General features: G+C 40.7%; 3 protein-coding genes across 3 annotated transcripts; all 3 read right to left on the reverse strand.

Annotated features, from left to right (window-relative positions):
• Positions 1-8401: 8401 nt before the first annotated feature.
• LOC117498746 (poly [ADP-ribose] polymerase tankyrase-1) lies at positions 8402-39187 on the reverse strand. Its single transcript, XM_034150892.1, has 28 exons — positions 38731-39187; positions 37120-37344; positions 36151-36246; positions 35997-36033; positions 35392-35467; positions 33232-33252; positions 31435-31529; positions 31202-31268; positions 30169-30355; positions 28337-28458; positions 27466-27557; positions 27228-27306; positions 26534-26705; positions 25341-25420; positions 24947-25092; positions 24146-24311; positions 23163-23382; positions 22167-22276; positions 20988-21176; positions 19976-20216; positions 19100-19182; positions 18454-18574; positions 17746-17843; positions 16907-16981; positions 15265-15370; positions 14489-14675; positions 11557-11713; positions 8402-10343 (listed from the first exon to the last, which is right to left on the reverse strand). The coding sequence occupies exons 1-28, from the start codon at positions 39155-39157 to the stop codon at positions 10257-10259; spliced, it is 3762 nt and encodes a 1253-aa protein (XP_034006783.1). The 5' UTR covers positions 39158-39187; the 3' UTR covers positions 8402-10256.
• A 404-nt stretch (positions 39188-39591) lies between these two features.
• On the reverse strand, positions 39592-50425 carry LOC117498744 (dynein regulatory complex subunit 4-like). Its single transcript, XM_034150891.1, has 12 exons — positions 50369-50425; positions 49209-49406; positions 47364-47555; positions 46413-46467; positions 44427-44632; positions 43291-43461; positions 42171-42257; positions 41089-41286; positions 40856-40921; positions 40398-40484; positions 40157-40280; positions 39592-39675 (listed from the first exon to the last, which is right to left on the reverse strand). Exons 1-12 carry the CDS (start codon positions 50423-50425, stop codon positions 39656-39658), a joined length of 1461 nt encoding a protein of 486 aa, XP_034006782.1. The 3' UTR covers positions 39592-39655.
• A 1546-nt stretch (positions 50426-51971) lies between these two features.
• On the reverse strand, positions 51972-66161 carry LOC117498749 (solute carrier family 22 member 7-like). Its single transcript, XM_034150897.1, has 11 exons — positions 65557-66161; positions 64494-64930; positions 58970-59073; positions 58320-58474; positions 57965-58133; positions 57736-57859; positions 57244-57353; positions 56502-56716; positions 55874-55982; positions 53852-54058; positions 51972-52665 (listed from the first exon to the last, which is right to left on the reverse strand). Exons 2-11 carry the CDS (start codon positions 64860-64862, stop codon positions 52545-52547), a joined length of 1683 nt encoding a protein of 560 aa, XP_034006788.1. The 5' UTR covers positions 64863-64930; positions 65557-66161; the 3' UTR covers positions 51972-52544.
• Between the last annotated feature and the right edge of the window lie 5928 nt (positions 66162-72089).

Consider the following 72089-nt stretch of genomic DNA (forward strand, 5'->3'; position numbering starts at 1 on the left):
ATTCAAATCATTTCACTTTTCTGCATTTCTCCGCTAAGTCCAGCAGTTAGTAGCTAAAAGCAGCCAGTCACCATTCAACTATTACAATATTCAGCTTTTTCAGCTAAATTCAGCAACAAATGTGCGCAGCTTACAGCATCTGCACGCATTTTCAGCAGGAAATGCATTTCCTAGTTGTATCTTGTGCCTCTACTGTGACATGTTTCACAAAACACGTTACTTACAGATAAACAAATATAGCTGCCAGCGTTAAGTGATCACCTCTGACATGCACATTTCACTTCCTGTCTGTTTTTAAACACTGAGATTTGAACTGCATTTATTTATCGTATGCAAATGTATGTACGTATAACCATATTGCTGTTGCTGTTGATGTGTAGATATACACGGACAGGATTGCTTTTTAATGTTGCTGTACCTGTACAATGACAATAATAGAACAGTCTCCACAACTCAACTTTATTAACACTCAGAATTAAATTAATTGTATAAAAACTGATATCATGGAAAAAAATAGAGCCAGTTTTGAAAGCAAAGGAAAAGGAAACATTCTATAAAAATATAACAAATGACTTGAGTATATATATATTGGTATACGTATTTTATTATCTGCAGTGTTTTATTATGTGTGGTATCTCCCAACCTTGGCCTTGTTAATATGTTTCTGGATAGATTTGTACTTTTTATCATAAAGTACATTTATTCAAGTACTTTATTTAATTACAATTGCCATACTCTGTTACAGTAAAAGTCCTGCATTCAAAATGTTACTCAAGTAAAAGTAGAAGTACTCAGATTTTGTACTTGAGTAAAAGTAGAAGTACTCGGATCTTGTACTTGAGTAAAAGTAGAAGTACTCAGGTCTTGTACTTGAATAACAGTAGAAGTACTCCGATCTTGTACTTGAGTAAAAGTAGAAGTACTCAGATCTTGTACTTGAGTAAAAGTAGAAGTACTCAGAACTTGTACTTGAGTAAAAGTAGAAGTACCAGGAATACTCTGTTACAGTAAAAGTCCTGCATTCAAAATGTTCCTCAAGTGAAAGTAGAAAAGTATTATCATCAAAATATAGTGAAAGTAGCGACAGTAAAAGTAGTCATTGTGCAGATTGGTCCATTTCAGAATAATATATATGATATGTTTTATAATGATTGATCATTAAAGTGTTCTCAAAGCCGGTAAAGGTGCAGCTAGTTTGAATGACTTTGTATACTGCAGGGTAGCTTGTGAATTTACTCCAGGTGGAACTAAAGTATGATTTAACACTTGATTATATTTCACATCATTCATCCACATCTGTGAAGTAACTAAAGGTATTAAATACATGTAGTGGAGTAAAAGTACACCATGTACCTCTGAACTGTAGAGAAGTAGAAGTACACAGTAGCATCAAATTGAAATACACAAGTACCTCAGAATTGTACTTGAGTTCAGTGCTTGAGTAAATGTACTTAGTTACTTTACACAGGGTTCTTACACCTTTTCCAAAGTCAAATTCAAGCACTTTTCAAGCATTTATCAAGGTGCATTTTCAAGCTTTTCAAGCATCTTACAGCTGTTGTAAATTACATATTTATATACACATACTTATACTCAAATGATTATTTCCCTACCTCACATTAAATCAGATGTTCTTTATGCTATAAACAACCAAATGTGTGTTTCATAATAGCATTCTACATGAGGATGAAAAATTAAAAATGTTAGAAAAGAAAACTAAGTTTAATATTTCAAAATGTGTCACCTATCTGTACGTAGACTGGGCATCCCATATAACCTGGCTGAGCCAATATAAAACAATCAGCCAAATAACTTTTCAATATATTATTGATTACTATTTTTGAGGTACTTTTAGGTTGGCAGTAAACACAAGTCAGAGGTAAATGGTGTACTTTGACTCCACTACATGTATTTAATACCTTTAGTTACTTTACAGATGTGGATGAATGATGTGAAATATAATCAAGTGTTAAATCAGACTTTAGTTCCACCTGGAGTAAATTCACAAGCTACTCTGTAGTATACAAAGTCATTCAAACTAGCTGCAACTTTACCAGCTTTGATAACACTTTCATGATCAATCATTATAAAACATATCATATACAATTATTAGGGATGCTCCGATCGCCAATTTTGGAGCCGATCGCCGGAATCAGTATCGGCCGATACCGCTCTCTTTTCCTCTCTCCCCCTCTCTCTTTCTCCTGACAGCCCGTCAGTATCTCCTGCAGCTCACTGATCCAGTAATAAGCGACCCGACAGTGAAGAATAAATATATTTATAACTAGTTTAGCTTGTTCCAGAGGTAGAGACAATAGCTAAGTGTGTTAGGTCTAACTCTTAATGTGTGTTCTGCTCCGCTCACCGGTCCGTCACAGCGGGTGGAGCTGCAGGATTTCTGCTTCACACAGACGTTGCATACCGCTATTTTATTGTCATTTTCGGACACTTAAAATACTGCCAGACTAGTGAAGCCATTTTGGCGAGCTTGTTTTGCCGCGCACAGAGAAAAGTGTCATGTATTTTACATGCAACGTTAGCCTAATCTAAAACGCTCTACGGCGTACCTTTCGTGTGGTGTGTCGCTCGTCAGCGCAGACTCTCGCATCGTTATTGTTGCACACTTTGCAGGAGGCTACTCTTGGGCTTCGCTTGACCCTCGTCTTAGCCATGGCTTGTATTTGTCTTCTGCTAGCCAACGCTCGTTGAAACGGCAACCTCCTGGCCAGCCGCGGCGCCAGGATTTCAATTGTGGGTGGGCCAATGTAATTTCGGCTGGGCCTGTTCTAATAGATGTTTCTCGTTAACAAAAATGTAATAAAAATAAATGCCTGCATATCATTGTAGGCAACTGTGTAATGCATATTTCCTATTGTATAGACACTTTTTCAAAACCCTTCTCTTTTAAACATTTTCACTTATGAGAAGCTTAAATATTATTTAAATGATTAAGCGGCACGCCGCAATGAGTGAAAATAAATGTTATACTGCATGTTATTTAGTTTTGGTTCACAATACATTGATACGTTTAGAAACAAAGAGCATACAACGGCAGAATATGGAATAATGACCGAACACCTGATGTGTGTCTGTGTGGTTAGATTGCAGCGTGCTGTCCTTTAGCGGATCTAGCGAAGTGAGCGGCCGTGCGTAAAAGGCACTGGTTCTCTGACGCGGCACTTTTCAGAGGCTGCAGATTTATCATTAGGCTACTTCCTTCTGATACTGCAGAGCTTTCATGAGCTGAAGGTACGTTTCATACTAAAGCAGCTGGGCAGCAGATACTGTTGCTTCACACTCATAAGCTTTGCTGATTTGGGCTGGAGAATGCCGCGTCTGGGTGCGCTCTGGTAGTTGCAAATGGCATGACATTTTAGCTCTACGTTTCTTAATAATTTCCCTAGATATTTAGTCTCAATATGAAATGAGGAATTTCTTGCTTTGCACACGTAACAATTATGTCCGGTAAAACTTTACGTGTTCCCGATTTTTCTCAATGATCTCTCCCTGTCGGCCCTCTGGGTTGAGTAGCTGATGGAGGATGGTTCCATGGTCAGACTTCTCGCACTGTCTGTAGTTTGTATTTCTCTCCATAGCTATTGCATGAGCTGCGCTGCATTCGTGTTTACTGAGAGCATAGTCGATATGTTTCCAGTCCCTGTAACCATGGCGACTGAATGTATCTTCTCCGCCGGCCCCGCCTCTCACTAAAATGCCGGCATATTTTACAAAACACACTGTCCTTGCTAATGCTATACTCCAATAATGTGTTCTTGTCATACCAGTGGGCAGCGGAGCTCCTTTTCTTTTGTCCGAAAAGTGTCTGAGGGTACTTTATGAGCTTTGGCTGTGTAGCCGCCGGGTCATCTATGGCTGAGAGGTCCGGCACTAGGATGCTATTTTCTGTTATCCTGCAACGGGTGCTACGTCCCGCAGAGGGACTGAGCTCAGCGGGGCACAACATTAAACACACTCTCGTCTCTCTCTTTAAAATGAAAACCTGAACATCGATTGTTGTGACATCGTTAGTGAGTGCGGTATATTTGTTGTGTCTGTCCAGTCCACTGTCCTCCATCTGCGCGCGCCCGCGAGACGTTCTACGATGTGTTTGCTCCCGCGCTTCCACTATGAGTTCGGTCCAAATTCACATTTTACGTTGCTTTTAATTTTCTACGTTTTTTTAAAGGGAAACACATGTTTGCTTCTTTTTTAAAGGGAAACACATGTTTGCTCTTATTTTATTATGTAATCGTTAGTTTTGATAATCAAAAATAAAAATGTTGGAAACTATATTTTCGCCCAGTCATTTTTGATCAATGAATGGGTGGGCCCAGTGACAGAGTGGGTGGGCCTAGGCCCAGTAGGCCCACCCATAACGCCGCGGCTGCTCCTGGCATACTGTCATCTATCACTCTCATCAGAATGCCCAGGTCACACACGCAGGGGCGGACTGGGACTAAAATTCAGCCCTGGAATCTGACCCAGTCCGGCCACATGTCATGTCAACGGGGGGGGGGGGGGGGGGGGGGGGGGGGGCGGAGATCAGATAAAATAATACAGTACTATTAGTTATTGGAAATCAGCTGTTTATTATGCGGTTCAAGGGATAAATTCTCCCCTAAAGAGAAGAGGGAGGACACTCCTCAGATGTCTTAACACATGGGACATCATAAAGCAGTACACACACCAAAATCAGATGTTTATTAGGCTGCAGTTTAAGGGATAATTGTCACCTAAAACAAATAAACAAGATTGTCTGAGGCGGTTTGTAAACCTAATGTTGGGGGATCAGCAGTTTCTTTAGTAGGTTGCTTTTTTCTGCAACTCTGTCGAGGGACATGAGGATGTCTTTTTCTGTTGACATAAGCATGAATGCTTCCAGGTGTTCTTGTGACTGTGTGCTCCTTATTCGGCTTTTGATGTGCTGAGCAGGCAGAGTGAGAAGAAACTTGTATCCTAAACCAAGGAGCTGATAGGCTTCTGTGAAGAGGTTGTAGCGTTTCAGAAGTTGGTAGCAACATATTGAGCATTCTTTACAAGAGTTGCACTGTTTGTTTAAAACCTCTGTCTCTTCTTCCTCACAACCAGAGCAAATTCTTACTCTGTACTCTTCAAGTGCAGACATTTTAAGCCGTGGCCACTGGGCTGCCAGACACTTCAACTCAGACTGCAAATTTGCAGCAGTTGCCCTGCTGTCAAATTTAAGCAAGCATTTGCTTAGATCTTGAAAAGTCGAGTCAGGCAGAGCTTCTGCTGAACACACTTGGGGAAAGTTTCTTGGATCAAGGACAGCCAAGTCAGCATACAGAGTGCCGTGGGTCATGAAGCGTCGTTTGATACTGTCTGTGACAGTATCCAGTGCCTGGTTATAGACCTCTACTTCATAGGCCCTGTTTGCATCTGTCAATCTCTCATCACTTGCCATTTCGCCAGCCATCATCTTCCTTTTCCTGTTCCTCTTCAGTGGAAGGGTTGTTTCCAACTCAAGCTCACAGTCCTCTTCTGCCTCCAGTTTTGCATTTGCCCACTCAACAAAAGTATCAGCAGCTGTCTTCACTGTCATGAAATCTCTTGTCATGTTCATCAGTGCATGTTGAGTGTCCAGAACCATCCTGTGGGCAGACAGGATATCTAGTCCACATGTCTGCAAGTATTTTGAAAGAGGTGTTGTCACTTCAAAAATCCGAAGGAAAAGCTGGGCAGTCAACACCGTCTCGTACCTCAGGAGCGCCTCTCAGAATCCTCTTGCTCTGACACGCACTGCAGGTTTCAAATTGGCCTGACTTTGAAATTCACTTAGTGTCATGACGACATCAATGTACAGAGCCTGGTCTGGCTTTCCAAATGAGCCAAAGATCTTCTTCAAGGCTACATCTTTAGCCCACCACCGTGTCTCTCCAATTGGGGAGAGGCGTCTGTGTCGAGTGTCCTGGCTTTTATGCTCCCACACATTCATTCTTTTATATGACTCACGAATGAACACAGCAATGTCATTCATGAGGGAGAAAAGGGACCCACTAGCTATGGACACTTCAGTTGTATCAGACAGAACGAAGTTTAGCACATGTGCATAGCACCAAACATGTACATGGTTTGGGACTTTGGATGACAGGAGTGCGGAGAAGCCTCGATATTGACCCTGCATGTTGGACGCACCATCTGTAGCATTACTGATGCAGTTGCTGATATCCAAATCAAAACGATCCATTACATCTGTCAGCATCTGGACAAAATATTGGCCAGTGGATGCTTCACATTTGACCATTGCCAGAAGCCTTTCCTGGACAGTGTCTGTGACGTATCTCAGAATCACAGAACACTGCTCATGGGACGTAATGTCCTGGGTTGTATCTATTTGTACAGAAAACATACCGCTTTCAGCAACCTCTTTTGCAATGGTCTCCTGAATTAGCCTCTGCACTGTGGAAAGGACGTTGTTTACAGTTGTTTTGGACAAGAATGTTACAGCAGAACCCCGACCTCTAGCCTGTGAGTGTGACTGGTGCATCTTCTTACTTTTTTCTGTGCACTCAGTGAGATGTTCTTTCAGACACACATCATATTTTCCAAGAAGAATGATGAGCTCTAGAAAATTCCCATGGTCAATGTTGTCATCATCTAGTGTATGCTGCCTCATATTCCTTCCCTCTGTAGAGAGGACCTCTTTCCTACGCACTTGACTACATCTACCACACGTTCCAACACCTGCCGTTTCTTCTTCACTTGATCTCTGTGGGCCACTACTTGTGATCAATGTAGTAGGCTGGCTATGTCTGATTTGGATGCCCTCAAAAAGTAGGCCTCCGCACACATTCTATGCATGATGGTCCTTTCGTGTTCCTCTTCTCTCTGACTGATATGGTTCCAGTCCTGCATGCCACTTACAAAGGGATTGTTTTCAGATGGCTTGGCAAATGCTAAACATACTGCACAATACAATGTGTGGTTCTCTTCACAGTATGTGAGCCATTTTCTATCTGTGCCGTTCATGCGTTTAAACAGTCTTTGTACTGTCAAATATTTTGTTTTGGTCTGAGGGTGATAGGAAAAAAAACTATTGAGACTGTGATTGTCAGAATGTGGGCGTTGAAAATACCTCAGGCTTGAGCTGCCGTGTGAGTGGCTGTCATCCTCAGCCCTTGTTCCATCCTCAACCTAGACAATTATAAATTAATGTTAAAAATAATGTTAATTATTTTTATAATACTATACTACTTGAATTAATACTTAATAAATGTTGACAAGTAATACACTTTTGTTTAATCTATACTTTTTTTTAATATTAGTCTATTACACCTACTCTCAGTTTTATTTATTGAATTGCTTACATGAGCAACACACTAACTGGAAAAACTAGGTTGAATATACTTGTCTTCTCTATAGTACTTACCACCTCTTGCTCTTGCCCTGCACTTGCATGTGCCAGTTGAGCTGGTTCTTCCACCAGCTCAACTCTCTGTCCCTCATGAACGCAGGAGGCTGGCTGTATATATGACATCGCGCCCTCATCATTCTCGTCTTCATCATGCACTTGTTCTAAGCTGCTGGTGATGATAGTGCTTGTAGTTGTAGCACCACTGCTGCCAAAAAGGTCTGTCAATTTGCGACATTTATTAGCATTACCTGCGAGTAACTTCACCTTTTTTTCTCTTGCCTTCTCGGCGCCACCTTTTTCTTTCCTTTTTCTTAGATTTTTATCCATGTTTTGTCATTCTCCCTGTCTGCTGCGGCGTCTGTGTGGCCGGTCTTTTTTCTTCTTCGTGTGTGATTATTTGACAGTAAGAACCACACAACTGCATTAGCGGCCGCTGTCGCCCTCTGTCGGCCGGAAGCGCAACTTAAATGAAGTTAAACCAAAAACAATTAAAGGGCCGGCCGGCCGTCAACTGCCCTTGACCACCGGCCGTTCTGTGGTTCTCCAGATTCTACAGATGGCCAGTCCGCCCCTGCACACACGTAACAAAAACACTTGCCGGTCACGCACATTGCGCGGGAAGGCCGGAGCGGAGCTGTTTTATGTAAAAGCGAAGCAATTAAGCGCGCTCCGACTTCTTTATTTTCTTTTAATCTAAAAAGCGAGGTAAAGCATTTACAATTTCAAGCACTTTATCCCAAATTCAAGCACCATTCCCAAAATTCAAGCACTTTTCAAACCTTGAAAACACCTCGTACAATTTCAAGCATTTTCAAGCATTTCCACCTATGCTGTTGGCTCAGTAAGGATTCCCAAAGACCTTGTTTTTTTTCTGCAGGCGAAAACACCTTTAGGCTTTAATATTTTCAGCGGGATTACTTCATGTTTACAGTTTATACAGAAACTACAAAAAGAACATTCTACAGGAAAAGTCACACAGGCATAATTGTTGACACCATTTCAAAATAAAACATGGAACCACGAGGAGCTGTTAATGCGACATTTATTAAAAAACAAAAAAAAAGTTGGGAGAATCAAGGCATGAGGAAGAGGAAGAGGAAGAGGAGGAAATTCAGATGTCATTTACAGTTGAACTCAAAAGAAACTGTTAAACAGCAACAGTTATACACAACCATTTACACAACCTATACAAATATTCCCGAAAAATTTGCGATTTTTAAATTCAAAATAACTTAAATAGGCTTCTATGTAAAAGTGCAAATCCTTACGCGTGGGAGAGTAACAGAACGGGTGCTTTGTGGCTGGATACAGGGAGTTAAACATGTAAGGCATCACAAACACACATTTGAACCCTCTCTTCAAAGCACAGTCATATATATATATATTTAATGCATTTAATATACCACGCTTTCATTTACGATTGTGTCATCATGATGCCTTACATTGCATTTCCACAGTCTTAATATTGTAATAGTGACCATAACATGTGTGTGATTTGACAGAGAGCCCTTTTCTCTCTAAACAAAAACACTAAAAAAAACATTTCATTTCAGCGTCCGTAGTGTTGTCGGGCAGAAGGGGGGGGGGGGTGAAATGTGGGAAAGTCAGCCTTACATTACAGCACAGCAACGACACACTGTTTGGTAGTGTTCTCTAAATTAGCTTTAAAAAATAAAAATAAATCACGGTAACCAGAGGCCATTTTGTACACGATGAGGTGGGGCAGTAGTAGTCCATAGGTTACAGGCTGTGTGTGTGTGTGTGTGTGTGTGTGTGTGTGTGTGTCCTGGAAAGACCACATTAAATACATCTGCAAAAAAGGTCATTTTTAGGCGAGTACACTCAAATGTGTTTGTGATTATGAACACTACATGGTCCAAGGGTTTCTCCACAAGTCAAACAGTCTATGAATCCACCTACTATAATAATAATATATCGACATTGTCATCGAGCCAAATCATGTGCTGAAGAGTAAATATGAATTATTACCTTTAAAAAAAGAATTGTTAAATAAGGCCCTCTTTATGTGCACAAACAATCCTGAAATTAAATACGGGGTAAAATCCCAAATTGTGATTGAATATTATATCAAATGTTTGTTTCTTGTCTTAAAATAATTATGCTCTCAGATGTGTATGTTGTGCCCCTACATGTTTACATACTTTTTCCCTCTTTTCACCCTCTGTCGGAAACCAGAGCCCAGTCTGCTCTGATAGGTGAGCTGGTCGGCTCTGTTGTGATTGGTTCTTGGAGATGTCCCGCCCCCTTAGCCTATCACGTACACTGTGTTGGAGTAAACAAAGGAGTCCAATTGAGGGAACAGAGGGATTTTAGCCTCTGCAGACCATTGACATGCACAGAAACCTATAGAACAGACTACATTCAAGGGTAAACCCCCAAAAAAGCATAATAGGGCCTCTTTAAATATGTGTCTTGTTGTTGTGCTGCTGTGATGCAAGGAAAAAAATCTGACTGACGTGTGTGTGTGTGTGTGAGTGTGTGTGTGTGTTAGGGGTTTTGCACAAGTCACAAGGCATGAGACAACAGACTGTTAATGCTGATACTTCATAGTCTCTACAAGCAGGGGGGGGGGGAGACTCTTCACATGCGTCTGTATTAACATGCAGCCGATGCAAAAAATAAAATAAGAGTGTCTTCATAACCACGAGTATTATACAGCACATCTGCTCATGAAGCACTGGGCACCACGGGACCTACTGCACTGGAGACTGGAAATGTGTTGGGTGGATGAAAGGTGTTTAGGCATTTGCAACACAAAGGAGAAATAGTCCTTTTTGTGTGTGTGTGTGTGTGTGTGTGTGTGTGTGTGTGTGTGTGTGTGTGTGTGTGTGTGTGTGTGTGTGTGTGTGTGTGTGTGAGACTACGACTTCTGCTCCGCGGCGGCAGCAGACTGAGCTGTGATCTCCGGTTTAAGGATCTGGTAGGTGATGAGGTACTCCGGGTAGGCCTGCAGGAAAAGAAATACAGCAAGATGTGAGAAGAGATTTCACACAAAGGTTGAGGAAAATATAGTTCACAAAAGAGTAAAAGGACCTTGAAGTATCTCATAAGTCAAATTGAGAACAGAACATGTAACAGAAAGGGTGCTTTGTGGCTGGATATAGGGATTCAAACATGTAATCTGTGACGCGTTTGTGTGTATTGTAGAAACACCGGCTGCTGTTATGCCTGCTGTGACGTTAAGTTACCGCTTGTAATTATGCCTTTACAAGCTTAAAGGTTGTATTTATCATTTGAATTTGGTTAAACAAGTTTAATATTCTAAAAACCAAGACTTTGTTTATTTGAAATCAGATGAAAACAAACTGTCACGGACCCGTGTTATCTATGATTACTATACGCTTTTCATTCATAATTTCAGCGGGAGGGAGGGGGGGCGGCGCTGAGGAACAGCAGAGAGTTGACAGGTGCCTGTGTTGACATTCCCCTTATTATATATTATAAGTGTCTTAGGTTCAAGTTAGACAACTAATGTCTGGGTTAGTGTTCATGACTTCATGTTATGTCATCTTAATGGTTCATCTCAATGCACACACATTTTCCGTGCTTTCCAATAGTTTAAAATAGTTGTATTCCACTGTTAAATAACCTGTTCAATACAAACATGCCACTTGTAAACATTAAATAAAATGTCTGTGAACTGATATTTGTTTAGTGAGCTTATTAGAGGATGTTCCCTGAAAGATTGTAAAATGTCAATGAAGATGTCAGACTTAGTATATTTGTTAATAATTACATACAACACATGGAATGTGTGTGTGTGTGTTCCAAGTGAATCTGCGGCCCCCTGGTGGCCAGTACATCAATTATGTGGCCCCCACCACCATCAAAGTTGCCCATCCCTGATGTAAGGCATCACAAACACATTTGAACCCTGTCCTCAAAGCACAGTCATATATATATATTTAATGCATTTAATATACCAAGCGTTAATTTACGATGGCAATTACAAAATGATAGAAATCCTATTTCCACACCCAGTTGGACTCAAACTCAAGGAACCAACACGTCCGAGACATGGATCAAGGTTAATGATCGAGGATGTGTATTTGCATATGTAACAGTATAAAGAGTATTCAGTCCGTGGTGTGTGTGTGAGTGTGAGTGTGAGTGTGAGTGTGAGTGTGAGTGTGTGTGCGCGTGTGTGTGTGTGTGTTTACCTGCTCTCCTCTGTAGATGACGTACTCAGCGTAGGCCAGGCCGTTGACGCTCGGCCTCCCGATGACAGAGTGATGTCCGGGGGGGGCGTGGGCCATCTTCATGGCACTGAACTGCAGGAAGGACTTCCCCAGAGTCACTCTGCAGAACAGCATCTGCCTGAGAGGACACAGGATAGACATACAACCTTTAATATGATTTAAGGACAGAAGGACACTGTATTTTTACATCAAAGTGAAACTGGGTGATATTTTGCTGGATAAAAAAAAATGACTGAAATGTTTAAACCACCAGACTAACGGTACGTCCACACGGCAGCGTGCGTTGCTTCAACAGAGAAAAACCTTGTAAAATGCTTGTTTTCTGAATGAAGATCGGGTCGACCAGGCTAAACTAACGTTGTATATGCCGCCCCCAAACATCGCATCGCGTCCGGTGTGAACGCAGCATTACTCACCAAGTACAAAAATGGACTAATATTAGAATTTATCTGATGACTTACAACGCTTTCATTGACTAAAACTATATCATCTTCATACCAACAATGTTATTATTATCCTTTACTAAGATAGGACTGAAATGCCAAGAATGAAGTCAAAAAAGACCAAATGACAGGATTTAGACTAAAAAACAAAAATGACTGAAATGTTTAAACTGTGACACTCAAATGCCCCTTTCACACCAACGCAACTCCGGTTCAAGCTCCGTGCTAGAGCTTTTCTGGTTCAGAACCGGTTCTTCGGTTTAGCGCCGGCTCTTTTCACACCGCTCAGAGCCCGACTGGTGCTGCCGCTGCTGCGTCATGACGTCACAGTTTACGTCGCTGAGTTTCTCCCCAACGCCGGAGCTCACCTCACAATAACAACGGGCCGGGGACTGCGTTGCTTTTAATCATACGAAGCCAGATTAAATTAAATAACGACTTCTCCAACCTTATACTTTTCTCCAGAGTGCCGTGGTTCATTGTTTATTAATGTGTTTCAGCGGCATTTACCGACCGCTGCAGTGCTGGCCGGCTGCTCTTCCACGAGTGTATTCTCCCGTTAGCTCCGGGTTAGCTCACACGGCTCTAAAGTATTCACTGTCTGACTGTCACACAAGCAGCTGATACATATCCCCAGTTCCCCTTAAGTGAATGTGTGTCAGTCTGAATTGACGCTGTTTGGTGTCAGTCTGAATTGACGCTGTTTGGCATCACAACGCTGTTATGAAAGTTTCTCTGGTATAACATGGGTGATGTTAGCATAGCAACCGAAGCTAAACTGACTACTTGCTAAGCAGTTTTCTACAGGCACTTTTTACCGACGTATTTTTCATTATGATTCTACTTGTGATAGTCGGACATGACAACCTGTGCAGCCCATGTATTGATTCCATCCGATAGCTGCTATAATAACAAACAAAACGTCTGCCTGCTCTCCACAATGATCAATAACAGCGAACGGATGGTCAAAGTAAGGTACAAATAAACAGAATCACACGAAGCCTGGTTAGTGTTGCCTGACTTTATAAAGTGTGTTTTTTTTAACAAGTGTGTGGTTGCGTTCTAGTCACTTTGCTCAGCACTACTGCTTGTTACAACTTTTATTTGCCGTACTCGCCTTAAGTGTTAGCTCAGGTTAATCTCGCCCCCCTCCGACGTAAGCGTGACGTATGCGGTTCTTGCTTCTAGACGGACAACTTTTTGGTGCTCGAAACGAACCGGATTCCGGAGCTATGACGCTGCTCCGCTGCGGTGTGAACAGGAAAACCCGGTGCTTTTCAAGCACCAGCACCGAACCGGCCCTGAAACACCGTTGGTGTGAAAGGGGTAATAGTGACTTCCTAACTTACTTGTGCGATTGTAAAATAGATTTTTCATAAGTAGGACTAAAATATAACATGTGATGAAAACCTTTCTTAAAAATCATGTAAAATGTTGGATGTTAGTGAGTAAGGGTTTGAATACCTAAGAAAAAAAGGAAAATTATATTAAAAAGACAGTCTGTGGTTTGTACTTGTTTAACTTTTGTCTAGTTTCTGAACAGATATGAGGAGCTGTGAGCTCTGAGGGCTAACAGCTAACGGCTGATGTTTTGGTTTTGTGGTTCGCATTGAAGATGACGTCACGGCAGTTTTTACGGTTTAACAGCCGATTACCCCGCCTACACTGCGTTACTAGTTACTGCCTCAGCTACTAAACTGTAATGGAAACGCAGCATAAAGTGAGCCTGGCCTACCAAGGCCTAACCATACCGTACTAAGCCGGGCTAGGCCCTGCAGTGGAAATGCGCCATAAGATAGGACTGAAATGCCAAGAATGAAGTAAAAAAAAAAACTAAAATTACTGAAATGTTTAAACTGTGACACTCAAAGCGACTTCCTAACTTATTAGTGTGATTGTAAAATAGATAGATAGAAGTAGAACTAAAATGTTATATGTGATGACAACTGTTCTTAAAAATAATGTGAAATGTTGAAATATTGGATGTTAGTGAGTAAGGGTTTGAATACCTAAGAAAAACAATTATCTTCAAAATAATTGACTTATGTTAGGATTTATCTGACGACTTCATCGTTTTCATTGACTAAAACTCTACTATAGGAATAAATGTAATCTTTATACCAAAAATAAAACATGATCCTTTACTAAGATAGGACTGAAATGCCAAGAATGAAGTAAAAAAGACAGGATTTAGGTTGATTAAAACTAAAAAAACTAAGTCTAAAAAAATAAAAATAGCTGATAAAATCCCACTTATGTTAGTTTAGTTATGTTTAGTCGTTATTGTTTGTTTGTGTTCTTTGTACGTACAATCAGTACAGACCAGAGATGGAAAGCAAAATATATGAGTACAAATGAGACGGTGGTCTAAATGACAAACACTGTTTAAGCATTGTCGAAACACAACAAACAGATTTCTGATCAGGAAATCCCAGTCATGTGATCCTTACCTGTGGCACAGGTAGCAGGACCGGTCTTTGTGGGTCGGGCAGCCGGTTCCTCCTCCGATGCCGTACACGTACTGATTGCTCTTTGAGGAATTCTCCGCAAAGTAGATCCCCGCTCCGAACATCCCTCCGATGTACGCGTGCCGCTCGTCGAAGCCTTTGTGGATGATGGCGTTGATGAAGGGGGAACCTGGAGGAAACACAGAGGCAGACGGAGATTACAAACCGTAGTTAATGCAAAGCAAACGCACCTCCATTAGTTTCTACCCACACAGCACACAGTTCATGTACAAGGCAAACTGTTAATTCACTTTGAAACAACTGAGCTCTGTAAAGTGCCCCGATAAACATTCCTGTTGTCATCTTGCAATATACTAATTTAGATAGATAGATAGATAGATAGATAGATAGATAGATAGATAGATAGATAGATAGATAGATAGATAGATAGATAGATAGATAGATAGATAAGAAGTACTTTATTGATATTGGGGATTTGGGCTTATTACGTCCATCTTTGTTACCCCTTGTGTGTTATTTGGTTTGACCATGACACTGTTTATGTGCCCTTCTTTCTCTTATGTGGACATCAGTTTGTTAACATAACACTTTATTTGGTGGCTGTTTTATTGATCAGAGTATTGTTGTGTTGATTGAACTGGTTAGAACGTTTTCTTGGTTAATTAAGATTCTTGTATTTGTGTGTCCTTCTTGCCTCACTGTCTAATACAACAAAATGAAGGTAATAGTAGTAGTTCTTGAACTCAGTGTGTGTTTACCGTGGAACAGCATCCTCTCGTTGTGGTGGTTGTGGTTCTCGTCTGCGATCTCCTTCTGGCGGTGTGTGTAGCGCTCCCTCAGCTTCTTATTCACCACCTTCTGGATCTGTGGAGGAAATATAACACGTATCAAACGTAATGTTGAGAGGAAGGCTGCGACTAACAACCGTTTATCCCAGTTCCTCGGAGTAAAAGGTGTAGATGTCTTGTTTCGTAAGTCCAAAACTCAAAGATAGTCATTTCATTATTATATAAAACAGAGAAAAACAAAATATCTCCAACTTTGAAAGGCTGAAAACTGCATTTTATGACACTTTTGTATAAAAAAATTACTCAAAAGGATTGTAGTCCAAAAGTGCACCAAAATAAAAATGTAGTAAATATAATCCACCAATCTTATTGCGAGCATCCTCGTGATGGAAATACACACGTCCAAAACTGAATTTCTTTGCAAAGTATCATGCAAAACCACTTTTTTAAATCTGGTTATTACCAAATATGTACTTAAAACTTCCATGGAGAGAAGACAGTCACCATGAAAAAAAAAACACTAAAAAAACGTAACTAAAACTTTTATTAACACCAATGTTCTGTCCTTGATGTGTGTTTTTGGTGTATATCTGTCGTGTATGTGTTTTCTTGGCTGTGTTTTGGCACCACCTTGTGGTGGTTGTTTGACACTGCTGCTTTCTCGTGGTTTATTCGATTCCTGTTGCTAGGAGACCGAACTTGTTCATTCCCGGGTGTGCTCCACGTGTAGCTTGGGTTGTTTCATGAACGGACGTCTGCTCTCCATGGGCTGTGCTTCGTATTTCCCGCTGGTTCACGCATCGTCTGTGAGTGTTATTGTCCGACAGCCTGTGGCTTCATGGGAATATGTTGTATGTAAAATGTTTATGTTTGTAGGAATGCAGTGAGTATTCTTTGCGGCTAAGCTACTAGCGGCTAGGCTGATTAGCTTCTCAGTTTGTGCACCGTAGTTCATTGTGTGAAGTATTCTGTCTATTTAGCTCGTCAGTCGGGCAGTCAATAATAAACTGTTATGTCTGTATTGTCTTTACAGTTTCACCAAGTAAAGAGACTTCAACTGACAACTGTGCTGGAGTTTTCTTTCAAACGGTTTAACTGGATGGATAGCGAGCTCAGTGCTAGTGAGACCCTTACAACCAAGAACAACTACTAATAGACTCTTAAAGAAACATTCCTTTTGAGTTTTAAATGTATATATTTCTGTGTTGAGGGCCATCTAGTTTCATCAAATTGGAGTAAAAAGTAGATTTCATAAATCTGTCTGAAAAGTGCATTTTCTGCCTTTTTTTATTTAGATTTAGATTAAAATGACTTGAAACATTAACTGATTATTAAAATAGTGATTCATTTTCCGAGGATCCACTGAACAATAAGTGGACTTATCATTGCATCTCTCTTTGGGAGTCATGTCTGATACTTTCTCCAAAACAAATATACTCAATAAAAGCCGCTCTGTTCTGTGTTTGCGTTTCATAATAACTTTGTTGCATTATTGGGCTCTGGTGGTCATGAGGTTTTCATTGCAATTTCTACACTGTTGCTTATGTGCACATGACATTAAAACCTTTGAATTGAAACATGTTTTGAGTTGAGGGTTCAGAGATATTCAGACCTTGATGATGTTGTATTTGCTGAACACACCGCCGGCGTTTCCTCCGTCTCTGTGCTCTCTGATGGTGCTCTGCAACTGAGGGACAGAACAAAAAGCACACTTTTACTTTCCTGTCTCACAGCACAGTGAGAACAGTAGAGCTGCAGATAATAGAAAATACCAGGGAAATCTTTCAAAAGTGGGTACTAGTACTATAATTGGCATATAAACTCGTTTGGGATTATTGAAAAAAGCCTGTTAGCCACGAAAAAATCCAAGATGGCCACCAATGATGGCTTGGAAATGTCCGTTTTCTACCATAAAATCACAAATGAAGGATCTTTGTGTCAAATCATACATTTTTGGTCAATTAGAAACCAAATTCAGACGGCAGGAATTACGCAGAAGCTTCTTTTTACCATGTCTAAGCCATACTATCAAAACCACCTGCCAATGGAAAACTTTGTAGCCTAACATGCATCGCAGTGGAGGTGCATTTTGGAGGTGAAACAGTGCAGTAGTAGAGGCAGTGCTGGTGACATCATGGTGTTCAGTCTCTGCCAACTAATTTAGTTAACATAAAAGGAAACAGCAAACTATCTATCTATATATCATATTCCATTTACGTGTATATAGAGTCTTCTTGCAATATTTCTATTCTATTTGTATTTACTTGCACATCTCAAAACATTCTCTTGCACCGTTTTATCAGTTCCATTTGTTATATGTCCTATATATATTCATGTTGCTCTGTTGGAGGAGCCTGTGACTTCAGTTTGCCATATCTACACTGTAGCTACTGTGCACATGATGATAAAGCCCTGAATCTTGAAGCTACACAGAAAGTGAAGCAGACTCACCTCCTCCTCCACAGACTGGTACTCCTTGTCGTCGGTAGCGAGGTCGATCAGGATCGTGCCCTGATTCGCACAGTGGAACGACAGGTAGGGGTTTCCACCTGAGAAAACAACAGATCAGTTAAATCAGCTGTTAAAGGTCCCCTATTATATTGTTCTTCATCAATATATTCTAGGTCTCAGATATATACAGAGCCTGTCTCTGATTGGCTGAAACACCAAACAGATCATTGCAGCATCCCATAATCCCCTCTGTTTCAGCCCTGTTTCCAAAGTGCTGATTCTCTGTCTGTTACTTTAGATGCTCCACTAGCGCCCACCCCCACCCCTCCCGTCGACGTTCAATACCACACCCCCAGCCACACCCCTCCCGTCGACGTTCAATACCACACCCCCAGCCACACCCCCCCTGTCGACGTTCGCGAAACAGAGGGGCTGAACACATAACCTTGCGTACCAAACATTGTCTCCTGGTACTCATTTGAGTAACTCACTAAGAAAGTTATGCGCACCCCTGGTTATGACATCATAAAGTGGCCAAAATCTGATCAGCTCGTTTTTATATAAATGGATCGGGACAAAAAGAGAGAGAATCTTTGTTCCTGAAACTTTCAGAGTCTCTTTCCACAGAGGGGATACATGGTTATGAAAGACATGAACAAGTGGATTTTGTATAATAGGTGACCTTAAAGAAGTCTAATGCCTCATCACCTTGCTGGCCGCCCAGCAGCCTCTCTACTCCCTTGATGAGTTTGTGTCGGTGTCCATAGGCATTGATTCCTATTTCCTTCAGCTCCTCGTGACCCATGTCAGCCAGCACATCCATAGAGATCTGAGAGAAGAGAAACATATTTGTAGTTCACACAAATCAGAGAAATCTGCTCAGTCTTGTGCAGGGTGTGTTTTTACTAAGTCTGTAGAATACAGTTTGTGGACCGGACTTCTCTGAAGCGCCACGATACTACATTTCAATATTTTCACATGTTTAGTCTTTACCAACTATAGTGCTTGGATGCAGTTTGAATATAGCATTAGTCCATATTGAGATTTTGATGCCATTTTGATTAATTTCACAGCTCTAAACTACACTCAAACAATATCACTTGGTGGATAAAAACGTCTAATATGTCTAGAATTCTATTAATTCTATATAATGTTAACACTTGTGCAAAGCATCAGCGTTTTAGCCCAACTTAGTGATAAGCCTGTGAGATTGTCCGTAGGTATTTCATGGCTCACTAGATGGCCAATAAGTGAGCCTACAGCATATCTAATTTGCAGCGTTAATGAGCTCCTCACATTATGATTAAAAAGGGCATGAACACACAGTTTGATAAGTATTTTAAAGATGTCTGACCTGCTCCCTCTCAAAGATGTCCCTCAGGTGCTCCAGGCCCAGGCTCTTCATGAATTGACTTATGTTCATGTCCAGCATGGCAACTGTGGAAAAACAGAGCGTTAGTAGAGTAAAAATGTTATGGCAATTATGGTATTAAAGCTTAATACAGTGTAATCCTAATGAAATGGGAATGGATAGCAAATTAATGTTGGGTGTGGATGAGAAAAGGATGTTTGATAACAGATGTGTTCACGAAGGGTTTCATGACACTACAGTAAGGACAGGGCGAAGGAAGACATTTGCTCTATGGGGGTAGCTGCGACACCCAACTATTCTTTATAGGGTGTGAGTTTTGCTTATTGTGATCCAACTGGGCCCAAATGTTGTTGTGTTGTCATGTAAATGATCTTTGATGTGTCCCTATAAGAGAGTCTGTCACACACAGAGCACTCGGAAGGAGTCGTCATGCTTGCAAGCAATCAAATAAAATATCTTAAAAGACTTTGTATCGATTTTGTGTTTCTTTGCATATTTGGCCTACTCATCATTTTCCTTCGACAGCAGCTGATTTTAAGGTTCTTGTACATTTTCCTCTTCAAATGTCACCAAATGAATGCACCAAACCCAGATTTCTTTATATAAACAGATCTATATTCAATGTGACGCAATACTAGTAGTGTTAAAGTGTTTTTTTTAACTTTTATGTATACACCCTGACATCAAGTCAAATTCCTCGTACGTGTCAACCTACCTGGTAATAAACCTGATTCTGATTTCTGATACACGTTAGTAGAGAAAAAGAGAGGGTTCATGTACATTTTCCTCTTAAAATGTCGCCAATAAATGCACCATACCCACATTTTTCTATATAAACAGATGAATAAGTACACTTACTGTCCCCTTCCTTGCGGTCGGTGCCCGAGGCTCCGTCGGCCACCCCGGAGGACCCGGAGGCGGAGGCCAGTTCAGCGAGAGGACCGGAGAGGTTATCGATGCTGCTGGCGGCCGACAGGCAGGAAGGAGTGGAGGCGGGGGAGATGACGGAGGCAGAGACCACGGTGGCCTGAGGCTTGAAGCAGCTGGGCAGAGCGTCCGGAGGCATGGCGTCCATCAGCAGGGCCCGGATATCATCAGCCTGGAGAGAAGGGAAAGGAGTTATTAAGAGCCTTCATTTATGTATGCACATTATCTGTCACCATCTCCTCTGCAAAGTAGGTTATAGACTATTTTAAATGCCATCTAAAGACATTCCTGTTTGGGCAGGCGTTCGGGTAACTCGTATGCTTTCATTCTATTTTATTCTGTTTTTATTGTGTATTGTGTTTTTAGCACTTCTTCATTCGTATGATGTTTTAATGCTTTCTCAAGCACTTACTTTTTACTTATTCGGATCAATGTGTCAGGAGAAACAATTGGTGGAGATTTCATGAAACTTGGTGGAAGGTTGTAGAATCAACCAAGAAAGAGCCGCTCTATTTTTAGGAGAAGATTCGGGGAGGATACATCAACTAAGTTTAACTTTAGCCAGGTGGTGAAGGGCTAGCATATTTTTGTAGGCTGACATGTAAGTGGTTCAAAAGCCAATGTGAAGTTTTGTCACCACCGCTAAGCTAAAGGTGGCTAATGTTGGGCTATAAAGGAACTACAGCACGGTCACATGACTTCACGTCACCACCGCTAAGCTAAAGGCGGCTAATGTTGGGCTATAAAGGAACTACAGCACGGTCACATGACTTCACCACCGCTAAGCTAAAGGCAGCTAATGTTGGGCGTGATGACGTTTAGTCGTCTCATTTAGACACTTATTAGCAACGTTTTGAGTGGGTAACAATTCATGCATCATGATTCTGATACCGTTATGGATTTTATGATGCGTTTTCAAATCTATTTTCTCAGTAAATGTTACCGTGGCCAAGTCCAGTGCGGTCTGGCCCTCCTGGTTCTTCATGGTGGGGTCGGCTCCGTGAGCCAGCAGCAGCGCGCAGAGCTGCGTTCGGCCCTTCTGCGCCGCCTCGTGGAGCGGCGTGAAAGCCCATTTATCTGTAGCGTTCACACACGTGTTGTACTTGATGAGGAGGGCGGCAATGTCCACATGCTGTGAGGAAGAGAGGCAGAAGACAAGACTTAAGTGACCTTAAATAACACAGAATTATGAGCAGAATATGTCCTCTTTAAGCTTTTCCAGTGATTAAATCAAACCCCACAGAAGCTGTATTTGATTTAAAGGTCCTCTATTATACTGATTTTCATCAATATATTACAGGTCTCAGATATATACAAAACATGTCTCTGATTGGCTGAAACACCAAACAGATCATTGCAGCATCCCATAATCCCCTCTGTTTCAGCCCTGTTTCCAAAGTGCTGATTCTCTGTCTGTTACTTTAGATGAAAATAAGGAGCCCCTCCCCACGCCCCTCTGAGAGAGATTTGGTTAAAAAGAACACAATGGTGCTCTAGGAGGAGATTCAGGTGATAAGGTGGGAGGGGGGTTACCTTGGTTGCTGATTGGCTAATGGTTACACAAGCCAAAACATCGTTATGACATCAAAAAGTGGCCAAAATCTGATCAGCTCATTTTCAGACAGGTTTTTATATAAATGGATCAGGACAAAAAGAGAGAGAATCTTTGTTCCTGAAACTTTCAGAGTCTCTTTCCACAGAGGGGACACATGTTGATGTAGAAGACACATGAAGAAGAGGGGACACATGTTGATGTAGAAGAGACATGAAGAAGAGGGGACACATGTTGATGTAGAAGAGACATGAAGAAGAGGGGACACATGTTGATGTAGAAGAGACATGGAGAAGAGGGGACACATGTTGATGTAGAAGAGACATGAAGAAGAGGGGACACATGTTGATGTAGAAGAGACATGAAGAAGAGGGGACACATGTTGATGTAGAAGAGACATGAAGAAGAGGGGACACATGTTGATGTAGAAGAGACATGAAGAAGAGGGGACACATGTTGATGTAGAAGAGACATGAAGAAGAGGGGACACATGTTGATGTAGAAGAGACATGAACAAGTGGATTTTGCATAATAGGTGGCCTTTAAGTGATGTATGTTGTTGACACTGACCCCATAAGAAGCAGCATTATGCAGAGGGATAAGGCCTCCTTTGTCCTGGGCGTTCACATCCGCTCCGTGCTCCAGGAGATACTCCGCCACCTCCAGGTTGTTGTAGCCGGCTGAGGAGAAGCAACAGGAATCAGCAACATTTAAATATTACAGGCAGTGCATTTTAAACCCTACTTTCAGAACACTTGGTTTCAATCAGTGTCTTGCAGAGATTAGTGTAGCACAGGGGTGTTCAAGCTCAATTTCATCACGGGCCAAATCAGCATTATGGTTGCACTCAAAGGGCCGGTTGTAACTTTAATACCTGTACTTTCTACTTCTTACATTTTGAACACAAATACCTGTACTTTCTACTTCTTACATGTTGAACACAAATACCTGAACTTTCTACTTCTTACATTTTGAACCCAAATACCTGTACTTTCTACTTCTTACATTTTGAACCCAAATACCTGTACTTTCTACTTCTTACATTTTGAACACAAATACCTGTACTTTCTACTTCTTACATGTTGAACCCAAATACCTGTACTTTCTACTTCTTACATTTTCCAAACAGGCTGGTTCCTTTAGTTTGAATGTGTGTTTGGTGGCGTGATCATTATTATTTAGATTCATTGCGTGCCTATTGATTTGAACACGATCCGTGTATCCATCATTTCCTGGTCTTCTCTAAAGAAGAGGGACCAATGAGAACGTTGTCATGTTGCCGTTGTTCAGCATGGAAACATTCATTAGCTAACAATGATATTATTGTTCTATTAATATAAAGGGAGGTCAGGTACTCTTTAAAACAGCTGCTAGTTATGGGTACTTTTTACTGAAGTACATTTCAAAGCCCTCTTTACTTTTACTTGAGTAAAGAAGTTTAGTCAGTACTTCTACTTTTACCAGAGTATTTTTAAACACGAGTATCTGTACTTCTACTTGAGTGAAGGATGCGTGTACTTTTGCCCTCTGCTAGTAAGGTAAAAGACAGGAAAAGGCGCTCAGTACCTGCGAGGTGCAGCGGGGTGGAGTTGCGTCCCTGTGTGTCTCTGCAGTTGATGTTTTCGGGGGAGCAGAGTTTCTGGACCCTTGCCAGGCAGCCCTTCTTGGCGGCGTCCAGCAGAGCGGCGTCTCCCCTCAGGAGGTCCTGGATGTCCGTGTCTCCGTCCTTCACCATGTCCAGAGGCATGTTGCCATCACGGTTCTTCTTGGACGGGTCGGCTCCGTGCTGTGGGGAAAGGACAGGATTATTGAACAGCATACAGTTATTCTATCAGAGCACGTATCAAAGGTTGGTAAACAAATCTTCACTTTATAGAAAAATAGGTAGAGTAACAATGTGAATACTGCTTAACGAAAGGAAAGGATTATAGATTTTATATAAATGTTTAGTAGAGTAGTCTACTTGCTAGGACTGTGATCCTGGAAATGTTGAGTACACAGAAGTTTTATGATAGAAATGTATAGTAGGGGTCACCAGCACATAGAAACTTAAGGATGCTAACTTGCACATTTGGCATAAGTTGCATTAATAAGCATATGCAGACAATAGCTTAAAAATGAATTGGCACATTTTGGTTTGGTTTTTGGGGTTATTGGGGATGTTGAATCCATTTCTGATATTTTTTGGATTGAACATGGCAGTTTTGAGTCCCCTAAAACTTAAACAATCGACTCAAAATTCATCAAATCAGTTCAGCAGGAGAACAAATATGGCCGCTTTCTGGTAAAAACTGCTATTTTGATCCAGAAAATGTCAGAAATGTTTACTTTACAAATAACATCTTGACATTTATATTTTTTCTTAACCAATTAGTTTCTATTCATCAGTCAACCAAAGAGTGAGCCACAAAGGAAGGGAAAGAAACAAACAAATGGACATCTTGTCTCTTAATAATGCTTTTTGGAGATTTAAGTGCCTTCACAGGTCAAAGTGAACCATTTCCATGATCATCATCACAACATAGTGGGGCGATAAAAAGGATCCTCACTTTGAGCAGCAGTTTGCAGATCTCATATTTGCCCTTGGCTGCAGCCTCGTGGAGCGGGGTGAACTTCCAGAGGTCGGCCACGTTCACCGAGGCTCCGTGTCTGACCAGCAGCTCGGCCACTTCATAGTGTCCGTAGGAGCAGGCGTTGTGGAGAGGAACCAGACCGCTGCAGGAGGAGGAAACACACAGTGAACATCTTCACACAAGAAGCAAGGCGTGTTACTGTTAGAACAATATCACTCGTCAGCGGCTTGAGCTTCAATACTGAGTTTCTTCTCAACATGTTGGCTTTTTTCTGAAAATCTCAACATTCTGACTTTTTCTCAAAATCTCCAAATTCAGTCTTTTTCTCAAAATTCTTCAATCTCAGAATCCATGTATTTGTGATCCTCTCCAGAATGGAAGTAGTCATCACATACAGAGCATCAACTAGTTCCTGAACAGTGTCCTTCACATGCTGATATCCAAGAGAGGGAGTTACACAGTCACAAGATGGAGGAATAGAAAGCAGTATTCAATGTTTACTTCAGATTAGCTCCACGTCAGAAATGAGCATGCTTGTCATATGTCTATCTCCATAGAGGCTGAATCATCATGTTAATCACATAGCTATCATATGCCTCAAACAGTCCTGATGCTCTTCTAGGTAATCATACATCCTGTCATGCACACAGCTACAGTTGGGATACCTTTGTTATCATGTGTACTCTCATATTGGAAGAGTACATTCACTATTTTCCCAACAGTTACCCAGCCAAAACTGTGTGTATTGGTGTCTAAATAATCTCTGAAAGCGCTCACCCCTTGTCTTTGGCGTGGACGTCGGCTCCGTGGTGCAACAGATACTCGACGACAGCCACTCTGTTGTACCCGGCTGCGAAGTGCAGAGGAGTCGAGTGACGGCCCTCCAGATCCCGACAGTTCACGTTCTGGGGCGTGCACAGTTGCTGCCAAACACACAAACAATATCATTATTAGCAACTCAAATGAGAGGTTTAATAACAGGTTTATAAGACAATAAAAACAAGACTTCTTAGTGCTAATAATTCTTCAACAGCGCTACTGTACTAGAATTATTTTCTTTGCAATATTGCATCTCTGCACAAGTAGTTTTGCTGCCAAACTAAGCTCCTGAAAATGGTGTAAACCTAAACTGCTGTCCCTCCTGGTGAATAAACTCCAGATGGAAACTCACCTGCACTGTGTCCAGATCTCCTGCTTTGGCCGCCTCCAGGAATCTGTAGTCCACATCAGAGTTACGTGTGGGGACATTTTCTGGAAAGAGAAAGACAATTCAAATCCCATGATCAACGTTTTCATCGGGTCAGAGATTTTTATACTGAAAATTACAAAATCTGCCTCACCGTAGGCGAGGAAATTGTTTGAATGAAATGATCATGAAATATAGCGCCTGTTTTTCTGTCAGGGCGCTAGGGTACTTTTTTGATTGCTTCTATGCCAATGATATCTCGACAACACATCACACGGTTGCATGACAGACTCACCTAACCCCCTTTGATTTTATTATCCATTCGTACTAATATACATTTGTACGAAAAAAAACGAAGGACTCTTGCCCTCACACTTTGTCTGAATGAGATTAAATGCTCAGTCTGACAATCGTAGAGCAAGAAGAATGATCCGTGTATGGCAATAAAAAGTCACATACTCTCTGGAAGTAACATCCAGTCCTATCTGCTGATGTGGTCTTTGTTATGATATCATCAAAAACAAGCTTGCAATTTCCACCGGTGCTTTTCTGAAAAGTTTGGATATTTTTTTAAACACTGCCCCCAGAAAGAAATGACGCTGTTTCTCTCCGAGGCGACGGCATGTACTCTCTCCTCATTACAAACGTTAGAAAAACTCTGCCACTGAATGACATGTCTTCCCTTCAGATTCCTAAATATCAAAAACGCATAGTTCTTGCTGGTCTAACGGCTGCTAAGAAAATGATTGTGGTGCGCTGGAAGCCTCCACACGATTTATCCATTAAGCGATGGGGTTTAACTTTTATCGATGTTGTCCATTTGGAACCGTCAACAGCCCGTATCAATGGGACTAACAGGATGATGTGAGTGTGTGGCTTGCAGCGGCTGAGACATTGAAACGTCGGCTCTGATTCGTTTTTCGTGTGTACATATATCATTTGAAGCTACTTGTTGCCTGTTGCCACTTGATCCTGAGAGGGTGGGGTTTTTATTTGATTATGTTTGCTGTGTAAGGGAACTGTTTGTATGTTCTTTCACGTGGTATGTGTGTGTTTTGTATCATGTGTTTCTGCTTAAATAAATAAAAAATGTGATCACAAAAAAAGATAAAAGAATCTGATGCTCAGAAGAAGGCGCTATGTGGACACAGGCCCTCAAGCGTGCTGTGTGTGTTTACCGTTGAGGATCTGCTGCACGGCCTCGTTGCCCATCTGCGCGGCGGTGAAGCCCTGCAGAGACACGATGGAGGCGTCGGCCCCGAAGCTCAGCAGCAGCTTGCAGGTCTGGATGTGACCGGCGAGCGCCGCTCTGTGGAGAGACGTCTGGCCGAGTGTGTCCACCGCGTTCACCTGGAGGCAGAGGAGGTTTCAGAAACACACACACACACTTCATATCCTACCAGATCTAACCACGGCCACTTCCACATTGACGTAGGCAAGGCAAGTTTATTTATATAGCACCTTTAAAAAGCAAAGATAATCAAATAAAAAGACAAAATACATGAATAAAAGTTACAGTGCAAGATATGAATAGTTAAATTAAAAAGCAGCGGCAACAATAAAGTCTTCAGCCTGGATTTAAAAGTAGTAAGAGTTGCAGATATGTGGAGCATAATAACTGAACGCTGCTTCTCCATGTTTAGACGTAGCTTACCTTTAATACAATTTTTTTTATTTATCTATTTGAAAAAAACACTCTATTAAGCGACTGGCTGTCAAATTCATATTTCGTGGGATGAAACCGTTGCTTTCGTCATGTAGACGTGGTCAAGTCTAAACTGGGTTGGGAAAACGTTAGACGCTACCAGATCACTTTATCTAACCCCGTTTAACTTCAGGCAGAATGGAAATGTAAGAACCAATCAGACAGACCTTCGCTCCGTGTTTCTGCAGCACCTCCAGGATGTCGTTGTGAGCTCTCTCAGCGGCAACGTGCAGCGGAGTCATGAAGCTAGAAGACACAACGGACAGGAAGTTATCACCTGATTTCCTGCCACCATTTATTCGCTTCTTGGTACTTGATGGGAGTCAACGTGCAGTTTGCTTTTCTTCCCCCCCCCCCCCCCCCCCCCCCCGTGATATTTAGGAGAACTAAAGGTTGTGGACTTACTCTTTGTTCTTCTCGTTGATGTTGGCTCCTTTACGCAGCAACAGCTCAGTCACCTGCTTCCTCTTGGGGTGAGGGGAGGCCACGGCACAGTGCTAAAACACACACACACACACACAACACACATCAGATTAGTGCACTGGAATCTGGACCAGCCGGCTCAGGACAAATGTTTTCAGTGATTGACAGTTTTCAAAACATATAGCAAATCACATAAACCTAAGAACAATATCACTACTATCACTACTACAGAGCAATTCTGACAAGACCACTTTTAAATCCCCAGATAAATGTTATTAATATATCTGAGAACAGTAAAAAATGATGTCAGAAAACATGATTTGTAGCCGATGAAGAAGCTACAACAAGGAGCATTGATAGCTCTGTTCAAGCAGTGATTTGAAACTCCACACTGCAGTCGAATGGACCAACGCAAGGATTTAGGCAGATAGAAACAAAGCGACACATAACAAGTGTTGCACCATCTTAATTGACTATTTGATCATTTTTGTCTCGATTCAATAAAGATTTCTTTAGTGATTTGGTGCATTTATGATGCTGAGTGACTCATTTCCATGTCTCTTAAACACATATTTTTAAGTGGTGCTTCCTGAGGATTGTAAGTCTTACAGATCTTTCGATTGCATCCACTTATCAAGGAGTAAACTAAATCTTACGAGTGTTTCTAAATGCCCAGATAAATGATAATTATACATCTGAAATCAGTGGTTCTTGTTAAATGTGCAACAGAGATAGAGCTCAAACAAGGAGCATTGTTAGCTCTGTTCCAGCAGGGATTTTAAAACGTCCACAGTGAAGTGGAATCTATACATGATCTTAAGCCCCAACATAAGGATTGAAGGTTGATTCTCACCAGCGCGGTCTCGTTGGTCTGAGGGTGTTTGAAGCTGATGATCTCCAGAGCCAGAGTCTTCTTCACTTTGGCCATGTCCGCCTCCCGGGCCGCCTGCAGCAGTGAGTGACCTTTGAACTCGTCTACATCAGAGAGAAAGAGGAACAAGTTCATACATTTATTTTGTTGTACATATATACATGTTATACGATATATACGAGCTGACCAATCAGAGCACAGTGGGCTCACAGGGAGGGGGGAGGGCAGGAGCTCCAACAAGCCATTTAGGACAGAGAGTGAATACACGTAGTTTACAGAGATGCTGTATGAGAAACCAATGTGAGTTTGGAAAATTGAACAATGTAAATCTATTTTAGTAGACCTCAACAATGGAATTATGATCAGTAGAAATGGCCATGACATGGGACCTTTAAGTGATGACATGTTAGTCGATGTCTTCCGTATACATTTTTTTATTTGAGCTTTAGTTCTTTTTTTGTGTTTCTTCTAATGTGGACAATTATTTAAGACAGTACAAGAGCAAAGGAAAAGGCATGTTTACCTTTTTTTGTTGAATAAATGTTACATATTATTTGATTTATGTAAATCATTTTCTTATAACTACCATAATGTGTATTTATTCGTATTTGCTGTATTTAGTTGGATTTATATATAATTAAATCAAATATAATTTATATTAAAGGTAGGGTAGGTCATTTTGGAGAAACCAGCTCGAGTGTGCTAGAATTTGAAAATACACAGCCGGAAAAAATCTGCCTCTTCCTTACAGAGCCCCTCCTCCAACACACACGAACGCGCACATGACCAATGAGGGCACGAGATAAGTTTGTGCACAGATGGAAGGCTGACAGGCAGGTAGGCCATCCAGTTATTTTAGCCGGGCCGGCTCAGATGATTGGTCGTGCTTTTTACAGTATTACGGCTTCCACAGATGATATTTTTTATGGATTTTTTGTCAAAGCACTTCAGATATTCATTGCTATCGGGATGTTAAGAGCATTCCATGGAATATAACAAAGTGTATCTCGAGCCGGTTTCTCAAACTTACCTACCCCACCTTTAACATTCTTTTTTAACATGTTTTTTTAAATGTGTTAGTGTTTTTATTATGACTATTCATTTAACTATTTCAGCATTTTGGTCAGGTACGTTTTTTGTGTCTTAAAGAAATGTGGAAAATAATAAAAAACAACGGTTAAATAATATCGCTTTTCCAATGAAACCATATGCATCAACACTACAAAACACTCTGCTTTATATCATAAATGTGCAATAATACAATGTGCAATTACATATCTGCCACTAAGGTCTTTTGCACTGTTACAATACCGCTCCTCACTGTACAGTTTTTAACATTCATTATTTGTCCATCTTTGTTTCTTGTTTAATTTGCTCTTTTTACTGCACTGTTAGTGTACAGTTTTATTATTATGTATATTATATCTTTTGTAACTCTGGCACAAGAATTTCCCTCAATTTTATTCCATTCTATATCAATGTAAATACTGCTATATTTTGTAATGTTATTATAGTGTTCTTAAAATAGTTCCCTATCTGTGTTCTTCACAACAAGTCAAATTCCTCGTACGTGTCAACTTACTTGGTGATAAACATGTTTCTGATTCTCAAGGATAAGTAAAGTCTTGTCTCCTTCCAGTCGGCAGTGTGTGTGTGTGTGTGTGTGTGTGTGTGTGTGTGTGTGTGTGTGTATCAGAATACCTTTATTCGTCCCACAGAGGGGAAAGGTCCATTGTTACAGCAAGACAGCTTAATGTTACCTAAGAAGCATGCGTAAAAAAAAATATTGAAGATGTGTGAGACTGAATACTCACAGGAGAGTCTTTCTTTCAGCTCGGGGGTGGGGGCCATGTCCACGGCGCTCTTGCTGTGGCAGTTGAGCAGCGTGGGGTCGGCTCCGTGGCTCAGGAGCAGCGAACAGACTTCCACTCTGTTCTTCGAGGCCGCCTCGTGGAGAGGAGTGAACTGCCACAGGTCCATCGCGTTCACACAGGCGCCGTGCTGCGGGCGGAACAGAGCATTAGGGTTTGAGATTTATTTCCACACAAAAAAAGATTTTAAAATACATTTTCATTCCTTTACTTGGACTTTATTGGACCAACTGTCATTTTCTATATTAAGAGGGTTTCCTCCTTCAGCCTAGCGCTCCTATGCACTTTGGATTTGACTGTTTTTGTGTTTTCCTGTAACCTTGTTACCCCTGTATACATTCATCTGTATTTGTCTAATTATTTGTTGATAATTATTACTATCCAGGGTTAATACACTTTTTCACCAATGATTGATCTAAAACAAATCCAATAGTAGGCTTACTAGCTTCTACATGCAACTAAAATCTCTCACCAGCAAAATAACTCGACAGTTAAATGCCATTTTACGTTTCATTACTATACGATACAGTATGTATTATCATTATAGTATTACTATTTCGTGACTACCATGACTTTTCCAAAACTTTGGGAAAAATATTGTTTTCCAGGGCCTGGAATTAGCATTTTGAATTTCCATTACTTTTCCGGGTTTTTAATGACCGTAAGAACCAGGGGCGTCGCCTGGACCTGAAAACATTCGGGGCTTAGCCCCGGATGCCCAGGCCAGGCGACGCCACTGGTAAGAACCCTGACTATCTAACTTAATTTTGTTGTTGCCTCTATTCCTCAGATAGAGAATGGTAGGGCAGCATTGAAAAATATAAAGATTAATACAGTATATGTTTTTTAAGAAGATCTGCAAACAATAAATGGACATTAATACGTCTGTGGAATATGATTTGTAGGCCAGGATTATCTCTCTATGATATTTGCACTAGCCATTTCAATTGACTGTGAAACCTGTTGTGGTTCTTACTTTAAGCAGGAGCTCGGTGACCTCAAAGTGGCCGTAGGAGCAGGCGTTGTGAAGAGGAACCAGGCCACTGCAGAGACACAAAAAGCATTGCATTATTAAAAGATGTAGTATTTTAAACGCTGTGGCTCAGTGGGAAAGTGCGCCAATCAAGTTCGAGTCCCACTGCAGTCAGCATGTCGTTGTGTCCCTGGGCAAGACACTTCACCCCAAACAAAACAAAAAAAGCGTCTCACCCCTTGTCCTTGGCGTGAACATCGGCCCCGTGCTGCAGGAGGAGCTGGACGATGCGGACGCGGTTGTATCCGGCGGCCAGGTGCAGCGGCGTGGACTGGAAGAGAAGACGGCTTGTTAGCAAACAAAGATGGCCGCCGGGGGGGTCAGTGTGTGTGTGCTGCCTTCAGGAGCAAGCGGCTGATTAGGGCCAGAAGCATGTGTTTGAGTTGCAGATGAATGGCTGATATGATGATGCAAAGTCAATGGTGGGTAGAAAGAAAATTAAAAAAATCCAGCGATAAAAACTCTGTCCGAGTGACAACGAGCAACTTCAACGTCATGTATCTTTACTGACACTTCCCAATATCAGCAAAGTTCAGATATATACCTAAGTCTGAGGGGTTTTAAATTAGGTTTTATGTGGTGAGATGACAAGAAAGACAGCAACTATTAAGTTCAAAATGGCTGCGTAGGAATTACGGTTGGGAGATGATAGCTTGATCATGGTTAAGTCTGCTTTTTTAATATTTAGAATATAGAGCAGGTAAAAAATTATAAATATTTAGCAAAAATGTTACTTCTTGATGTTCATTTTACAACTTTTGGATCCTACATCTAAATAAAAATACTTTTAAAAACCTTTACCGGCAATGAATATACTAAGGGAATTCAATACTGTATTCAGATTTGATGAAATGCTATCAAACCCCAACTGAAATTTGATGTGAGGAAGCTAAAAAAAGTCTTGCTCAGGTCAAGCTAACAGTCAAAAAGGAGAGACATTCGAATCAGTCGAATCATGGAGGCCTCGTTCAGAGTGGGATGACACGAGCATGTTAGCAGTCATTACCATGGAGTGTTAGCACGAGAATGACAGGTGAAAAACTTTAGTCCATTAACCGCTTCCAACGTGAAGTAGACACACATTTCACAGACTGAGGAATCGTTTGACAAAATGCAAAGGGGGGGGGGGGGGGGGGGTCAGGCCTTCGGGCATGCATGAGTGATCATCCAAAAGGAAAATTGATTAATGAATAAATAAAGCCCAAATCAGAAAGACTGACTGAAGAGCAAGTGATTGAAAAGTGTGAGTGTGCAAGGAGAGGACAGACGCTGAAGAGAAAGCAGGCAGAGGACACTGTGAACTCCTCTCAAAGTCCAAACAAGATGAGTCGCCACCATGACACAAACCCAAAACACACACACACACACACACACACACACACACACACACACACACACACACACACACACACACACACACACACACACACACACACACACACACACACACACACACACACACACACACACACACACACACACACACACACACACACACACACACACACACACACACACACACACACACACACACACACACACACACACACACACACACACACACACACACACACACACACACACACACACACACACACACACACACACACACACACACACACACACACCGACACACACACACACACACACACCACACACACACACACACACACACACACACACACACACACACACACACACACACACACCACACACACACACACACACACACACACACACACACACAACACACACACACACACACACACACACACACACACACACCCCACACACACCACACACACGGGTAACGAGTGACCCGTAAACCCAGTCCCATGACGTACAATTACAAGTGACAGCCAGATTATTGGTCAAATAAAAACAATGGATTACAAAAAAATAAGGATTATAACAAAAAAAGTATGAATCACAACAGAACATCAATCAAGTGGCCGTTATCAAAGTCAACTTACCAGCATTTTTTGGGATGTTGACTGATGGACAAATGTTGCCAGAGTCACACGGAAAACAAAAACGAAACAAAAATTACAAAAATTACATTTTCACAGCAATGTTTTTTCTCTTCCTTCTTAAATCAATGCAACACAAGCCCTGGTTATTAAATCACTGTTTGATCCGTCATAAGGCCAGAGAGGGGGATGGGCTCAGTGTGTGAATCTCCTCCCTTGTCTCTGTAGCTTTGGGAAGAGGACTGGTTAACGGTGCCCGCTGTTTAAATCGCAGACAAAATCTCCACTGACGGATCATGCAAAATCTCAAAATATACTGCAAAGGAGGCGAGGAAGGAGTCACACTTTAACTGCTGTTGGAGAAAACATGGTTAGGATATACTGTTAGCCACATTAGACATTCATGGAAGAGAGGAGTAAGTGGTTTGTACAAAAATAAGACAATCTAAATAAGCTCTAAAGAGATATCAGTGCCTGACGAGACTTGGGATGTCAATGAGTGCCAAATATGTGGCTGACGAGTGCCATTAGGAGTAATGTGCTGCAGTTACATGTGCCAAAAGACATGCAGATGAGGAAACATCTTCACCAATTTGACGAAACATGCACAGTGTTTACTAAAAGAGCTGCATAAACAAAATGCTGCAAGAAGCTCAAAACACAATGGAAGCTGGGACCGGATGAAAAAGTTGGCCAACTGTCGCTGTTGGTGGAAAGTCACCTAAAATGCAAGTTTCATCCTTCCGATATAACTAGGTTAGCTAATGGCGCGTTTCCACTACACGGCCTCGCTCGGTATGGCTAGGCCTTGTTAGGACTGGCTCACTTTATGGCGCATTTCCATTACAGTTTAGGAACTGGGGTAGTATCTATAGTAACGCAGTGTAGGCGGAGCCGTGACGTGATCTTCAATGAGAACCACAGAAAAACAACATCAGCCGTTAGCTGTTAGCACTCAGAGCTCACAGCTCCTCATATCTGTTCAGAAACTAGACAAAAGTTAAACAAGTACAAACCACAGACTGCCTGTGTCATGGTGAATACAGTCGCTGCTTTATTTATGTCTGTATACGCCGTTGTTGTGAGTGTGGACGGTCGGAGCATATACTGCGTTAGCTTAGCCAATCTCCATTTAGAAAACAAGCATTTTAAAAGGTTTTTCGCCTGCCGTCTGTCTGCAAACTTGCCAAAGCATTAATTCATGGTTTTTACTAACCGGTATCAGTATGTTGTTACTTCGGCATCATTTTGAAACGTGTATTACAATTAAATCACGGTCAAATATGTCCATCTTGTTGTAGCCCCCTTGCCAGCGATTCTCTCTCTAGTTTAGCATACTCAGCCCGACTCAGCCTCGTTGTCTCTGGCCCTAGACCCACGATTTTATGAAGCCAGAAAAACTGTGAATTAGGACCCGCCGGCCGGTACTAGGCCAAGTGGAAACGCAACCAAAAACGGGCCGCTGACGTCACAGCCCTCTTAAACCGTGCTCCGCGCTGTAGTGGAAACGCGCCATAAGTTCGCTAACTAGTTTACAGCATATGTTTAATAATGTTGGACGAACATTTTAGGTAACATCCCATGAACAGAGAAAGTCTTTATAATCCCTGGTTTCTGTTTTGAGCTCCTTGCCGCTTTCATTTATGCATCGCTTTTAGTAAACGCTCGTATGTCTTGTCATGTTGGTGAAAATGTTTCTTCATCTGCATGTGTCTTGGCACAGATGTGTTTTTATGTTTGCATCATTTCTGAAATGTTTTGGGCCGTTGTAGCTCGTTTGCACCCGTCACCCACTGTATGACTCATCTAGAACACTCACAAAATAATCATGCTCTAGACCAGGGGTGTCAAACTCAAGGCCCGGGGGCCAAATCCGGCCCGCGACTTCATTTAATGTGGCCCCACAAGAGCTTGCAAAGAATATAGTATGTTTATTATACGGTTACATGCAGATTTACAGAAGCACGTTGCCCATAAACTACATGTCCCACAATGCATCTCAAATTTTAAATTTTTCTCAGAATTTGATTTTTTCTTCAAAGTATTCATTTTTTCTCAGAATCTGACTTTATAGTATTTTTAAAAATGGCCTCGTTCACAGCATGTTGTATCAAAATGTGTTGATGCAGTTTGTGAAATGGTGCTGTACGAGCGGTTCTCTACCTTGCGTCCATCGCTGGCATGGCAGTTCACATTTAATGGAGTCAGCAGTGCCATCAGCTTTTCTTCATTTCCACTCCTGTAATTACATGGTTGAAAGAGACTGCTGTCATTAGGGCAACAGGAAAACAAATGGTGTTATCATGCACTGCTCAAATGTAAGATCCTAGGCTGTGGAGTAGTGGAAAGACAACATCCCAAAATACACATTATTGGTGTTTAAATGACTATTTGTGTGTTTTTGTCTCTGAAAACTGTTCTAAATTCACCATAAATTAGGGTAAGATAATGAAAAGAATCTTGGTATAAGGAAAATGAAGGTCTTAATGTAAGTTATTGTCATGTTGATAACGTATTAGTTAAAATGTTGACCCTATTCACCTGTAGTCTCCCCCCTTTCTTATCAAAATCAACATCCCCTTTGCTTTTAATATAGATTATATAATTTAAAAGTAGTTCTGCAGTCTTTCACAGATGATAATACTGCTTTACTGGATGTAACTAGGTAGTACTTATTCAAAATGGTCACATTTAAGAGTAGTACGTGATGTCTATGTGGCTGTTTGACTCTGGCCAACAGGAGGTAAACACATATGTCTGATACTCACCTTGCTGCTTCCAGAAGTTCATCCTTCTTGTATTCACCTGGATGGAAATAACATTTATTTCAGAGCACTTTCCATACATTAGAGTATAAAGTGCGACTTTTATTTAATGATTCAAATATTAGTTGTGAGAGGAAGCGAGCTGAGAGGCACTGACCGGTGAGAACAGCCTTGGCTGAAGGGTCGGCTAGATCCAGAGCAGATTTTCCGTCAGTGTTGCGGATATTTGGATCTGCGCCATGCTGGAGTAACACTGAGGGACAGAGGAGCAGACAAGAACATACTTCAATAATAATTCCTATGTTATGTAACTGTCACCCAGTACCAGAGGTGTAAAGATACTAATTAGATTTACTCAAGTACTTTACTTAATTACTATTTTATGTTACTTTGTACTTTTACTCCACTACAGTTCAGAGGTAAATGGTGTACTTTTACTCCACTGCATGTATTTAATACCTTTAGTTACTTTACAGATCTGGATGAATGATGTGAAATATAATCAAGTGTTAAATTAGACTTTAGTTCCACCTGGAGTAAATTCACAAGCTACCCTGCAGTATACAAAGTCATTCAAACTAGCTGCACCTTTACCAGCTTTGAGAACACTTTCATGATCAATCATTATAAAACATATCATATATATTATTCTGAAATGGACCAATCTGCACAATGACTACTTTTACTGTCGCTACTTTAACTATATTTTGATGATAATACTTTTCTACTTTTACTTGAGGAACATTTTGAAAGCAGGACTTTTACTTTAACAGAGTATTCCTACACTCTGCTACTTTTACTCAAGTACAAGATCTGATTACTTCTACTTTTAGTCAAGAACAAGATCTGAGTACTTCTACCACCTCTGCCCAGTACACTGATTAAATCTAACAAAACATATGTGTTGTTTACAACAAAAACCAACCTATAAAGTTATTTTCATGAACATAGGCTAAATAGCAGCTAATGTTAAATAGGACTAGATCATGACTATAATCATGAACAATTTGCACAAAAGCTACCTTGCTTATACACATTATGAAAAATTACAGCTAACAAAATCTGTCCGTCTAGAAAACCTTACAGATTTGCATAATTCCCTGTGCCTGAACACGGTGATCCTTACCAATGCAGACGTCTATCTTTCCCTTGATGGCAGCCTCGTGTAACGGGGTGTAGTTCCAGTTATCTCTGGCGTTGGGGTCTGCTCCCTGACACAAGAGGAGGCTGACAACTTCTGCGTGGCCGAAAGAGCAGGCGTTATGCAGGGGGATAAGTCCTCCATCATCCCTGGCGTGAACATTGGCCCCCGTCTGCAGGAGGTGCTCCACCACATCCTTTCTGCCAAAACCTGGAAGAGGATCAAAAGGCATTTCAGTTCAGCTTTTCCTCAATATTTGACTCATCTTAAACATAACTAACAAGGCTATTCCTTCTATAAATACTTAAATTCAAACATACCTAAATAATTCACTATTAGATATGACCCTTGTTGATACATAGCACAATTGTGTGTATCTCTAAACCTGAAAGAGGATCAAAATATATTTGAGTTCTATTTGTACTGTGCTTTATTTGTTCTAGTTCATGTTCAAAAAGTATATTGTACCTTATACAAAAAACATGGTATTTATGCTTCTTTTCAAAATGAATATGAACATAACACATGCCAAATGTATATTTATGTAAATATGTTGTAATTGTACAAACATTTGGCAAACCTCTATGTCATTATGGTGATGCCAATAAAGCTCTTTGAATTTGTATTACAAAAGTAAAGCACGTGAAGGTGTAAAAAGTGGCAGTATTGTGCAGAAATGTGCTAAACAGACACAGTAATGTGGGCATATTCTAATATTGCAATTACAATTAGCCTGAAACTGACATTTTAGCTAAATTAGAGGTCGTTTTGCACATCCTGTTGTGACGAATTAGCTGAAGTACAGAAATGTTGACATCTGCATTAGAGAACGTCACATTAGCAGCTTAGCAACACTAGCCGTTTAAACTGAACGTTGTGTTTACACCACAACAACATTAGCTATCTAACCGTTAAAGCCTAATACAGCTAATGCAAGCATAAACATAACTGAGACTTTTTCTTAGCTCATCGTTACAGTATGATAGCTTTAAAAACACAATTTTAATTATTGTCATTTTTTTCTGTCTGCCCTGTATGTATTGAATGTGTTGTTATGACGGTTATACAGTTTATATTTTATTAATCGTAAAGTAAACCTGGGTATTTTGACAGTGCCTCAAAAACATAATGTATTATTATTATTATTATTATTATTATAGCTAATGTTAGCATAAACATAGCGGGGCCATTAGCTTAATCGTTTAAGTATGAGAGCTAATGTTGGCATAAACATAGTTAAAGTATGATAGCTTATGTTAGCATAACCATAGTTACAGTATGATAGCTAATGTAAGCATAAACATAGCTGAGACATTAGCTATGTTTATGCTATCATTAGCTTAATCGTTAAAATATCATAGCTAATGTTAGCATAAACATAGCTGAAGCAGTTGCTATGTTTTTGCTAACATTAGCTTTAACGTTAAAGTATGATAGCTAATCTTAGCATCATAGTAAAAGTATGAGAGCTAATGTTAGCATAAACATCGTTTTTTAGTTACAAACTATGATAGCTAATGTAAGCATAAACATAGCTTCGTCGTTAAAGTATGATAGCTAATGTTAGCATAAACATAGCCAAGCCGTTAGCTTTACCCGCAGCGAAGTGGAGCGGGGTTGATTTTCGACCAGCCATGTCCTTCGCGTTTACATTCACCGAGTCCACCAGTCTCTTCACACGGGAAACGTCTCCGTTCCGACAGGCCTCGAACAGCTCCCTGAAGGCCCCTCCGCTGCTGCCGTCCGCCGGGCTGGAGGCTCCGGATCCGGGGCTGGAGACGCTGCTGCCACTGCCTCCGGAGGTTGTTGTCGTGGAGAAGCTCGCACTGCTCGGTAGCACCGGGACTGGGAGGTCCGGGGAGGCCGGAGCGACGTCGATCCCTCCGGCGCATTCCCTCTCACTCTCCGGGGGAACGATCAGGGCCATCGGCGGAGGAGAGCCCGGAGCAGCCGAGAGAGAGCTGTTTCTCGGCGGAGACTGTATGGTGCTTTGCTGCTGCGAGGAGCGACGAGACACCGCCATTACAGCAGCTCCTCTCAGGCGACAATAAAAAGCTGCTCCTCCTTTCCGGTGAAAGTAGGTCGTGTTTCCTGTCAGCTGTTTTCCCTCAGTGTGCACAAACCATATACTGTTGTATACACACAAACAACATTAATTGTATCTAGATATTTTCTTCATATTTAGGCCTACTGCGTTTATCAGTTTTGTATCAACTCTTTTTGATTACACTTCTTATTTAAAAATATATGATTAAATACACTTTTTTTGAGTATGTGCAAAAGGGAAGGACAAGAATTAGGAATTATGTTCAAACCATTACATTTAACAACTAATGTAAAGTGTACATTTCCTATAATATATCAAATTATTAATCATATAAAAGAGTTTTGTAAATTGTGTAAATGTTGTGTAATTCAAGACAAGTACAGATAAGTAAATCAAGGAATGAAGCAATGTGAGGTAAAAACGGTATATTTATTTAAAATGTGCAAAATCTCATGCAGCACAGCCATCCAACATCTAAGGCCACGCAGCCGCTTCTGCAAAACAAAGACATTAAAAGACACTTAAAAAAAACTGTGACTTTATACTAAATAAAAACAGCCTTCACCAATAGGCTAGCTGGATATAATTCTTTAAAGCAAGAAACACATCGTACTTTCCAAGGGAAAAAAAAAGTATCACTAGATCACAAGTAACACTAGATTAAGAACTGGAAACAACCCCTCACAAGCTTAATTGTAGGAGGAAATTAATACTGTAAAATGATCAAGTTGTAAACATTGATTACAGGTTACAGTCGTCATATTTTACATGTGTTCACAATCAGTTTGAGCTCCAAATGCTGAGGGGATAAGATCATCTGGATAAACTACATTTTGTCTTTATTGAAGCTATTTCGCTGTGCGAAAATGGAAATGTGTGTGTGTAATTTACTTGTACTCAAACTACAAGGAATTGAATGAGAGAGAGGGGAAATTAAGTGATTTTGGTTGAAAGATATTGCAGATGAGTGCAAACCTGAAAGCCTCAGCAGCACTGGTCCGGCGCTGACAGAGTTCTGTTTGACGACGTCTCTTCTGACCGGGTCGTTGTCAGAGATGCACAAAGTCGTCAGACTCTGCATCAAGCTCTCAGAGCCCTGCTGCCATTCACATTAACACAGTTTTCATCAAAAACTGAATCATATCAAACATTTAACAGAAATAATAACCCGCAAATCAATTTAACAGATGAATGAAAACCCTTTTAAATAACTGACCTTATCTTCAGAGGCTTTCTTGGTGGGTTTTGTATTGGTCCCCAGTGGAAGCCACTTGTTTAAAGACAAGCCCAAATCCACAGGTTCCTGCCGATCACATGTTTGTTTTCAATAAAACATGACAGCATCTCAGGAACTTACCAGAAGTTATTAATTAAAGAGGCCCTATTGTGCTTTTTGGGGTTTTCCCTTTCCTGTAGTGTGTTGTATAGGTTCATGTGCATGTAAATGGTCTGCAAAGGCTAAAATCCCTGTGTTCCCTTCAGAGGGAGTGTCTCTCAGACAGAGGGTGAAAAGAGGTGCTGCAGCACAGGCAGTATGAGAAAAATAAAGAGCTTTTTGAACATGGACACATGTCACAGTAGAGGCACAAAATACAAATATGAACCTAAAAATCATCATAATATGTCGTCTTTAAAGAAATGTAAGGAAATTATTTTGCATAACCAATGGCCGACCTTTGACTCTGGAGGCATGTCATCCTTCAGGGCTGCGATGGTGGCCTCCTTGGACTGAAATAGTTCCTACAGGTGAAAAAATACACGTAACCCGTGTGTAAAAGTAAAACACCTTCCACAGATGCAAACAAAAGGATTTGCAAATATGCCAAACATTTACATCTGTACAATCTATGCTGGTAAAAAAAAGATTACACATAGGTTATTATCTAAGTGCAGATACAAAATGGTACCTTAATGTTCTTGAGAGCCGTTTGGTCTTTCTGTACGACAGCTTGCACCACCCACAGTCGAATCTTCAGCCTCTCCTGGGTTTCTGTCTGGGTCTGGATCTTCCTCTCCAGCAGCAGGTGCTTCATCCCATTCTTCTGCTGAATGTCCAGAAGGGCCTCGGTGTGCTTCCTCTGCAGCCGGTCGTTCTCATTCTCAGCCTGCGGGACACAAGTTATTCATTTAAAAAGGCATTATTGTGCTTTTTGGGGGTTTCCCTCCCCTGTAGTGTGTTATATAGTTTTTAATGCATGTAAATGGTCTACAAAGGCTTAAATCCCTGTGTTCCCTCCAGAGGGAGTTTCTCTCACGCACATTCACCCCCCTCCCTGAAACACCTCCATTGGACTCCTTTGTTTACCTCCTGTACATAGTGACATCTCTATGTAACACTCACGCTCCTATTGGATAGCGCTCCAACACATAGTACGTGATAGGCTAAGGGGCGGGACATCACTAAGCGGTTGACCAATCACAACAGAGCCGGCCAGCTAACCAATCAGAGCAGACTGGGCTCTGGTTTCCGACAGAGGGTGAAAAGAGGTGCTGCAGCACAGGCAGTATGAGAAAAATAAAGAGCTTTTTGAACATTAAGGCATGGAGACATGTCACAGTAAGAGTAACCGGTGTTCATCAACAAATGTTCGGGCACATATCATTAGTGGGCAAGTGTACATAACAATCTCCATTCCAGTGTTTTCCCTATCTTTTGGAGCACTGCCATCAGTCCATGAATGAGACAAGTGTCTGTAGCTCAGAGGTCTGAAATAACCACTCACTCTACTGTATGACGTAACAGCAGCGCAGCGGAGGGTATTTTATCTAAACGGCTAATGTCAGTGATGTTAAAATGTGGGTATCCTACAGGTAATAAACAGGCTCGGCCACGTTTAAAAATGGCACAGAGCAATAGTTTGTCGTTGCTGCTTCCTGTGTTTTGTGAAGTCAGCTCTGTAACTCCTTTACCCACCAGGGTGCACACAACACTCAGCGATCAACAACTGAGCGAATGAATAAAAACTTGTGACATTACAGATCTGATTACCTGTTCGATTTTCAGCTCCAACTGGATATTCTTCACATCCAGGTCGTGGCTCTCACTGAGGATACGCGTGCATGTTGCTTTGCTTCTCTGTTGGAGACATTACCAGAAGTAAAAATGACTGTCATAGTTTGAGCAACGGTCAGTTTTTAAAATGTGACTCATGCCTGCCGCTGTTATTTGTTTGAATCAATGAAATTGTCTTTTAATTAGTAAAAATGTCCAGAGAGTTGCAAGAATGAGTTTGAAGACCCAGGAATAAGTTCATATTTGACCACTTCCTCGTCTCAAAGTTAACATTTTCTGAATGTGTTTCTGGTTGTTAGCCTGAAATAAGGTCTGTGGTTAACTCTAGCTGGAGAGATATTAACATTTTGTTGTATGACATAAAATACGTCAGTAAATATCCCACTGGTGAATTTAAGAACGGCAGTTGCTAACAAGTGTCTAAATGAAACGACTAAACGTCATCACGTCCAACATTAGCTGCCTTTAGCTTAGCGGTGGTGACGTGAAGTCATGTGACCGTGCTGTAGTTCCTTTATAGCCCAACATTAGCCGCCTTTAGCTTAGCGGTGGTGACGTGAAGTCATGTGACCGTGCTGTAGTTCCTTTATAGCCCAACATTAGCCGCCTTTAGCTTAGCGGTGGTGACGTGATGTCATGTGACCGTGCTGTAGTTCCTTTATAGCCCAACATTAGCCGCCTTTAGCTTAGCGGTGGTGACGTGAAGTCATGTGACCGTGCTATAGTTCCTTTATAGCCCAACATTAGCCACCTTTAGCTTAGCGGTGGTGACGTGAAGTCATGTGACCGTGCTGTAGTTCCTTTATAGCCCAACATTAGCTTTTTATTTAAAAAAAGTGGTGTTAATATGTAGAGATTATCCTGCTGAACAACACATGTAAGTATCATAAACGTTTGTGTGTCACAGAGATTATTTTCTGAAATCCAATTGAAAAATCCCATTGCTTTTTGTTGAGGGAGCCCTTACAATGCTAACTTGTTCCACCTCTGCTCGTTGCCTTTTTGTGAATCACAACCAACCAATGACAAAGATGAACAAGACTGAATGCTCTCTCTGCAGGCCTGGTATGTTTAAAATAAAAGAAGATGAACAAGCCTTTAATCTCTGGGCCGTGGCTCTTCTCTTGTGGTTCAGGAGTCTGCAGCTCTCTGACAGTTCTGGTTCCTCCACCTGCAAACTCTCCTTCAAACGTTCGCTCTGCCGCAAAGCCACCGCCGTCTCCCTCTCCACTAGCTTGTCCCTTTCCTTCAAGTCGTACAGTTTACTCTAACAAAATAAGGCAAACATTGGCATCAAGCAATAACAACAAGCACCTCATTCAGTGTCATCAGCACTTTAGTTCTGTAGTTTATTTCTATCAAAAACCCTGAATAATTTGCATTAAAATGCCCTATTTCGATTTACATTTTAATAAAAAAAATTGCAGCTACTTTGCACACGTTGGTAGATAGATAGAGAGGTAGGTAGGTAGGTAGGTAGGTAGGTAGGTAGGTAGGTAGGTAGGTAGGTAGGTAGGTAGGTAGGTAGGGAGGGAGGTAGGTAGGTAGGTAGGTAGGTAGGGAGGGAGAGAGGGAGGTAGGTAGGTAGGGAGGGAGGGAGGGAGAGAGGGAGGTAGGTAGGTAGGTAGGTAGGTAGGTAGGTAGGTAGGTAGGTAGGTAGGTAGGTAGGTAGGTAGGTAGGTAGGTAGGTAGGTAGGTAGGTAGGTAGGTAGGTAGGTAGGTAGGTAGGTAGGTAGGTAGGGAGGGAGAGAGGGAGAGAGGGAGGGAGGTAGGTAGGTAGGTAGGTAGGTAGGTAGGTAGGTAGGTAGGTAGGTAGGTAGGTAGGTAGGTAGGTAGGTAGGTAGGTAGGTAGGTAGGTAGGTAGGTAGGTAGGTAGGTAGGTAGGTAGGTAGGTAGGTAGGTAGGTAGGGAGGGAGGTAGGTAGGGAGGGAGGTAGGTAGGGAGGGAGGTAGGTACTGTGATGTTTTGTTTATATATATTTGTACTTTATTCAGTATTATTATATTTGTTACTTAAGTAATTCAACATTCTGCTGCCGTGACAATTTGGGATGGATTAAGTATCTAATGTAGTCTATTTTGTGGAGTTAAACATACTATCAAACCAAAACAAAAACCAGTCTTAGATTTAAACTAGTCCCTGATTGGCTGAAGTAGGAAAGAAACGCCTGTCAGATTTAAGTATTTACTCTTTCCTTTGTGCGACAGGACTGTGGTGAGTAGTATCTCTTACCCTCAGCGCCTTACTATCTTCTCTGTCATTATTTTTCAGACGTTTCCTCTCAAAGTCGAGACCTGTCCAGTCGCAGTCTTGCTCCTCCAGGACACGGTTACGCTTCACTCTCATTTCCTCGTCGATCTTGTCCAGTCGAGTTTGATTTTCCTGGCTTTGCTCGTCTTTCTTGACTTTGACCCAGGTTTCATAACGTTCGTCCACGGCTTCAATTTAAAAAGGCAACAGAGGGAAAAAAAACAAGTTAAAATAGTGCTTTTTAACTTTAAAGAGGCTCTATCATGCTTTTTTCTCTTCCCCCCCCCCCTCCCTGAAACCCCTCCATTGGACTCCTTTGTTTACTTCCTGAACATGGTGACATCACTATGTAACACCATGGCTGTATACAAATGTTTTAACCCTTATGGTTTTAATAAGGGCTATACAAGTGTTTTTCCTGGGTAGTTAATTTAGCTTTAAAAAAAAAATAGTAAGCTGATTCACAGACATTTCTTTCCCGATGTAATGGCGCATTTCCACTACAGGGCCTCGCTCGGCCTCGTTCGGTATGGCTAGGCCTCGTTAGGCCTTGTTAGGACTGGCTCACTTTATGCTGCGCTTCCATTACAGTTTAGGAACAGGGGCAGTAACTATAGTAACGCAGTGTAGGCGGAGCCGTGACGTCATCTTCAATGAGAACCCCAGAAAAACAACATCAGCCGTTAGCTGTTAGCACTCAGAGCTCACAGCTCCTCATATCTGTTCAGAAACTAGACAAAAGTTAAACAAGTACAAACCACAGACTGCCTGTGTCATGGCGAATACAGTCGCTGGTTTATTCATGTCTGTATACGCCGTTGTTGTGAGTGTGGACGGTCGGAGCATATACTGCGTTAGCTTAGCCGATCTCCATTTAGAAAACACGCATTTTAAAAGGTTTTTCGCCTGCCGTCTGTCTGCAGACTTGTCAAAGCATTAATTCATGGTTTTTACTAACCGGTATCAGTATGTTGTTACTTCGGCATCATTTTGAAACGTGTATTACAATTAAATCACGGTCAAATATGTTCATTTTGTTGTAGTTGTAGCCCCCTTGCCAGCGATTCTCTCTCTAGTTTAGCATACTCAGCCCGACTCAGTCTGTGTTGGCCCGGAAAGAACCTCGATTTTATGGGGCCAGAAAAACTGAAATAGTACCCGCTAGCCAGAACTACTCCAAGTGGAAACGCAACCAAAAACGGGCCGGGCACGGCACGCTTAAAGCGAGCTCCGCGCTGTAGTGTAGTACCTTTGGCCACTATGTCCATTTCAATCCACTTCAACGGCTTCAACACTCGTGCTTCTATTGGCTAGCGCTCCAACACATTGTACGTGATAGGCTAAAGGGCGGGACATCTCTAAGAGGTTGACCAATCACAACAGAGCCGGCCAGCTAACCAATCAGAGCACACTTCTCTGGTTTCAGACAGAGGGTGAAAAGAGGTGCTGCAGCACAGGCAGTATGAGAAAAATAAAGAGCCTTTTGAACATTAAAGCATGGCGACATGTCCCAGTAGAGACACTACATACTGATATACACCTGAACATCAGCAGGAGAGGACTCTTTAAAGAAGAGACACTACATACTGATATACACCTCAACATCAGCAGGAGAGGACTCTTTAAAGAAGAGACACTACATACTGATATACACCTGAACATCAGCAGGAGAGGACTCTTTAAAGAAGAGACACTACATACTGATATACACCTCAACGTCAGCAGGAGAGGACTCTTTAAAGAAGAGACACTACATACTGATATACACCTGAACATCAGCAGGAGAGGAATCTTTAAAGTAGAGACACTACATACTGATATACACCTGAACATCAGCAGGAGAGAACTCTTTAAAGTAGAGACACTACATACTGATATACACCTGAACATCAGCAGGAGAGGACTCTTTAAAGTAGAACATCAGCAGGATATGTTGTCTTTTAAAAAAAGGGACACAAGTTTATTTACCTTTGACTCGATCTTCATGTCTCACATATAGTTCCTTTATTTTATCCTGATGTTTCTGTTGGCAACGAAACATATAAAACAAAGAATCAGCGTTTAGAAAATATCATTTTGAAAACTTAGGAATGAATTTACTTTTCCTTGTCCCCATGTGAGGATCTAAGGACAGAGGGGGTTGTTTTCATATTTTGTACAAACTGTAACGCCCCCTGAGACAAATGTAAAATGTGTGATATTGGGTTATATAAATACACTTTGATTGATTGATTAAGCACAATTATTCTGGTATTTACAAATCAGGAATGATATTCAATCTATACCAACATATAAGAGTGGTTTGAATCAATTGGAAAACATATTAAAAGCTTCCTCTTTAAGGAAGAAAGGGGGATTAGTGTTTGTTGTAAAAGGATCAGATGTTATCTCTTCTCTGTGAGCTGTTCTGTTCTGTAGGATAATACTTTAAGTGTGAATACTTCTACTGCCTGAATCTGCTTTATGGTTTTCACTTTCTTTGCTTCATTTGTTCAGTTTTTAATTCAGCAGGTGAACCTATATGTTCATAAAATAGTGTGTGTGAGCTTAACTGTGTGTATTAAACTAAAACTGAGGATGTTCTGTCAGCTCAGATTTTACTCCTGCTTTTTTAAACTGTAGTATGTGCTCATATGTTGGTGTATAGGCTACTGCCTGAGTATACTTCATGAAAGGCAGGTTTTCCTATCATTTCTGATCCTAAATATCTTAATACTACTTCTTTAGTAATACACTTATATTCCTTTTATCTGATATTCATTTGCATTACATTTGAAATTGACGTTATCCAAAAGTAATCAGGTTGCTTTTACATATTGATACTCAGATTAAGTTACTGAAAACCCTTTTTTCAGGTAACTAGTAGTTGGAAGTGTGAAAATAAAAGCAATATTTGATCTGGACGTTGTGAGTTCTTACCAGCTCGAGCTTCCTGATCAGGATGTTAGAGCTGACTTGTTGCTCGGCTCTCTCCACCTGCAGGCTGCACTTCTTCTCCTGACTCTCCACCTCTGAACGCCCCTTCTTTCTCTGATTCTTTGCCGCCATCTTCAGCTCACAGATCTCTTCTTGTTGAGCCGTCTTCAATTCTTCCAGGTTCTGCTGTCGCTCCTGCAATCAATAATCAAATTGAGTTGATTGGGGGTGGAAGAAAGTCATTTAATGCAAACACATAACGTTACAAAAAACCTCATTTGCTTCTGTTTACAAGATAGATAGATATATATACTTTATTTGGGAAAACATTTTTGTTACAGAAGCATCAGTGTGTTCAGAGATTATAATAAAAATACTTAAAAAGTGGAATAGAGAATTAACAACTAAAAATGAACTATTATATCAAATATAATTGATTAAATGTTCCAAATTTTTTTCTAAACAAGTCAAAAATACTGCAGTTAGTAGCAGGAATATATGCTTACACTACGGGGGCATAGACATACTTGTATATACATAGGATAGTAAAAAATGTACCGATAATATATATATTTTGCTCTATGAACCTGAACATGGGCATTATAAGACCCCTTAAAAGTGACTTCCGGTTGTCCCAGGGTAAAATGTGTCTTTATGTCGAAGATAAGAGGTAATTTAAACTATTTGCAACAAAAATAACACGGGTGGTTTTATACTATGGTGTGTGCAAGAATAGATGCAGATCACTACTTTCTTTTTCAATTATGTGCGTTTAATTCTAATTTATAGCATCTGGTGTCATTACATGCTGCACAGTTGAGGGGACTACTGGAAGGGAAACTGAAAAAGTATTGACTTATTAAGCACATGTTCAGGTGTATATCAGTATTTAGTGTCTCTACTTTAAAGAGTCCTCTCCTGCTGATGTTCAGGTGTATATCAGTATTTAGTGTCTCTACTTTAAAGAGTCCTCTCCTGCTGATGTTCAGGTGTATATCAGTATGTAGTGCCTCTACTTTAAAGAGTCCTCTCCTGTTGATGTTCAGGTGTATATCAGTATGTAGTGTCTCTACTTTAAAGAGTCCTCTCCTGCTGATGTTCAGGTGTATATCAGTATGTAGTGTCTCTACTTTAAAGAGTGCTCTCCTGCTGATGTTCAGGTGTATATCAGTATGTAGTGTCTCTACTTTAAAGAGTCCTCTCCTGCTGATGTTCAGGTGTATATCAGTATGTAGTGTCTCTACTTTAAAGAGTCCTCTCCTGCTGATGTTCAGGTGTATATCAGTATGTAGTGTCTCTACTTTAAAGAGTCCTCTCCTGCTGATGTTCAGGTGTATATCAGTATGTAGTGTTTCTACTGGGACATGTCTCCATGCTTTAATGTTCAAAAAGCTCTTTATTTTTCTCATACTGCCTGTGCTGCAGCACCTCTTTTCACCCTCTGTCTGAAACCAGAGCCCAGTCTGCTCTGATTGGTTAGCTGGCCGGCTCTGTTGTGATTGGTCAACCGCTTAGAGATGTCCCGCCCCTTAGCCTAACCTGTAACAATAGAAGCTAGATAGAAATAGAAACTCCCTCTGGAGGGAAAACATGGATTTTAGCCTTTGAAGACCATACACATGCACAAAAACCTATAGGACACACTACAGGAAATGGAAAACCACAAACAGCAGGATGGGTCCTCTCTTTAACGTGTGTGTGTGTGTGTGTGTGTGTGTGTGTGTGTGTGTGTATGTGTGTGTGTGTGTGTATGTGTGTGTGTGTGTGTGTGGTGTGTGTGTGTGTGTGTGTGTGTGTGTGTGTGTGTGTGTGTGTGTGTGTGTGTGTGTGTGTGTGTGTGATGCTTACTTCAATTTCTTTCAGTCGTTGCCTCTGGACCTCTTGATTTACCCGGAGCTTTTCCCTCATCCTCGCCTTGGAGGCCTCCAGTCTTTGCTTGCTGGTGTTCCAGGACGTTGTGAGGCTGCTCCTCTCATTTTCAAACTGCCCTTTCTCTTTGACCGCTCGATTCAGTTCCTCTTGGAGACTCACACACGTCTCCCACAGCTGCAGGGAGAAGGTGGTTGTTTCGATACAAATCAAACAAGTGTCTCCATAATCACTGGAACCTACACTGTATTCTCGAATGCAGGAGGTTTTGGTGAATGTAGGGAAGTGTAATCAATCAAAATACTGCAATTAAAACCTTTGTCCATTGTGGCCGAGTCCCAGTGAAAAGCATACAGTATATACTCGCCTTAAATGGGCTTATCACACATATGCTGATGACATATTGTGTACATGATAACGATAAAACAACTTATGTCCAAAATCACTGCTTTAACAATGTTGTCAATGTTATTACTAGCTCCTTCAATACTTAAAAGATGGCATTTTTAACCAGAAAATGTTAATTGTCCAAAGTGGAGGTAATCATTTGTATCGTGTGCTCTCTTTATCCAATGGTCGCAACCCATTGTAGTAAAAATCCGCCCACTGAGAGTATATATGGCCACTTTCTGGTTAAAACTGACATTATGTATCCTGAAAATGCAGTCTCAGCATCCCCAACAACCCCAAAACAACTCCAATACTATCCAAATCACTTAGGCTATAATCCCATTTATTTTTAATTAACGCAATTTATGCTAATTGTGCAAATTGCCTAACATATGCAAGTTAGCATCCGGCAGTTCCTATGTGCTGGAGACCCGTATACATATCTAACGTAAAAACTTTGGGGCACTCAACATTTCCGGGTTTACTAAGCTAGCAAATAGACTCAGTCGCTAAATTACATGACATTACATTACATGTCACTTGTTAGACGCTTTTATCCAAAGCGACTTACATACTCAATACTGTGGACGATCCCCACAGGAGCAATTTGGGGTGAAGTGTCTCAGGGACACAACGACATGCTGACTGCAGTGGGGTTTGAACCTTGACTTCCTGATCCGAACACCAACGCACAACCCACTGCACCACACGCCACGCTAAATGATCTTAATGAATCTCTCAGCTCTGACCTCATCCTTGCTTTTCTCTTCCTTTGCAGGAGGGTTCTCATCTGCTTTGCCTTGCATCTCTGGTTCTCCTTCGGCCTTGGGAAAATACATTAAAAAACACGAATAAAACCTCAAAATAAAGCAGATTTCCGTCATTATTGTGATAAAAACAGATTAACAGACACGTGTACTCACCATCGTGAAATGTTGTTCAGACACAGACAAATATAAGCAGTTCAAATGGAAAATCTGAACACAACCGAATAACAGATTCACAAGATGCACTGCCATGGAAACCATTGATTTCTTTAGCATTAAAACGTCCAAATGAAGCAGATTTCTGATTTAAAAATATACGGTGCTTAAATGTGCCATCCTGCATAATGACGACTTTCACTTTTGGTACTTAAAGTATATTTTTGTGCATAAACCTTTGTACTTTTACTGTTAACTGAGTATTTTTTTCACTGTAGTATTTCTACTTGAACTCAAGTAAACAATCCGAGTACTTTTTCCATCACTGCACCTCCAAATAAAGCAGATTGTTGTCATTTTTGTGATGAAAACAGATTAACAGACACGTGTACTCACCATCAGTGCAATGTTGTTTAGAAAGGGACAAATATAAGCAGTTCAAATTAAAAATCTGAACCCAACCGAATACCAGATTCACAAGATGCACCGCCATGGAAACCATCACCAGATATTCCGTTATTTTTTGATTTTTTTAAAGACTCTCTCCTTCTATAAAACAAAGCCGTTAGATAGCCTTAGCTAAAGATACCAACTGACACATTGTTATATTTTATAATAGTTAAAGCTAGTCATTAGTATATAAAAGAAAATCCAAATAAACTTCCCTTTCTCCAAGTGCAACATTTAAGTGATGACCTATTTAATAATAATAATACAATACTGTTCGTTATAAATGTTATATGTTCTTTAATTTACCTATTTTTATTTTACTTGATTTCTGATTCTGACGGCTAATTCCTCCATTTCATACACATACAGGTAGGGTAGGTAAGAATGGAGAAACCAGCTCGAGTGCGCTAGAATTTGAAACTACGCAGCCGAAAAACAATCTGCCCTTTCCTTCATACTTCCTTATAGAGCCCCTCCTCCAACACACACGAACGCGCACATGACCAATGAGGGCACGAGATAAGTTTGTGCACGAGATGGAAGGCTGACAGGCAGGTAGGCCATCCAGTTATTTTAGCCGGGCCGGCTCAGATGATTGGTCGTGCTTTTTACAGCGCCACGGCTTCCACAGATGACATTTTATGTATTTATTGTCAAAGCATTTAATTTATTCATTGCTATCGGGATGTTAAGAGCATTCCATGGAATATAACAAAAAGTGTTTCTGAAGTGAATCACCTACCCCAACTTTAAATTACTAGGTTTTTCCATTGTGAGTTCCAATTCCTTTTCATTTGTTTAATAACTGCTATTCTTATCAGAAGAAAAAGGTGGGAATCTTTTTTTGTATTGTCTATTACACACTCTTTAAGGTTGTTGATGACCTTTTAGCTTTAAAGTAATCATTGTAGTACTACATAGCTTTCAAGAAAGAAAGTGGATCATGTACACAACCATCACAACTCCAATTAAACCAATATTAGTGTTCTAATTTGGTACAATTTTATTGCCAAGTACATTTACACTTCTTTTTCTTCAATTGTCCGACTTTTATCCATACAGTATAGCCAATGTATACAGTACAGCTTAAATATGTTCAATCCTGAAGTATTTTTTGTTAGTTTATCAATATGATTGTTACAAAACAGTACACATCACATCAACTGATCAATAATCATAAAAACGTCAAACTAAAATACTGTCGACAGGCATAATGAATCCAGCTTCTCCAATATACTGCTCTTTGAAGCCCCTGTTGTGTTTTTGCACGCAGGTGAAGGTAAGTACAAGATATTGTATACATCCAAAGTACATTTCAAAATCTAAAAACACATTCAGGGTTAAAGTTAGGGGGGAAAAACACAGACAATTCCCTAAAGCACATCCTCTTTTATCGGCTATTTGACTCTAAATTGTACTTTGATTTACAAAATGAACATCATTATATATTAAAGAAGACTACAGCATAGCATTTGGCACCATAACCTAATTAGGAAAATGTTAACCGAGTTAATAAATCAAGTAAGAAGCAGGTCATTTTCTCATAAGACTTCTACACAACGGCTTCTTGTTGCTGAGTCGCCCCCTGCTGGCCGTTTGAAGCACTGCAGGTTAAAAGCAGATCCGTGTTGGCTTCAACTTCAGACTCTGCTGGTTTGTCTCTTGATCGTTTACTGCAATATAGATCAAATATAAATTAGTTATACAATCATTTATGGATTGCAGATTTCAGGGGGGACATGAATAACACATTTTTTATTTCAGGACACCTGCAAAAGATTAAAACATGTCAAAAAGTTAGGATGTTACAAACTGTGCAATGTAGGAAGTACACATGTTTTACTTCAGTATAAGTAGCACCACTAAATTGTAAAAATACTCAAGTCATAAATTCAAAATCTGGCTATCGAAGTTTGAACATCAAAATATACTTTAGTACCAAAAGTAAAAGTACTTGCTATGCTCTTTTTTTCAGAATCATATATAAATATTAAAGTACTGGTTTATAACACAGCTGGTAAAGATGGAGATAACTTTATTTGCTTTGTATACTGATGTTGGATATTTTTTACTTATAATTACAAGTCATTATATGTTTATTCACTAGTTAATTTATATGTGAGACATCAAAAAGTATTTGAATGTCACTGTCTTAAACAAACTAGTTTCCTATACGTTTTTCTTCCAGACTTTGAACTGTATCCTATCAAAGAACTGAGGGCCCCATTTCAATTACAAGACCTACATATAAATATCTAAAACAATCTATAAAATGTCCTCGATTAAGATCTTCTTCGACCTCGTTAAGATTTAATTTATTCTAAAGATCAAGTCTTAAATCAGACTTTAGTTCCACTATTTTTACTGTCGCTACTTTACCTATATTTTGATGATTATACTTTTCTACTTTTACTTGAGGAACATTTTGAATGTAGGACTTTTACTGTAACAGAGTATTCCTACACTCTGGTACTTCTACTTTTACCTGAGTACAATATCTGAGTACTTCTACTTTTACTCAAGTACAAGATCTGAGAACTTCTACTTTTACCTGAGTACAATATCTGAGTACTTCTACTTTCACTCAAGTACAAGATCTGAGTACTTCTACTTTTACTCAAGAACAAGATCTGAATACTTCTACTTTCAATTAAGTACAAGATCTGAGTACTTCTCCCTCTTCTGGTAAATGTACTTCATTAAATGCCACCACTGAATGTGCTCAAATTACCCATAACCCCCCTTGCCTTTGCAGGTGAGCCAACTGGACTGCATTACTCTTTAGCAGTGCAGTACAGTGAGGCGTCAAAGGGTTTACAGTAGCTTAAATATGAATGATTATCTTCTTGTTCTCTTCACCTGGGTTTCTCAATGTCCTCGATGCACTCTGGCAGACAGGTGTTCAGAGTTTCAGGAAGAAGAGACGCCACTAAACCAGATCCCACCGCCACGGCACAATAAGTGACCGCAGGGAGGAGGTGCCACACGTCCTCCAGCAGCATGACGAGCGGAGAGATGGAGACGCCCAGACGTGCTATGAAGGAGGTGAAGCCCAAACCGTTCTGTCTGGAATCAGAAAACCTTTATTAGTCCCGCAGCTTGAACATGTAGAGCAGGGGTGTCCAAACCTTTTTTACCGAGGGCCAAACAATATAGGAAGGGCTGGGTACTCACTAGGGGTTTATTACCTCATAGGTTCTGTTATAAGTTGGAAAAGTCAATCCAATGTGGGTAAATTATTCTTGATACTTGAAAATGCTGTAAGAAAAAAACAGCCCACAGCTCTCCATACGGTTTCATTTATTGTGTTAGCAGCTCATTCCTTAAAACAGAAGCTTCAGAATTCTTATAATAAGAGGAAATAGGAAGGGTAGATTTCAAGGTTGTTATGTAAATGTGTTATTGGGCTTTTTTCTTGTCAACTAAGATTTGTTAGAACATGTTTTCAACTTTAATTTATTTGAAAAATGGTCTCATTAACACGTGAATACTGTGAAATATATTTTAACATAATATATTTAAGAAGTACAATATAAGACAAGCAGAAGTTTATTATACTCAAGTCATTGTACTTTTTTAATGTGCTGAGTGAGGGCCGATTCAAAATGGTACGCGGGCCGCATTTGGCCACCGGGCCGTAGTTTGGACACCCCTGATGTACAGTGTTACAGCAAAAGTGGCAAAGGCATGCAATAATAAAGAGTAAGCTAACTTATTAAATACAGAGAAGAAAAGCACACATTAGTTTTAGAATACAAGAAGACAGATAAGCACACAACCACGGCTAAAAGTGAGTAGCAGCAATTTAAAAAAAAAAAGGGACATAAGTAACATTTTAAAGGTCCCCTATTATACTGTTTTTCATCAATATACTACAGGTCTCAGATATATACAGAACATGTCTCTGAAGTGTCTGGCTCTAAACACCAAACAGATCATTGCAGCATCCCATAATCCCCTCTGTTTCAGCCCTGTTTCAAAAGTGCTGATTCTCTGTCTGTTACTTTAGATCAGGGATGGGCAAAATGGCTGCCCGGGGGGCCGTGACAGTTTGTTGTTATCTATGATTACTATACGCTTTTCATTCATAATTTCAGCGGGAGGGAGGGGGAGCGGTGCTGAGGAACAGCAGAGAGTTGACATTCCCCTTATTGTGTGTCAGCAGAGGCTACAAGTGTCTGAGGTTCAAGTTAGACAACTCATTTCTGGGTTAGTGTTCATGACTTCATGTTTCTGTCATCTTAATGGTTAATCTCAATGCACACACACTTTCCGTGCTTTCCAAGTTTAAAATAGTTGTAGGGGGGGGGGGGGGGGGGGTTGGCTAATGGTTACACAAGCCAAAACATCGTTATGACATCACAAAGTGACAGTGTCAGTAGTCAGCGTACCAGCAGTTGTTTTTATGCATCAAGTATTTTCTCACCTCATTAGGAGTGTTGTTTTTTGTGCGTTTACTTATCCTGAGATTTTCTTTGCATTTTTTAAATTAAAGTATTTATTTACCTCCTGGAGTCGTGCATTTGAGTCCAACTGCCTCGTGTCTGAAGTTCGCAACAGGAAATGGGTGTATGTATACGTGTACGTGTGTATATATATATATATATATATATATATATATAGAAATAAACAAAATTCTATATATATATATATATATATATATATATATATATAGAATTTTGTTTATTTCTGTGTGTATTTATATACATACAAACATGGAAACTTACATCCGAGGTTTGCAGTTAAAATGCCGTAATAATCGGGTCCCTATTTTCTTTACCAACTTTCTGCCTTCCCGCTTCTACTCATTTTTGTTTGATTGTCTGTTTCATTAAATGTTAATATTGAATTAGTAGAATAAGAAAAAGGATTTGTTCTTACCGTACGACTGTAGGAAAGAGTTCAGTTGTGTAGAGGAACACGATGGTGAACGAGGCTTCAGACAGCGATTTACCCAGGACGGCCACCACAGTACGAACGATCCACTTATCTGAGGGGAAATATCAAAACATAAAATCTGTGAATGATCATGATGAATCACAAGGTTTTTATGAACTTGTATATTGGGATATTGGGGGGGAAAGAAAGAAGTCATTCACCACACCTAAAGGTCGAGTGTTGGAGCCATTAACAGCTGATTTATGGACATATCTGACATATTTGAGTTCTAGCGTTATTTGCAACTAATATTTTAAGCACTGTTAAGATATTCTTGTGCAAAACATGTAGCTTGAGCTAATTCCTCTGCCATGCAAATCATGCTAAACATCTCCGCAGTGGAAGTACAGGAGCAGCTCAAGATACAAGGCTTTTATTGTCATTCGTACAAAGCTACAGTGTAGTTCTGTCAATGAAAATCTTAGGTCCCAGGCTCTTGGGTCAAACTTGGTAATGTGATTCATTTGAATTCATTTTTTTCTAATGCTTCAAGGCTTCCAGATGTATCTTGAGCATTAACAGCCCCTAGTTCAGATATCTGACAAAGATAATCCTCGTTGACAAGAATCACCTTTTGCAACGAATAAGTTGATGAAGAGGCAGAGCCCCGTCGACAGCAGGGCTCCCACCTCACCGGACCTTCGGCCAATTTTCTCCAGGTAGAAATACACAGCGACCTTCATGGGCATTTCGATGGATGCAAATATGAATTGTGTGAGGTATGGGTTTAGTCCGAACCCAGTGATATTCAGACTTATCCCGTAGTATGTGAAGGCAACTCCATACCTAGAAAAATGGAACAAAGTGATGAGACTTTCTTTTAAAATTGAACCTGAGCTTGATTAGTTCAGTGCTTTCAGTATCATCAATCATCATAAACCATATTGCACATAATATGACATACAGTCTGTTATTTGCTTTCTTTCTGATCGTTAAATCAATTTAAAAGCCAGGCTTAGCGCTTAATAACTAAATAACAGTAACAGCTAACCTGGCTCTGCCACAAGTTCAAAATCCACCTGCCGACAACTCTAAGGCTCAATAATTAAAATGTTTTATCCCACTTTTGTATATCATACACAATCAGAAATGTCGAAGCCACATTTTGATATATTTGTTAAACTTTGGACAGAATCAGGCTAGCTTGTTTCCCCTTCTTTCAATCTTTAAACCTCATTAAGCTTATTGATGTCTGGGTATTGATCTTCTTATTTAACTCTCAGAACAAAAGCAGATGATAATACTTCCCAATATCTTGACATTCATTTCAATCTTTATTTCAAACAGATTAAAAAAAAAACATTGACACTTACCATACTATCCCTAAGCATATGGAGAGTTTCCTGATATTTGGGGTCTTGAAAAGATCCACAATGCTGTATTTATTTTCTCTGTTTTCAACTTGAGCAGCTTGCAGTAACTCCTATGAGAAAGCAAACAAACACAAGCTGTTCATTTACAGTGTTTTCTCTTAATCTGACATTTTCATTTAACGTTTCTAGACGGATACAAAGAGAAACAAAAGGTTACCACGAACCACACAATGATACATAGACTAAAACATATTGCAAAGAGACACACAATTATACAAAGAGCCACAAAATGACTGCAAAGAGACATACAATAACCGTAAAGAGACACTAAATTGGGTACAAAGAGACACAAAATGATACAATATGACTGCAAAGAGACACAGAATGACTTTAAAAGGGGACAAAATTATACAAAGACAGACAAAATGACTGCAAAGAGACACTAAATTACCACAAAGAGACATAAAATAACCATAAAGAAGATCAACGTACCGCAGGTGTGACGGTGGCCATGACCTTGGTTCTGTTGTTAGTCTTGGCACATTGCGTTATGTAATAATGAGCAGCGTCCGCCTTCCCATTTGCCAGCAGCCACCTCGCAGACTCTGGAAGCCACCTGTAAAACACAAACATGATGCGTTCAGTGTCTCAACGTGGTGCGTTCAATGTCTCAATGACTGCTCATAGGATTCAGTTTCAGGAGGATATGAAGCTCTAATACCTCCAAGCAATCACGGCGAGTATCAAGGGAGAAGTCACTGCCAGGATGAGCATCCTCCAGTCTTTTATAAAGTACGCAATGCCAACCAGAACAAAATTTCCAATCGTCCAATCCAAGCTTATGATTACTCCAGAAAAGGTCCTGTGTTCGATGCCAAACCATTCAACATCTGAAGAAAAGGAGAGCACAAGAAACGGGAAAAGTCAAATGGAAATGTGTTTAATTTCTTGTTTGCATTGTTTTAGCATTAGCCTACTTTTTAGCTACAGTGTAGTTATGTCGATGAAAGTCTTAGGTCACAGGCTCCTCCAACAGTGCAACACAATAAAACAGATAAAATAGTGCAAGAACTTACTTAACGCGATGGAGATGATACTTATTCCCGCGAGGGCCATGCCAGTCAAGAACCTCATGATGGTAAACATCACATAGGAGGTGGAGAAAGCACTCCAGACGGCAAATATCATCGTCCCCAAATAAGACACCAGGAGCAGCGGGCGGCGACCAAACCTGCTCATGAAAAGAAAAAAGTTAAAAGCAAAACTGTACTTCAGTAAATGCTCTTAGTTACGGTTGGGAAAATACTGCATGTACTCTTCCAATATCAGAGTACACAAAGGTATCCCAACTGTAGCTGTGTGCATGACAGGATGTATGATTACCTAGAAGAGCATCAGGACTGTTTGAGGCATATGATAGCTATGTGATTAACATGATGATTCAGCCTCTATGGAGATAGACATATGACAAGCATGATCATTTCTGACGTGGAGCTAATCTGAAGTAAACATTGAATACTGCTTTCTATCCCTCCATCTTGTGACTGTGTAACTCCCTCTCTTGGATATCAGCATGTGAAGGACACTGTTCAGGAACTAGTTGATGCTCTGTATGTGAGGACTACTTCCATTCTGGAGAGGATCAGAAATACATGGATCCTGAGATTGAAGCTCAAGCCGGTGACCAGTGAGATTTTTCTAACAAGTACTTTCCACCTCTGCCTACCTGTCACTCAGGAACCCAAATAACGGTGCTCCGAGCATCACACCGATAAAAAAGATGGTGGCTGTTGCCTTGTTCATCCCCTTCCTGCTGCACACCAGATCCCACTGCAGAGGAAACATTAGAAGCATCAGTAAGGTATTTTGGTAGTAGGTACTAGTATCATAATAAGATAAGATAGGATAAGAAGTACTTTATTGATCCCAATTTGGGATTATTTTGCGTTGCAGCAGCATAAAAATACAAGGCATTTCACATTAGGGACATTAAAAGACTAGAAATAACCAATTCAAAATGTAAACATCTCAAATAGAAATAAAATAACATAAAAAAAGTAGAAAATATACATGTTGAAATATCAAGGTGGGTTCACTTGATGTAATGATTGTAACCTATGCATTTCATTTCAAACATTCAACCAGAACGAATGCTGACATTTGTCAAGAAATATATCTTTTTGTTTCCATATTTGACTTATTTTATGTAATATAGATTCTGATGTATTTCATGTCTCTCAGGTCGCTGCACTCACAGACACACCTCCAACATATAGACTGTGAACAAAAGTCATGTGCACGGAAATGCTGTTTAACAATTGGTCAGACATTAAGCGGGTAAAAACGTAAATCCCATCCATTTCTACCGTAGCCTCCGCCATTATTTGTCAGACAGTTTATAGATTTTGTATCTTTACGGTCATCTGTATATTTTTCTTACTCTGTAATTCATTCAAACCTTTATTTAATGCATTGAGATCATCGATCTCTTTTTCAAGGGAGACCTGTCCAACATGGCAGCAAGTAGGTTACAACATGAACAGAAAACAACAGAAAACACAAAAGGACATCACATTTACATACCTAGAGACTAGGGCTGCACGATTTGGGGAAATAATCTAATTGCGATTTTTCTGACAGATATTGCGATTCGATTTGCGATATTTGTTTTTAAGCGACCCAACGGAAGTTTATTGTAAAATGCGGCCATATCTCCGGCTAGGAAGGTCGTATCAACGTGCTCCCGTCTCTAGCACCCCCACAGCCCGAGCTACAAGTGAAAGAACTAAACTTACATGAAACTTCCGTTGGGTTGCTTTAAAGTCAAGCTTCAGTTTAAGATTCACCCTGTAATGGATGTGTGATGGAGCATTACTGACCTGACTCAGATGCTTTGTTTCACCAAACCATCTAGGAAAGCTCCACTGGAAGCCATTTGGAAAAGTATTTCAAAAATACTTGGCAGGTGATTGGATCAATCTGTCAATCACCTTAGTATCATGGGCCACTTCTGATTGGTTAACAATGGCTGGTGCATGTGGAGCACAGCACTTCTGATTGGTTAACAATGGCTGGTACATGTGGAGCACAGCACTTCTGATTGGTTAACAATGGCTGGTACATGTGGAGCACAGCACTTCTGATTGGTGTGGATGACTGACACACAAGAAGCAGGCTTTGCGATTTGATAATCGCATCATTTAAAATCGCGATTTCGATTTAAAATCGATTAATCGTTCAGCCCTACTAGAGACCAACAGTATCAAGTATCATTGCACCTATCCAAGCTTTAAAAACAGGCAGTGGAACCAATTTGCTCAGTTTCAAATATTTGTGCAGACTGTTCCAAGCAAGAGGAGCTGCGCACATAAAAGCTTTCGTCCCTAAGTCAGTCCTTGCACTTGGCACATCTAACAAAGCCCATCATGTGATCTCAGGCAATAGCTACTTTCAACTCTCTGTGAGATCAGAGAGCAGATATAAGATGGTAGTTTACCCAGCATGGCTTTGTAGATGAACATGTACCAATGACTGAGCCTCCATACAGTGAGTGAAGGCAGACCTGCCCTGGCATACAGGGTACAGTGATGAGTTAATACTTTACAGTTAGTTACAAATATCAGCGCACTGTGATAGGCGGCATCTAACTTGATCAATGGGCAGGTGCATTCATATAAATCAGATCCCCATAGTCCAGCACAGGTCAAAAGGTCACAGAGACTAGCCTTTTCCTGGCCTCAAGCGAGAAACAGGACTTGTTTCTGAAAAAGAAACCTAGCTTCACCCTCAGCTTTCTAAGCAGATTATCGACCTGAAGTTTAAAAGAGAGGCAATCATCAAGCCAAATACCAAGGTATTTGGTAATGCTGGTTTATTTCTATTTCTTTTTTGAGATGTTTATATTTTAGAATTGTTTATTTCTACTCTTTTCATTTGTTATTATGGGCAATGACTATTGGGATTAATAAAGTACATCTTATCTTATCTCGAAAGCATATCAACAGACTCTACACATTTTAATTATGTTCCTCGTTTTTTGTCATACTCTGTAAAGCACTTTGGGCTGCGTCAAGCATGAAAGGTGCTATATAAATACAGTGTAGGCCTATTATTAGGGCTATCAAGGTGTTTGACAGAAAGCCAAATGCATACCACCACTGTACCATCCTTGAAAAACATAATTTCTTGAGTTTTGACAATTTTAAGTCTTTTAAAAGTATGTGTTTTTTTTATAAATGTTTACATGGACTGCCCCCCCCCCTCCCTTAGGGGAATTCATCCACAAAAAACACTAACTTCTGTTAGACGGCTATATGCCATACATTTTTGCATACATTCACAGTAAATATTTATTCAGTATGATAGCTGTCTAACAGAAGTTAAATCCATGTCTCACTTATTCTGACAATGTATTTAACCCCAAATAAAAGAACCCAATAAAAAGAGTTGTTAAATAATAGTGAAGTCACGTTGTAATAACAATCATCTCTCTCGGTTCTTTTTCTGCTTTGCCAAAAGCCACTGTGTCAAGTGTCCTATTAGAGTTGCCGTATGTAGTTGTCCAATATGGCGGACCATCTCGCACATGCGCAGTACAGATCGGGCAGGTGGACCGATCGGGTAGTGACAGCCGGTGCGCCGTGTTTGTTTTACAAAACATGGCGAAGCAAATTAAGTTGTTTGACTGTGGGGTAAAAAGTTCGGCCAACCCGTCAACATCTCAAACGAATGTTCAAAGTGATTCAACTGATAAAGCTCAAGGTGAACCCGAACGAAAGCAAAGAGGAAATGTGTAAAGTCTTGGGAGGCGAAATATATAAGTACATTCACTTCCGGTAAAAGTTCCTTCAAAATAAGAGTCCCGATCTTATTACTACCAAAATAAAAGTGCAAAACGAAACTTTACCATAGGAAAATATTGGCATACAAATATAATCACTTTTATAAAAAGGTAACACATTTTAAATATAGTTAGACATATTAAAAGGTAATTTACAGCATTAATGATTAATATCTAATTCTTAACTGTGAATGGTTTTCATTTATTTAACATTAGAAATGTATTAGTCTGGCCAATGACAGACTTCAATGCTGAAGGGCCAATGGATCTATGGTGGGGATCAGCACAAAGGTCAGGAAAAACCAAATTTGAAAGGGAGACAACGGATGACCAAGAAACTAGTGACTTGCTCAATTCATTTGTGAGGGATCTGTGAAGAACATAACAGCTGCACTACTGGTATTTTGTATACCAGCAATTGAGGGTGGACAAGTTTACTACCACTTAAGTTTCAATTAATTGTGTTAATTACTTATTGTAAAGCATTTGAACATTCTTTTGTGTCACATGTTCATTATTAAGTTGATGTATAACTGTATAGTATCTTAATTATTTAAAATACAAGGTGACTAAAAATGGCAACCGTATTTTCAGTTTTGGCAACCAAAAGCTGATGCCTATTAAAAGTTAGCATTGAGCCCTGCTCTTGGAAAGCACGGAAAGTGTGTGTGCATTGAGATTAACCATTAAGATGACAGAAACATGAAGTCATGAACACTAACCCAGAAATGAGTTGTCTAACTTGAACCTAAGACACTTGTAGCCTCTGCTGACACACAATAAGGGGAATGTCAACACAGGCACCTGTCAACTCTCTGCTGTTCCTCAGCGCCGCCCCCCCTCCCTCCCTCCCGCTGAAATTATGAATGAAAAGCGTATAGTAATCATAGATAACACGGCAGGGTCCGTGACAGTTTGTTTTCATCCGATTTCAAATAAAATTGGTTTTTAGAATATTAAACTTGTTTCGCTAAATTCAGATGATAAATACAACCTTTAAGCTTGTAAAGGCATAATTACAAGCGGTAACTTAACGTCACAGCAGGCATAACAGCAGCCGGTGTTTCTTGTGAGTGTTTCCCGGCCGGGAAACAAACAGAATACACACAAACGCGTCACAGATTATTTCCCGGTATTTGGCTGCCGAACGAAATCATGTACGCAGCTCGTCTTCTTGTAAACTAATGTGTGCTTTTCTTCTTTGTATTTAATAAGTTAGCTTACTCTTTATTATTGCATGCCTTTGCCACTTTTGGCAACCAAAAGCTGATGCCTTTTAAAAGTTAGCGTTGAGCCCTGCACTCTAACACAGGGGTATCATCTCTTGCACTTTAGGTAGCTCTTGTATCTTCTCTTGCATTTTACATGTCGTTGCTGCTAGATTGCATTACCATGTGATAAATACTTGCGTATGCTGCTCTTGCTCTCTTGCACTTTTTGCATATCATGTATTTTGTTTTTGCTATGTTTGTAAAATGTAAATGTCTTAATTATTTGTATGTGAGGGACTGCGGATGGAAATGAGCTCAAAGCTAAATATGGCACTGTTTGTTACACTTGACACATTTTAATGTTTTAAGTGTTCATTACAGTGCATTGTCCCTGCCAAATAAACGATTAAAAGAAAAATAATAATAATAAAAAATGATATAATTAGACAACAGGATCAGTGAGGTAAGCAGCCACAAAAGCAAATATAGCCTAGCATGTTTATAGTTGTTTATATCTCCTTGAATTTATGAATGACCCTATAGCAGGGGTGTCAAACTCAAGGCCCGGGGGCCAAATCCGGCCCGCGACTTCATTTTATGTGGCCCCACAAGAGCTTGCAAAGAATATAATGTTTATTATACGGTTACATGCTACTTTACAGAAGCACGTTGCCCATAAACGACATGTCCCACAATGCATCTCAAATTTCACTTTTTCTCAGAATTTGACTTTTTTTGTCCAAATATGCCTTTTTTCTTAGAATTAGCCTTTTTCTCATAAATAGATTTTTTTTTCAAAATGTCACTTCTCTTTTTCAAAATGTCACAATCAATGTTTTTCCAGAATGTGGCTTTTCTTTTAAAATCATATTGTGACATTCTTACTGAAGAGACTTGCAATTATTTGCTCTAGACTTCTGCTTTCAGACGTAGTTAATTATGAAGTTATATTAATTAATGATATAGTCTTAAAGTTACAACCGGCCCTTTGAGTGCAACCATAATGCTGATGTGGCCCGTGATGAAATTGAGTTTGACACCCCTGCCCTATAGGCTACTTGTCCACCTCTTCCTCCTCATAGGACTCTAATTTGTACTCTTCTCACGTCTTTGAGTTTCAAGAAAAGCACTCTATAAATAAAATGCATTATTATTATTATGTATAACATGAAGGAGTACTGTCATTTGGCGACACTTACCTCTGTGGCCAAAGTGGATTTATATGTGCTGTTGTCGTACACCCATCCTTTCTGACACTGGACAGTGAAAGCCTCGTCGCTGCTGTTGAAACCCGCCAGATGTTCATATTGGGGTTTTGTAAACATCAGGCAGGAGCTCGGGGTCCCGTCCGGCCCCGCTGGAATCCCAAGTTTCTGTTCCTGTGTTAAGTTCCCGAAGAGGCCTCCATCGCCCAGGACGTTGCAGTGGTGATCGGGAACCGCTGCCATGAAGTTATTCAGCAGAAAGTGGCAGGGCAGCGTGACTCGAGACAAGGCCTGAATCAACACCAGCTGGATTTGAAATGTTCCAAATCCATTTATTTCCGAGAGTAGGCTGTCAAAATTCATTTTTGCTGCTGCTGCACTTTCAACGCTGACATGAAGCTTAATATTCCCGGAGTGAAGGAGAAGAAGAGCTGGAAGAGACACATTCACCAGCTCCACGTTAATCATTATGTTTTTTATTTCATTGCACAAAATGACCATTGCTATCACTGTCAGAAAATTGCTCCTTATGGTGGAATGACAAAGAAAATCTGCATAAATGACTAAGTAACGTGCACAAGTTAAGCAGTGTAACAAATACAATACTCATGTTTTATTCAATAACAGGTTAACTGGAGTTTACGGTAAATCAATATCTTCTTGGGCTTCATAACTGTGCATTTAGTGAATCAACAACATATTTTCCATGTGTGATGCACACATCTTCCGGCGCAGACTGAAAACTCATCTCTTTCAACTCCACTTCGAGCGATACAATTACTAACAAAGCACTTATATACTAACAAAGCACTTATATACTAACAAAGCACTTATATACTAATAAAGGACTGGCTTATCTAAAGCCAGTTGAGTAGCACTTGAAATCTTTTGTCTCTATGAAACCTGATGTACTTATATGATTCTGTTTTCTTCAAGTTTGTATCTTCTTGTTCGAATGCACTTATTGTAAGTCGCTTTGGATAAAAGCGTCAGCTAAATGCAATGTAATGTAATGATGCTGCATATTCTCATAAAATAAAAAATAAAAGTGTCTTACCTTTGGCATTAGTCTTCTTTTTCAGAGAACATTTTGTCAATTTTTTGTCTACAACGAAACTTCTTCATTCACAATTATCTAATGCAACCACAACTACAATCTACATCAGTACTGCATGTAAGGTCACCAACACGCCTTGCAAACAATGATGTTTTGTAAGAAAAAATCAGCAGCAATGCACACAGCTATTGATCTTTGACTCTGAGAAATCAGTAATTAGTTCATGTAGCTGCTGTTTTTTTTTACAATATTTCAACTACTTTCTGAAATCCTCAGCTTTTCTGATATTTCATAGGAAAGCTTTTAAAATGAGCATTACATTGTTGGAGTCGGGAGGCCTGTTAATTTATTCCGGCAATTACTCAGACCTACTAATTGACCTAACAGAAGGGCTGCAACAAACGACTAATTTGATAATCGATTAATGGACTATTCGGATCGTTAAGGTTTTAACTGTACTACTACTTTTATCGATACCGCTTATCTATCCGGTCCTTTAACGGTACTCGTATCGGTTATTTTGAAAAAAACAAGGTCAATTAACTAAACAAATTGTGAACAAAATGAACATTGCTTTTTATTTAAATAAAATAAATAATATTTCACATCAAAAGAAACAACTTTTTAACAAATCGTATTAAATAATGTGATGACAGAACTGTAAACAGAATAGCTGAAACTTTAACAAAATAAATAACTCAGTTACCTCTAATCATTAACCCATGTTTGTATAATTTAGTTAACTCCGCGTGTTGCAGCTACAGTAGCATACATAACATACCTGACCATACCTCGTGGAGGGGGCTATAGAGCTACTAGAAAGACAGTCGAAAACGGTGCATTCCTTGAACTAAAACTATGGCGAAATATGTTCGTCAACGACGTATTTTTCCATGACTAAAACGAGACGATGACGAGACGACACCGACGGCAGTAAACAATAACTGTAACGAAATCAACATCCAATATAGTTGATGAAAAGTGACGAGACGAATTATTATCAAAGATAACGTTACATCTCTGATAGTCAGTTTTTCTCCCAGCAGTTCCATTTCCGGTGCTGCGGCTGGGCAGCAGCTGTGTGTCTGTGCTGCGCGCGGCGGTACATTTGAATTACACTGGGGTTGCGGTCGGATAATCCAAAAATCAGCTCCTAACGTCTAACCCTATCGTCTATTCCTTGACCTCTGAGTGAAACGTCATGGGGTTAAGGGATAGTGGATAGGAGAATTCAAAAGGATTTAGGAGGAGAGACTGCGGTACTTTAGAGAATCCGACTGCATTTTCACTATCCGACGTGTTTATGATGCGCCAGCGGACGTCATAAAAGTGCGTCTACTGCTGTGGGGAAACTATGGAAACTACAGTTTTCTATACAGCGGACTACAACCATGGATGTATAATAAGAACGAGGGACTACTGTAAACTCATCTAGAGACTCTGCACCGTGCTCTGATGCTGTTGTTTTATGCTTTATGAACGGGGACAACAAAGAAACATATTCTTCATGACCAAAGTTGGAATTGAAATAAAAAAGGAAAGTGAAACTTATGCTCGTCACCCTCTCCCTCCGGTCCACATTAATACAAATGATCCCAATACGTATGATTGTATGAAAAGATCTTAAAATCAATACAAATGTATTTATTATAAACGTTAGTCCTTAACCCTTGTGCCCTCCTCGGGCATTTTTGTACATTTTTCCTGACTTTTTTTTTTGATTTGGTGTTCATTTCAGCTGTGTTACAGCTTTTGGCATGGATTTTTGCAAGAATTCTTCTTTTGAGTCAAATTTTTGAAATCCAATGTCGTTTCTCTTACATGTTTTGTATACTCTCGTGATGCATTTTGCACCCTCTGGACCCCTTCGTGGCAAAAATGTACACTACTCTCTTAAAAAAAAATGAATTTCTTTCAATATAATAATTAGTAGAGGGATGGAACTTTGGTGGTTATTAGAGTCTTGGATGTGTCAAAGATTAGCAACAAAATTGATTTGACTGCATTATTAATTTTTACGTAGTGTCAGATACTACCTCTGGACACCTTCGTGGCAAAAATGTACACGCCCCAAACAACTGCTATTAAATCATCATACATCAATATCTTTTTCTACTTTTTTTTTCATGAATCACATAAACAACTTCTAACGTTCTCAAAACTACCAAACATTCAATCATTGGCAGGATTTTAACCCATTAAATGCCTGTTTAATTATTTTAATTATTTCATTTATCTCAAAAATGCCTCATTGACTTCCATTCAGACCACATTTGTTGATCTCACTGCCATTGCAGTATAAAACCATGCATTTTGTAATGTCAGCATTTCATTTAGAAGAAAAGTAGTGATATTTGATATTTCTACTCTATTCCAACAGATTACACCATTTTCCCACTGTAGGCCGATGCATTACATTCTTACATATTTGCCAGTTATATTATGGAGCCGTGTGACTACCAGGGGGCCCCGAGAGTGGTGTGTGTGTGTGTGTGTGTATGTATATGTATATGTGTGTGTGTGTGTGTGTGTGTGTGTGTGTGTATATGTGCGTGTGTGTGTGTGTGTTTCATTTCCAGCAGCAGACCAGCAGGTCCTGCAGCATGTGACCTGGTGCTCTCAAGTTATTAGAACAACATTTTTTTAGGCCTGTGCACAACCAGCACACACCTCTCCTCCCTCTCCGTGTGTGTGTGTGTGTGAGAATCTGTAAGCATGCACAGATCATTTCATGGGAACAAAAGGCCATCTTTTGAGGGATGTGTTTGATGTGTCTTTGAAGAGCTGCTTGATTACTCAAAAACAAAAAACAACTGTTAGTGTGTTTATGCACCTGGCTGCCAAAGATAAACATGCAGTTTGACCAAGGGCTTATTTCATTAGTGAGCAGAGAAGGAGAAAGACCTGGAGCAAAGAGAAGGAACTCAAATGAAGAAGCTTTTCAGTGCAGAAGAGACTTCAGAAATAATCTTGTAGTCTTCTTCTGCCAGCTGCAGGACTCATCTGAAGAAGACACAAGGTTCGAGGGGGGGTCTGACACTGAATGCTCTCTGGAGTCCAGCATTTCTTTGAGTTCCTCTGACCCTTCATCTGAAAGTGGAGAGGACACTGAGGGTCCGGCCCACCATCCACCACCACGGGGGGCTTTCTTCTCACAATCTGTGAGGACATCCTGGTTTTCCCCAGCTCCTGGGAGAACGACCTCCGTTCTTCTCTGTCCCCTCACTGTGGACGGGACCCTCAGTGTCCTCTCCACTTTCAGATGAAGGGTCAGAGGAACTCAAAGAAATGCTGGACTCCAGAGAGCATTCAGTGTCAGACCCCCCCTCGAACCTTGTGTCTTCTTCAGATGAGTCCTGCAGCTCGCTGGCAGAAGAAAGCTGCAAGATTATTTCTGAAGTCTCTTCTGCACTGAAAAGCTTCTTCATTTGAGTTCCTTCTCTTTGCTCCAGGTCTTTCTCCTTCTCTGCTCACTAATGAAATAAGCCCTTGGTCAAACTGCATGTTTATCTTTGGCAGCCAGGTGCATAAACACACTAACAGTTGTTTTTTGTTTTTGAGTAATCAAGCAGCTCTTCAAAGACACATCAAACACATCCCTCAAAAGATGGCCTTTTGTTCCCATGAAATGATCTGTGCATGCTTACAGATTCTCACACACACACACACACACACACACACACACACACACACACACACACACACACACACACGGAGAGGGAGGAGAGGTGTGTGCTGGTTGTGCACAGGCCTAAAAAAATGTTGTTCTATCACTTGAGAGCACCAGGTCACATGCTGCAGGACCTGCTGGTCTGCTGCTGGAAATGAAACACACACACACACACCACTCTCGGGGCCCCCTGGTAGTCACACGGCTCCATAATATAACTGGCAAATATGTAAGAATGTAATGCATCGGCCTACAGTGGGAAAATGGTTTAATCTGTTGGAATAGAGTAGAAATATCAAATATCACTACTTTTCTTCTAAATGAAATGCTGACATTACAAAATGCATGGTTTTATACTGCAATGGCAGTGAGATCAACAAATGTGGTCTGAATGGAAGTCAATGAGGCATTTTTGAGAGAAATGAAATAATTAAAATAATGAAACAGGCGTTTAAAGGGTTAAAATCGAAACCGAAAATGGTAGTTTTGAGTACGTTAGAAGTTGTATATGTGATTCATGAAACAAAAAGTAGAAAGAAATATTGATATATGATGATTTAATAGAAGTTATTATGGGCGTGTACATTTTTGCCACGAAGGGGTCCAGAGGTAGTATCTGACACTACGTACAAAATAATAATGCAGTGAAATCAATTTTGTTGCTAATCTTTGACACATCCAAGACTCTAGTAACCACCAAAGTTCCATCCCTCTACTAATTATTATATTGAAAAATAATTATGTTTTGTGTTTTTTCGTAAGAAAAAATGAAATAATTAAAATAATTAAACAGGCATTTAAAGGGTTAAAATCCTGCCAATGATTGAATGTTTGGTAGTTTTGAGAACGTTAGAAGTTGTTTAAGTGATTCATGAAAAAAAAAGTAGAAAGAAATGTTGATGTATGATGATTTAATAGCAGTTATTATGGGCGTGTACAATTTTGCCACGAAGGGGTCGAAAGGTTGAAAATTCGAGGAGGGCACAAGGGTTAACATCTATCACTGTGTATATCACCATTCAAACATCTTTTAAAAAGTTGAACAACACACAGCTCAGTAAAGACTGAAATGTTGACTTTATTTGATCATTTCAGTAAAAACTAACGTTCATATTTCTTTTTGATTATAATACTGATGAACGTTCAAAACAAAGCACTTTGGAAAGTTACCGTTTTAAAAAGCTTAATAAGCACCGTAACTTTCATGATATCATTTCTCGGTCATAATCGGTTGTTTCCGTGAACGGCCGACTGTTGTGTGACGGCAAATGCTGCGGCCGCAAGGCATTGTGGGGCAGCATTTTCTCCTCTCCTTTCATAAAGGGAGGTCCAGTGGTTCCTAAGCTAAAGGAGGTTATAAAGGAAGTTTGAAACCTCCTTTCCTATCATAGATTCTAGAGAATTCGAATGGCACTTATCATGGCTGCCACTGAGGGACTTCCGGGTCATTTCACTCCGTTAGGAGGGTTCCTAAGCTAAATGGACTATTCGACTGCAACCCCGGGCTGAAGTCGAATAGTTCATTTAGCTTAGGAACCTTCCTAATCTAATACACCGCCTCCGACTCCCGTCTCTCGGCACTACATTGGTGACCCTGACATACGTTTTTGGGAGACGTCTGCGGCTGCATCGTTCGCACGGACTGAGGATCGTTTCGCCCTCCGCGGAATGGCCGAGGACGACGTTCGCCATTTCCACATCGTTTCGGCACTGGGAGACAGCATGCCTTCCGACCACATGGAGATGATGCGCGACCTGCTATGTACGGAAGAACCCGACTTCTTGTTCATGGGACTGTTTATTTGGGACATGCGGCCGCATGTCCAGACAGCGCTCGCCAACACGGCTAGTGTTGAGCCCCGCGCTTGAGCCGAAGGAGCTGACCGGTTCTTCCTGGCCGCCTTTTTAACCCTTTTTTTTTGTGGTGCCGGAGAGGAGGTTTGACCATGTCTGGTCGACCTCGTGTGGATCCTCTCACAATTTCAACTACCTGTTTTCGATAGTGGACAGGACGACCCTTTTGAGCTTTTTCCGGTGCCTGAGAGGAGGTTCGGCCATGTCTAGGCCGGCCTCGTGTGGACCTTCTCACTGTTTCACCACCTCGACGGCGGCTTCGGACGTCGCCCACGCTTTCCTCGGCGCCTGGGTGGCGCACTTCTGGACCCCGTCTGGCCTCTCCCCTGTCCACGGCTCCTTCCTCCCGGGGATACTGCTCCTACCCCCCGGGGATACCGCTCCTTCCTCCCGAGGACTTCGTGCCCGCCGCCGCTGTGTCCTCGCCTGCGGCCGGGCAGCGTTCCTCCCTGCTGGGGACCACCGGGACATTCACGCCCGTCCCCACGTCGCAGCACAGTGACCCAGCTTTCTACGGTTGGCGGATGTTGTCTTCATTTGCCACGATACCACCGCGGCCCCCTTACGACGGCCCGTTCCATGGCCTGCCCCCCACCCCCCCGGTGGGGATGCCCTCGCCCTCGTTGGGGCCCCTGAACTCTCCTGCGGCCCCCTTCCGACGGCCCGTTCAGGGTCATGCGACACGGGGACAGGTGTCCTCCGTCCTCCCATGGCCCGCCCCCCACCCTCCGGTGGGGATGCCCTCGCCCTCGTTGGGGGCCCCCCTGCCCCTGCCCTCGTTGGGGCCCCCCTGCCCTCGCCTGCGGCCCCGCCCTCCTCGGCCCCTTGTGTACAGACCCGACGGGTAATAATGGATTATGACGGAAATGTTACGATCCTGTCCGTCAAAATGACTGACAACGAAAAAGTCTAACGCCACCACTGCTTGGGAGAAAGAAACTATGTGATATTTGGGCCCATTTTTGCTACAATGAGGCGGAGAAAAAAAGCGAATGCATTGTTTTATCAG

Source organism: Trematomus bernacchii, unplaced genomic scaffold, assembly GCF_902827165.1.
Source record: "Trematomus bernacchii unplaced genomic scaffold, fTreBer1.1, whole genome shotgun sequence".
NCBI classification, from domain to species: domain Eukaryota; kingdom Metazoa; phylum Chordata; class Actinopteri; order Perciformes; family Nototheniidae; genus Trematomus; species Trematomus bernacchii.

Coding starts and splice junctions, on each gene's coding strand:
- LOC117498746 (XM_034150892.1), bottom strand. CDS start 39,157: ATGGCGGTGTCTCGTCGCTCCTCGCAGCAGCAAAGCACCATACAGTCT. Junction 33,253..35,391: donor ATGCCAGCGATGGACGCAAG/GTAGAGAACCGC, acceptor TTTGTCCATCAG/TCAACATCCCAAAAAATGCT. Junction 23,383..24,145: donor TCTGCAAACTGCTGCTCAAA/GTGAGGATCCTT, acceptor CTTTCCCCACAG/CACGGAGCCGACCCGTCCAA.
- LOC117498744 (XM_034150891.1), bottom strand. CDS start 50,425: ATGCAAGGCAAAGCAGATGAGAACCCTCCTGCAAAGGAAGAGAAAAGC. Junction 47,556..49,208: donor AACGACTGAAAGAAATTGAA/GTAAGCATCACA, acceptor TATTGATTGCAG/GAGCGACAGCAGAACCTGGA. Junction 46,468..47,363: donor TGATCAGGAAGCTCGAGCTG/GTAAGAACTCAC, acceptor CGTTGCCAACAG/AAACATCAGGATAAAATAAA.
- LOC117498749 (XM_034150897.1), bottom strand. CDS start 64,862: ATGAATTTTGACAGCCTACTCTCGGAAATAAATGGATTTGGAACATTT. Junction 57,860..57,964: donor CTCGCCGTGATTGCTTGGAG/GTATTAGAGCTT, acceptor TGTGTTTTACAG/GTGGCTTCCAGAGTCTGCGA. Junction 57,354..57,735: donor TGGCCACCGTCACACCTGCG/GTACGTTGATCT, acceptor GCTTTCTCATAG/GAGTTACTGCAAGCTGCTCA.